The sequence below is a fragment of the Python bivittatus genome, unplaced genomic scaffold (genome assembly GCF_059951505.1).
Source record: "Python bivittatus isolate LINGU-HERP-01145 unplaced genomic scaffold, Pbiv_v1 ctg000190_np1212, whole genome shotgun sequence".
Taxonomy (NCBI): Eukaryota; Metazoa; Chordata; class Lepidosauria; order Squamata; family Pythonidae; genus Python; species Python bivittatus.
In genome coordinates, this window is record NW_028277042.1 from 19,329,089 (window position 1) to 19,401,177 (window position 72,089).

General features: G+C 41.8%; 1 long non-coding RNA gene across 1 annotated transcript; it reads left to right on the plus strand.

The window, feature by feature from the left end:
• The first annotated feature begins 33,677 nt into the window (after positions 1 to 33,677).
• LOC148216501 (uncharacterized) lies at positions 33,678 to 55,296 on the plus strand. The gene is made up of 3 exons (XR_015795295.1): positions 33,678 to 33,767; positions 45,705 to 45,811; positions 53,221 to 55,296. It is a non-coding gene; the product is annotated as an uncharacterized LOC148216501 (long non-coding RNA).
• The last annotated feature ends 16,793 nt before the right edge of the window (positions 55,297 to 72,089 follow it).

Consider the following 72,089-nt stretch of genomic DNA (forward strand, 5'->3'; position numbering starts at 1 on the left):
GATTTCATATTTGTCTAAAATTTAGCAGACTCTGGACTCTGTTTTCCCCAGCTCTTTTTCTCCGCAAGCGTAGCTTTTGTCTGGCTTCACCCTGACCAAAAGCCCCAAACTGATTCTGTTAGGAGGGTTTTGCAACCAAAAACTATCTTCCACCACCCCCAATGTCCAAGGGAATACTGTTTGTGTGTGTGGAGTAAGGGAACTACGCCTATATGGAAAGTTTGCATTTCCTCTTCTAAATACAAACACACACACACACACAGAAAAGACCTTTTGTCTGCCTTGTTCTACAGTCGTGGCAGGTTCCCGCCAAAGCTGCACCGTAGCCCAGAGCTTGGCACAGTGCCGAAAACTCTCGTCTGTTTTCCAGACAGGAAATATGAATCAAAATAACATGACAGAAAAAAAACAGTAATTAGCTTTTGTGCGAGACTGCTAAGGCTTTAATGAGGAACAGGCCTACAATAAAATTGTTGGCTTCTCCCTCTTCATCCATCCTCCTGCCCTCCCAAACTCTTGCTATTGGTATGTGACTACAAGACACACACACACACACACGGAAACACACATTTAAAACTGGCCATTTGCCGGTTGAACGAGATGGAGCCCTTTGCAAACACCTCAGAGAACCTCCTGTTGATGGCTGGAAGAGATGTTTCGTGTCCTTCTCCCCCAGCCTAGGGTCCATTGGAGGGACTGACCATGCAGGTTAAAGAAACAGCTTCTTGGTTATCTGTTGATGCTACAGTGGTTTGATTATATGAGGATGGATGGATGGATGGATTGATTGATAATTGGAAGAGGTCTTCCTGCCATGCCATGTTGGCCATTCACTATGTGAGTGAATACAGTTCCAAAGAACAAGTTATTCTTCCTTTTGTGAAAAACGAAATCAAAGGGGAGATACTATGTTGGGACTTGTGCCTTGATCCGTATTCCAACCACTTATCCTTCTGAGTTCACATTGCAAGAATAGGTCCTTTTGAAACCCGCACTGGGGAAATTCATTTTAAAATGAATATTGAGAAAATTGGCATTAAAATAGTATTCAAAAAATGAACGAAGGGAAAAGATGCTCCACATTTTAATAAAAGGAGCGAATCCACTAAGGGGTTTCCTTTCCTTTCTTTTAACCCACTCCTGAAGAAATAGAATGCTACTTTTCTAATATGGAAAGTAAAAGAGGTAAGATTTGTTGCTGATTTGTAGCTGGGATTCTAAAGAAAAACTTTCGATCCAGGACAGTCTCGTGCCAGGTGGAAATCAGTATAAATCCCATTGTCCTAAATCATACATTACAACACAGAGAAGATTTCTTGTTAAGATAAAAAAGGTAACGATGTCCTCATCTTATGTGCATGGGGGCAGAGCTTCAATCACAGCGTCATGGCCACCATCTTGACCACACCCTGAAGACATCCTTCCCTGAAGTTGAACCTGACTCTTGGGATCTCTATGGACACAACTGTGCGGTTCTTGGCAATGCAATGGAAGTGATAGCCATTTCTTTCTTCCAGGAGATGGATGGATGGATGGATGGATGGATGGATGGATGGATGGATGGATGGATGGATGGATAGATAGATAGATAGATAGATAGATAGATAGATAGATAGATAGATAGATAGATAGATATTATTTTCCCAGTTTAGCCTACAGCTCTAGAATTCCCTATTGGTCTCCCATCCAACTACCAACCACAGCTGGCCCTGTTTAGCTTATATGCTCAGACAAGGTTGGTCAAGTGTTCCTACTTGTTGAGGCCTCTTAAGATTTAATATTAAAATGGATTTGGAATCAACACCTTGTCTAAAATTAACATGGTTAAATGCAAGGGAAGAATAGTCTTGAAAGGGCAAATGAAATAAAACAAGGGAATATCACGAAATCCTAATCCTAAACCTGCCCTTGCCCCTTATTGTTATTAAAGGAATATTAACTTAATTTTAAGGGTCTTCAAAGTTGAATCCTGTTATTGGAGTGAACTTTGCAGCAATGGCTTGCAACAGAGCAGAGACAAGCCAGACCACTGCTCTCTTTGGCTAATGCCCTAGACGATTACAACTGGCATGGGTTGAGCTGAATAAATTGTAATTTATTGTACTGTAGAATCAGCCTGTCATTTTACTGCCAGAAGCCAAACGCAGCCTTTCTTTGGGCAGAGAAGAACACCAGGCTGGCCGTGGCATCTTGTTTGGGACAGGTTAGATCTTCTAAGGTCAGTAAGTTAGTTTAAGGACCACAAGAGGTCTGCCTTCAACTTCATTGCCAACCTGGACAACTTTACCCTCATCTCAGTTCTCTTTTGGAGCCTGTCTTCCTTTTTTGCTTTGCATCCAATATGCCGGGATGAGCAATGAGGGGAGAAAGGAAGAGAAGGTAGATTAAATCCGGTGGAGAAGCTTTTGGTAGCCGGGGTACTCGTACAATGAGAGGTTGACCTTCCTTGGATGGGGCAACCACACAGGAGGAATCCAACAGGATCACTAATGTGAGGGTGAGGTGGGATTTGGGTGGCGGTAGTTGGGGTCGGAAATTGGGTATTCTTTGGCACTTTTGTGCCTCTTAGGGTTGACACTACTTGGGTTTTTTTAATCTGTATTCCTGCATTAAAATGGCCAAAACACCTCCCGACCACTGATTTTCAGGGGTTACTGATAGAGACAGGTCAAACTGGGCTCCCCAATTTAAAAATGCTTGTGCAGAATTATCACAGTGGAGGGACGGAGGACCAAGGAAGAGAAACCCATATTCTCCCATGTTCTATGGTCACCGGCTGGGCAGATGATGAGGAAGAGGAGGATTCCTTTTTTGTTCTTTTAATTTTAATCATTTTCAAATGGGGGTGGCTTTCCTTTTCGCTTGCTTTAGGTGTTTGAATAATTTCCAATAGTTTCATGCCTTATCGCACGTGTCTCAGCTACACTGATCTGAATGATACAGATTTCTCTCTTGCACCAAGCCATTTTGAATATTTTATCTTGCTAACTTCTCCCATCTCGACCAAGTTCTTTACACACAACTCCTAAAAGGTATTTCTGTTGACAGCGAGGATTTGGAAAGGAAATTTGGGGGAACATACAGGGTGGTGTTGATGAAAATTATCAGTTGACAGCCATGGGCTGAACATATCCTGAATGGAAACGGAGCCAAGGTTAAAGTTGATACCTTTCCCAGCTTTCGAATATAAAACAGGACACAAAATGCTTTTCACACTGAAAGTAGCAACTGCAGTGTTTAGCCAAAGGACATCATGCTGCATTTCGGACTTGCTGGATCTTAGGCACAGACTGGAATACAGAGCTTCGCACACTTGGAGGGGGTCATCAACTTACCCATTTATCTGAGAAAAACGGGAGAGGCGTTCATAAAGTTGGTCAGAGCATTTGTAAAACTGATTTTTAACCATTCACTGAGAGGGTCAATGGTGCCCTGGAGAAAGATTCCCTAGAAATTGTGGGGGAGTCGGATTGCCATTCAGGTTCCTTTACTTTGAAAACTGGCTGAGATGTTTCCATCTTTTTTTTTTCTTGCCTTGTCAATTTAAAAGTCTTCCCACTTGCTCTGAAGCATCCAACAAGCAGCGCTTCCTGGAATGCCTTGGGAGTGATACCATGGCACATTGCAACTCCTTCAGCATTCTGGGAAGAGGGGATGATGGAAACGGACAGGCTTGCCAATCAGAATTCCTAGGCCACAGAATTCCTAAATTGCACTATTCCCAAAGTATTCCAAGAGGGACAGCTGGCAAGAAGCTAGGGAGTAAGAATGACACCTCTAAGTATAGCATGTGGCTTTATTTTTTTTAAAAAAAGGATCAAAAGCAAGGGAAAAACCAGTAAATCGGTCAATTCCAGTAATCTAATGGAAACATCCTTCAACAGTCAACCCCAAATCTTCACCTTCAAAATGATCAATAGAAAATTGCCCCTTGTTTTATTGGGCAAGGGAGGAGGAGACGAGAAAACTTTTTAGGGGAAAGTGGGGTGGAAATGTTCCCCTGGGGTTAAGATTCTGCACTTCAAAAGGAGTGCAGGAAATAGGAACTGTGTCCACTGGGAACCCAGCCAAACCCTGATGAGTTGCTGCTGTGCGCCTACCTCCCAGCGGTGGTATGTTCTCTGTAATAATGAGATCAGGATCCCTGCTAAGTACAGGGATATTAATGATGTGGAAGAGCTGTATATCCACAGGGGCCTTTCTTGCTAAGGCCAGACTCAGAAGACGGTGGCCACCAGATGCAGCCTAGCTCCACGTTCTCATGTTCTGCCCTTATTTCCGGTTGGATCTCTTGAAAGCGCCATCTGCATTTTCAGCAAAATTGCTTAGGCTCAGAGCCAAGTCTGCTCCCTTGCCTTGTGGAACCAGGTTTCCGTTTCCGATTTGGTGAATTGGGTCATCCTTCCCTTCGTGCCACTGTCTTCTGACTCAGAAGGTTGAGTAGGCATAGAGCACGTTTGGTGGGATTCTGGAGAACGAGTAAAGGAAGAAGCAAGCAAGATGTCAGATGAAAAGAGAAAGTAATTTGGTGGACCTTAACGAGGATGAGCAGTTCCTAAACCTTCCTCAGACAAAAGTTGAAATGGCACCGGATCCTGATAGCAAGCTCGGCCATGGCGGATGATGGAGTTTGAAAAACTGTTTTGGAAAAGTTACTGAGTGTAAGGAGAGAGGGAAGGAAGGGGAGAATTTGCTCCTCAGAAAACATTTAAATCGATGTAGACATTTATGACTTGTGAAAGCTGTAAAAGCATCACATGTCGTTCTCATAAAAAGCAATAAACCCTATTTACAGCCTCTGCGTTATTGGTCCAATAATTCAAACCAGAGCCATCTCCACTGAGCTGACCAAATTGATATGTACTGTATTCTAGCATGCCCTTCACATCTCTTTTGGAAATTAGCCATCCTTACCATTTCTGGAAGCTAGGGGAGAAAGGAGATGGAGGAACGGTCTGCTTGATCTGCATGTCTCCATGTTGCCTGTTTTGTGTCCATAGGCTGAGCAGTCCCACTGTGGCTATCTGCATGCATAAAACCAGGCCTATCTTTCCAGAATGCAAAAAGAAAAAACAGTGCAGTCTCTCTGAGATGCACATGGAGGGGGAAAAAAGCACTCTTCCCACAAATTTTAGCATTTCTGGATAAGACCTGAACTAGTATCTATCCCACATTTGCTGCAGTGTCTCAGAGATGCAACAGAATAGAAATATATCACTTTTGATGTATTTTTCTATGGAGCTAATTGCAACCTTTCCCCATCCAATTATGGGCCCATGTGAAAGAAACTTCGCCTTTTCTGCCTCATTCTCCAGGTACTTTTTAAGGGTCCTGTAATGAAGCTTCTATCACTAGCTTCTCTTTCTAATGTACAGTTGCCATTGCAACTCTCCAGACCTGATCTGGGTCCAAAATAAAATTATCTGTCTATAGGTTGCCCATATTTTCTGAACTGAGAAAAAGCTCCACAGAAGGAGTTTCTTCTTAACACTTCCTTCTAAACTTTAACTGAAGTATGGAAGTCCAAGGAGTTGATAGACAGATGTCATGGAAAAGAGGAATAACCTTGAGGAACAGGAGGAACAGCCACAAGCAAGACAATGGTCTGATAGAAGACGTTTGAATCGGGGCCAGAACTGTAACCTGAGTAAACATCTCAGATAAGACCTTCCCTAGTTCTCACAAGGAGAAAAGGACAGAGGGGGGAAGCACATTCAGGCTTGCAAGATTCTGTTACTATAAACATACATTATAATAAAAGTAGTATTTGCATGGATGACTTTGGTTTCCTAGTCTGGTCTACCTTGAAGGGTTGACACAGCTGGAGAGATGCTTGTACAGTGAAAGACTGGACACACACACACACACACACACACACCATTAAGGCAAGGCAAGATCCTACTCCCAACCTGTGAACATGTCTCTGAGATTTTCCTCTCCAAATGTTGTTTCTTTTCTCTTTCATATGGGAATGGGAATCACGAAAAAGACATTTGACCCCATGTTCACCCAAAGTTCACAGCTAGTTCTTTCAGTGTTGAGCTTGGAAGCAAATGGATGGATTCTGCAGTCAACCTAACGTAACCATGTGCTGACAGTCTTTCTCCTACCAGATCTTGGCAGCCTTATTCCTGGGACCAGTTGCAGACTCCAAGGCTCTCATTAAAGGCACCCCATGTGGGCAGACATTGACGTAGTTCAGTCCTGATATGCCCAGACTTGCGGGGAAACTGATTTGCTGTATGCATCAGCACCAGCAGTTGGAACGCTCGCTCACTCTGCCATGGTTTACATAAATAAACAAGCATTTAAAACGCTATAAATCTCCAGAGGTCTCTCATCCAAAGGAAAATGGAGCCCCGTTGTGCTTTTTCCTTGGAATTTCTCACCACGTGGGAAAGCCGGGAGCAGATCACAATATGGTCAAAGGTTTTATGGACAACAGAGTCTCCAAACACTACAGATGTTAAGGAATGAGAGGACGGGGGAGAAATCAGCCTAGAGAAGGGTGCCTGATCCAAAACGAATGGGAGGCAATGTTAGGGAGGCCTAGAGGACTTTCAATAACTTAATTGGGCCATCAATCAGCTTTAGCATCTGTCTGATCCAAGACGTGAGAAAGGGCTGTTCAGGAAGATTTGTTTATAATTCAGCTTTCTCAGCGTAGCCAAATATATGAAAAGAGGCTATCCTGTGGAGATAGCTTGGGTGTCAAGTTACTGCTGGGGGGGAGCCCACCGGTCCTATTGGCTGCGATCAAATTGTATCTGACTGTTGTCATCATCCAAATAACAGAGCTGAGCCTTTAAACCTCTGCCAGGGCATCCACTACTGACTGCATCTGTCAAGGAATTATTGATTGATTTATTTTTTTTAACAGTGCCTATAAAAAATGAACTCCTCAAGTTCAAAGTAAGTAGCACAGAGAGGCAGCCATCTGGAGGGGCTCTGAGGATTTCCCCCTCTCCTCCTCCTCCTCCTCCTCCTCCTCCACCTCCTCCTCCTCCTCCTCCTCCTCCTCCTCCTCCTCCTCCTCCTCCTCAGTCTGCTGATTACAAACTGGATATTGATTTCTAAGAAGGGCAATGCAAATGTGTGAGTTTATATAGCCCAGACAAGCACAACCATGACTACTAACTCTATTTTTATTGTAAAGTTACATTAACAGAATCTTGCAGGGAAGGAAGGAAGGAAGGAAGGAAGGAAGGAAGGAAGGAAGGAAGGAAGGAAGGAAGGAAGGGAGGGAGGGAGGGAGGGAGGGAGGGAGGGAGGGAGGAAGGAAGGAAGGAAGGAAGGAAGGAAGGAAGGAAGGAAGGAAGGAAGGAAGGAAGGAAGGAAGGAAGGAAGGAAGGAAGGACATTCTTCATGTTATATCATGATCATGGAGTGAGGTAGACAAGTAACTGAAGGTAGCTAATTATATCACCTCCCATGTATACTTTCTCCCATGTATGCTTACTGGTTATTTCTGAAACTGTGCATTGAGTAATGGAAACTTTAGGCCCTAGACAGTAAATCTGGTAGAAGAGTTCCAGATTCAGTTCAAAAATTCCAGATTCAGATTACCTTCCAGGTTTGAAATCCTACCCGCTCTGGGTGGCATATAAAATAAAAAAGATTTTTTTCTTCCATGTTTTCTCTATCCTAGTTGTTCCCTTCAACAAAGTTCTCTTGCTCTTTTTTTTTTTAACTTTCTTAAAATAGATTCCCTCCCTTATAGTCTATTATTATTAAGCCAGTGTCTTCTAGAACAGAGGTAATCCTTCTACAGTTTGATGGTCTCCAAGAATATTTGGACTGCATCTCCCAGAATTCCAAGCAGAATCAAATTTCATCCTTACACATCTGAGGGGTCCAGACTGGGGGAAAACTGCTCTTATTCAGACCAGCCAACTATCTAGACTATATATATATATATATATATATATATATATAGACTATATATATAGACTATATATATATATATATTTTCTCAGCCAGAATTAGCTACCACTTCTAAATGTTTGCATTCTGAGGCACAGAATATTCCTTTTCCTTTCTCCTCTCCCCCAAACCCACACTTTCCCAATTCCTATGCATTTTATTTTTCAAAGATCACAGAGAAATCTTTAATCATCCCCACATTTTTAGGGCATGCTCCTTTTGAAAGAAGGGGGGGACTCCAGGAGCATTTGTGGGCTAGCCAAGATTGCATTTGAACACTCATGTGTTCTGAATGGGTAGTTTGGAGGAATTTTCTTTGATTGGCATGAAAACGAAATGTACAGCTCAAATTACAAGTCTGGTCAGAAATGAAAGAGTTTGACCTTTTCTTACCTGATAGCTAGGATTGCTTCTTCTTTCTACAACTGGGGAGAAAGCCCATATACTGTTCATTTCTTTGTATTTTTTCCCACAGAAGAATTGGAATGATGAGTGGCCAGCCTCTTTTCATTCAGTGACAAAGATATATTGCATGTTTCGCGGTGGGCCACTGCAGACTCAGCAAAGCTTTTCCAGTGAATTTCTCTATCGCTGTGAAGGAATCCCATCAACATATTCCATCTGTAACCCTCTCATGTTCTTTGGCGACTTCTTCCATCTTTGCCCTTAAACAGAACATCCATTTGGGAGGGAAAGATGGAATAGCTGTCCATCCCTTTGGGCTAGTAGCAACAGAAGTTCTCTATTTATGGGGTTGAAATAGTCAAGATCCAGGTTCCTTAGGTGAGAGTAGAATTTAAGAAATGAGTAATCAATTTTGGGTTGAACGATGGGAGGGGAAAGGAAGGAAGCTACCCCACAATCTCATTTGTGAGAAATCAGAAGTGCAGCCTAGAAGCCACAGGTGGTCCACCAGCATCCTTGTTGTGCCTCCCAGGACCAGATCCTGACTATGTTCATCCTTAATATGCTGCCCAGAACTTGGGACACCTCTCAAGAGAAGTTGTGCATTCTCACTCTCATGGATTGTGGCTGATACTTTATTGGAGATAACTTTTTTTCCCGACTGTTTGCCTTCAGTTTGATGGGAAAGGAATTGCTTTTGATTTTCTTCCTCCTCCTCCTCCTCCTCCTCCTCCTCCTCCTCCTCCTCCTCCTCCTCCTCCTCCTCCTCCTCCTCCTCCTCCTCCTCCTTTGAACAGAAGAGAAGAATGGCTAACAAATAAAATTCCTGGACCTTACCTGATGCAAGAGTGTTTTGCTTTACATTGCACAGTTCTGTCTTCAGAGGCCTCCAACTTTGTGGGCTGCAAAGACATCACTTAAACCTCAGCAGAAGATTTTTCAGAAGAAACTCTTCCCAGGAAGGTTTCAGGTTGGGAAGTGAGGGCATCCAGAGAGGCTGTGGCCTGCTCAGAGCTCTAGAACCACAAAGGAACCAGAGCCTCCACCAACCATCAACTTGAAACAGTCAGTTCAGCTCAAAGGAAATTCTGAAGAATCCTTCACCTTCTGAAAATGAGGGCAAAGAGCAGAAGTTACACTCTGAAGGAAAGGAAAGCTTGAGAAAATTTGAAGGGAGATTGTGGCGCAAAATTGTCTCACTGCTGTTGCGTCTCTGGTATTATGTAGAATTTTCCTTCTAAGATGGAAAGAAGATATGTGGAAAAGCAGAGAAAGAAGAAATTAACCCCAACCCTCCCCGGGGGGTGGTTTTGATCCAGCTCACTCCACAACCACATTCACAATAGTTCTTTATGACAAATGAGGAGCCACACAAGGGCAAAGGGCATAGCAATGCCACAGCAGTTTCTCAGCAGCCTGGCAGTATCCTCAAGAAATTTCATTTTCCACATTTCTTTGCTTGTTTGTATTTTTTATCTACCTGATCAGGTCAGCCATCCTGTTCCTGGGCTCTGCATATCTGAGTTATAGCACTGAAGATGTTACCTAGCTGGGTAATGAAAGATTTGCAAGAAAACAACCAAGCTCGGAGAACCCCAAGGACTCCACCATTCAACCCTGAGCTACACATATTCACTTCTATTGGTGTCTGAGGTTAATTCTGCAGCCTTACAACTTTTCTTGTGCTTTCCTATTTCCTTGGATGCTTGTAATATATTTTTTTAATCTTCCAAGACTCTGTCCTCACCCAACTACATTAACTCTTTTATGTGCTGGAGAGAGGAAGGAAGGAAGGAAGGAAGGAAGGAAGGAAGGAAGGAAGGAAGGAAGGAAGGAAGGAAGGAAGGAAGGAAGGAAGGAAGGAAGGAATTTTGAAAGTGAATGAGAGAGAAAAGGGAGGGAGGGAGGGAGGAAGGGAGGGAGGAAGGGAGAGAGAGAGAGAGAGAGAGAGAGAAAGAAAGAAAGAAAGAAAGAAAGAAAGAAAGAAAGAAAGAAAGAAAGAAAGAAAGAAAGAAAGAAAGAAAGACCAAACCACAAATTAAAATTATTGCTAGAAACCTGTAGGTGCCTGACAGATCCTTTCATGTTGTATATTTAAATCCTTTAAAACAAAATACCACAGCTTCTATATAGCATTAAAAGAAACGCCTCCACATCTGTGTTTTAGGAAAGGGAGAAGAAAAGAAAACCACACTCCAGGTCATTTTTCCTTTTAAGGTGTACAAACAGTCTTTGAGGGCTAAAGACTGCAGGAAAGGAACAGCGCTCACCATTTACACACTCACACACACACACTTCAGATGTAACTTGTGCCAAAAAAAGGCTTATAGACTACAGGAATCTAAAGGATAGCAAATTCCATGTCAAAGAAAGAACTGGGCAGCCTTATTTTTTTTGGCTCAATGCCTTCTCACTTAGATGAACTCGGAGCCATTTTTTGCTTTGTGAGAGTGCATTTCACAAGGATATCTGTCTCAGCTTCAATGGAAACTGTCACATTTCCCCTCCTCCTCCTCCTCCTCCTCCTCTTCTTCCTCCTCCCCCTCCTCTTTCATCGTAATTTACCTTGGGCTGCAGGCCCTGGGCCAAAAAATGGAGCCACCCACACGGTGCAGCCACCCAGCCAGGCTGCAGGAAAAGGTCACCCCAGATCAATTGGAGAATGCCCCCCGAGTTTGAAAATGAATTTGCTGCACAGGCGGAAAAAAGAAGGCTGTACAAAACCTGGTGCAAATGTAGCCAGGTTGTGGGCTAAGTAACATTTTCATTGTGAAAAAATCCACATCCTTTGCTCATAGAAATCTAGCATGGAAAGGAGATACTTAGACATCCCTAAAGCCTTATATTGGATGTTCATTGTTTGGAGGATCATAGACAGTCATAAAGCTTGGGATCTGCATGCAAAAAGACCCAGTTTCTGGATGAATCAACAGTATAAAATAATGTCATATGTCATATGGCTAACATGTATATTACAGCACCAATCTGCACAAGCAGATATGCCTTACAACCTTGGATCAGCCTACCCAAGCTTAGCGGATCATCAAAAGCTAAGCAGAGACAAACCAGGTTAGTATTTGGACCGGAAGTCAGCAAGGAATCCATATCTGGAAGCTAGACTGGGCGGCTGAACAAATGCACTGGAGATAAACAACAGAAAACCACATCCATTTTGTTGCCAAGAAAACTACAAGAACTGGGCCATGCAAACGCCCCGAGTGAAGCTCAACTTGAGCAGGATTTTACTTTTCCTTCATCTCCAAGCAACTTTCTGAAAGAGATGCTTTATCTGACAGCAGTGTAAGGAGGAGCATCAACTGCAAGTGAAACCACATGCTTCATGAAGTCATCTGGGAACTGATACAAAGTAAGTACTATTCCTCAGTCATATCATCATTTACATCATGTTCACAATGACATCATGACCTTCATGGTATCTTCATGGCTTTTCCTGAGTACCTAGGAGCTCAAGACCTATCCTTCTCAGTGATTTGCAATTTTATGGATCACTTTTCCTAAAGTTCACCAACTGGGGTGAACTTTTCTAGTGAAGATTTTTAACCTTGGGGATTTGTGGCAAGTCTTCAAATACAAAATCCTGGGCAAAGAATCCACCCCTCTTGTGGCACCTTTGCATCAGTCCCCCCTCCAGTGCTAAGCTTCTTCCCAAGTCCCAAGTCCCAATCCTACTGCTCTTTCGAGACTACTGAGCAACTGATATTTTTAGGAGCATCTGAGTCTTTCCTGGCCCTTATTGGTCGCTCTTTGTTTTAATCCAAGCCAAACCAATAAGAATATCAAATGTTGCTCGGGTGGGTGGTCTTAACGATTTTACCATTCTATCCGTAATAACCCAAAAGACCCAGTGGGTTGGCTCCCATTAATTGGGAAGAGCAAAATTTGTTACACATGAAATAACACACCAAACCACGGAGTTGTTAGCAGCTTTGGGAACAATGTTGGGAAGGTAACATTGTGCCACTGATCATGCCAATGCCAAACTTCTTGGGAGACCAAAAATTTAAATCTTATGATTCCTTTTTCCAAATCATTTTCCTTCCCAAACGAAGAAGGCCAAGAAAACTGTAGACATTGGCGTACGTAAGTGGCAACCTTTCGATTCTTCTTTGTGAACTGGAATTGAATAAATAGAGGAGCCGGTGCTAGGTTGAAGATTTCCTCTACTTTTTGTTTAAAAGTGTGAGCTCTTATTCTTTTGCAGGTGTGAGAATGGGCTTTGCCTAGACCAGCTGTCCGCCACTTCCTAAACATCTTGAGACCTCAAGTTCCAAAATTCCCACCCAACATGGAATTGGAATTCTGGGAGCTGCGATTTTTGCACCTCTGGCAGAGGCCCGAGTGAGAGACACTGCTTGCCCTTACATATTTTAAGAAAGTGTGATTAAATAACAATGCTTGATTTAATGCTTTATATAATTGATCTTCATTTATTTCTGTAGGTCATTATATAAAACCTATTTTCTCAGTGAATAAGGCGGGCTTCATCCTAAAATTATCCTTATCCAGGCTTTGCCCTTCTAATATTAACATTCGTAACATTTCTGTCAATTCACTAAAGGACAGCTCTTTTTTTTCCTTTCACTTAGCAGATGTATATTAATCAAAATTTGCTTGAATTCTCTGATTTCATAATGAGCTTTAGAAGCTCGTATATTTAACTCAGATATTGTCATATATGCAAGTTGCAATATCTTTGTGTGCACAGTGCTCCCACTGTTTCAACCCATTCCTCTATTTTTAAACCCTCAAAGCATGTTTCCATACCATAATCATACCCTTTCTTTGCAGCTTTTTTTTTTTTAACCCAGTTACAATTTGGGGGACAACGAGTTGGGTGATTCTGTATAACAGGGGTTGTCATTGTTTGAAGGCAAAGAGCAAATTGATGGATGGCAGATAATCAAAGTGACAGCAAAGCTTTAGCGCAAGCAATATTTACGTTACATCTGTCATTTAAGACATTTTACTGCCAATCAGCTTCCTTAAGAAGGCTAGTTAGAACAATAGGGGTCTTTCTGTTTAATTCCCCCTATTGACTCGGGCGTACGCTGACAAAGTTCACCCTTTATGTAATCCTCAAAGCATGTGTGGGTTGGCTTCGCCAAGTTTTGAGATATATATCCCCTGGTGTCAATGAGCTGGTGGGGTGGGGGGGAGGCCTCTCATCACAGCCAAATCATTGAAGGTGGTCCTTCATCAGCAACTGGGCTGAGCACACAATTTGCTTTGTCCGAAGATGAGGTGTCAGAGTGATAGAAATTCATTTTCAGCCCTTCCCTTTGCAGCTGCTGGAGACGTAACGGGTCTTTGATGGTTCAACATTTGACCACTGTTCTCAGATCACTTCTAGCTGTGAAGAGACTCTGTAAAATGAAACCCCTTTTTGCACAGAGTTCCCTGTGTATCATCTCTTTTGGCTAGCGAGACCAAGTTTAACAAGATGACTCAGAGAAGTCACAGTCAAGGGCACAAATCAGAGGACAGGAACAACCAAGAAAAATCTTGGGTGTCCTTCTCTATGGTTTGTCAGCCTGCACCAAATTGGTACCCTCACATCTTTGGGATTATAACTCTCATCAATCTGAGTCAACAAAGTCATTGGTGAATTATGATAGGAGTTGTAGTTAGGAATGGTCCAGTCTGCCAATTTTGGATCTTCCTCGAACGTCCTTTCCTCCCTCCCTCCCTGCCTGCCTACCTGCCTGCCTGCCTTGTTTAAGTTTCTCTTGGTGTCTCTTTCTGATGGAAGTTGAACAAACTGTGGGTGGACCCATTTTGAATTGGAAATGCATCGCATAGGGAGGTTGGTTTGGGTTTTTTTCCCCCCTTCTCTGTTGCAACCACGTCAAAAATAAATGGTCAGTGCTTCCATTAGTGACCAAAAAAATCCCACTAAAGTCACATGGGAGCTTGTTTTCCTATTTCTCACTGAAGCACAGGGGGTGTGTTGTTGGGGTTTTGGGAGAATGGGTTAGAACAGCAAAGACTAAAATAAAATAAATCAGCTGCAATCTATATATGCTGAGTGCATGTATTGGCTCACATTTCAGTTCCGTTTCTATCTAAATCAGGATGTGAATGGGACACGCCAAGTGGAAAGTCACAAGTGAACAGAACGGAATGCAGCATTCATTCACTTGGCTTTATTCTGCTGTATCTTTTGAGGTATTTTAATATCCAGTTGCTGCAGGAAAGTGTAAGAAGCAACGTAGGTGTCCTTATGAGGACCATAGTTTCTCCAACTTGCTCTAGCTTAGCTTTCAAACTGAACTTGAATTTGAGGAATCTCCACAAACGTTTCAGGATTTAAAGCAATCCATTCACAATTGCCAGATAATTCAGCCTACCACAAAAATAATCAAGCAAAGGTGCAGATTCTGATGTAGCAAAACTGAGTCAACACAAAATAAACATTGAAGTTGTTTAGAAGAGAACAAAAATACATAATACTTGGCTTATTGTATATTAGTGTTTTTGCACGTGTGTGTGTTTCATACAACTATAATATCAAATCCTTCACATGGTAATGAGGGCAACCATCATATTTTAAGTTTCAATGACATGGAAAAATTATGCACCACATAAAATATCCAAGTTATGATGGATCTGAGGAACATCTAGTGAACATGTTCAGCAACTCCCTGCTTATTATCTTGTAGCCTGCCATGAACTGGAGAAATCCTGTGATTGGGCAATTTCACTATGAAAGTCAGAGGGCTCTTTCAAAAGACAGTATATGAGGCCCGCAAAGAAAATGAAAGTTGGAAAAAATCCTGGGATTTTGCCAAAGTAACCAGCAGACTTCCAAGAGACATCTGTCAATGCATTTATTCTGGAATTTCCTCTGCCTGTACTGGAGGATTTAATTTTTCCACAAACCCTAGTATTCTCCTAGGCTGAGGATCATATTATTAAGGAAAAGACATTGACCAGCATTTCAACTTGGACTTTCCTCACCTTTTTTGCTTCTGTCATTGTCAGAGGCCGACCTGAAGATCATGTTCATTACATGCCTGTAGGGGAGGTGATAAAAGATGGGCTTCCTAGATGCCAGAGTGTGCTAGACCTGCATAGTCATGCTTCTGAAATAAGGAACTGAGGACCATTGGCTGGCCATGCTGCAAAAAACCTAAGGTTGCATGAGATGAGAAGTTTTCACACCCACACAGAGCCTGGCTGGGAAAAGAACATATGCTCACTTCTTGGGAGGGGCACTTCTACACTCAGAATAGTCCCGAATGCATGCTTGTTTTGCAGGAAACTGTCCTAAATAGATGCTTCTCAATCAATTGTTTTCAATAGCCAATTTCACTGCTGTTTTTTAAATCTATTTTGGTACATAGTGCCATTTCGTCCCTGAAATCCAAGCTGCATTTCTTCTGCACCCCTAGTGAGATCCATTACGAGTAATCTCAAATTATATACATTATACTAGAGAATACCAAACATTGCATAAGGCAATGCCATAAATATGCTTTCCATGTGATGTTGTTCCATGGGCAAAGAATATTACATCTGAAAACAACAACAGTCTTTCACATTCTCCCCCAACTTATAGGCAGATGGATGGTTTTTCTATTTTCCCAAGGAATAAAGATATTCTCTGACATGTTTTCAGGAGAAGGAGTTTCTTCATGACTACAGTAGCATTGCTGTTAAGGGAGCAATTTTAAACGCCTCTCCTTACCCTTTGTGGTGTCTTAATTCTGCTTGGATCTGACCACCAGCATCAGGAGGAAGAGAAAGAACTGCATAATGTTACAGCTGGCTAAAAGGTAAAAGTTCAGAAGGAGAGAGAGAGAGAGAGATGGATGGAATATATCAAGCTTCTCCAATTTGCTGAAATTTAAAGGGAGATGGTTTTGAGTCATGCCTTTGGCACGCAACTCTGACTTCAGGGCTTTAAGCAGGAGAAACAACAAAAGGAAAGTTTGCAAGAGGGCACCACACCACAGGCCATCTGAAAAACAAGACAAGGAGATGTTGAAAATGTCAAGAATGGGAAGAAATTCTATCCCAACGGCTTTCACTCGGGGAGGAGGTGAAGCTCATGTAACATGTCAAGATAGGTTATGTAGCAGCTCCCACTGATTTCAAGAGGAGATTTATGGATTTCAGCTGGAGCCTGAGACATTATTGTCCAGTTCTTCACTAAGCTCACACACAATGAACTGTCATTGTGTGGATAGACCGGGGCTTACCAGCTGAGTCAAAGATTGAAGGGTCTGCATGTGTGTTAAGGCAGAATAATGCTTCATCCAGGGGTGTATGCAAAAAGAAGCTTCACAAAAGAATATTGAAATTCTTTAGGTCCATAAGTGAAATGCAGAAGATAATGTCAAGGGCATTTCATTTACATTTTTGTTTCAAATATTGGTCTTACTGGTTTACTTTGATCCATAGAATATATTTCTCACTTTTTGCCATTTTATGGGGAGCCAGAATCACAAAGCAAGGGCACCGTGAGATGAAAAGTCATGCAATCGTAGAGAACTACAAAAGATCATGTTCTAATAATTGTGTGGGGATTTTTTTAACAGCCTCTTAAAAGCAGCAAACAATTCAACAGGTGAATAGGAGTACCAGAAAGCAGGATATAGCAGGATTACAGCCCGCTCTACCTGAGCAAGGAGGGAATTCTACAATCAGGTTCATGTCATGAGAATATTTTGTCTTAGGCTGCTACATTTGCATAGGTAAACATGTCACAAAAGTCTTAATGATTCGGCTGGTACGTAAAACAGAATGTGATTGACCAGGTATGCCCGTCCTAGATGCTTCCTCTTAAGTTCAGCAATAATATAAATGCCAATTCTTCTTCTGCATGTGCTGGACATATAGACTCTCCATGGCACCACTAGAAGAGAATATGTGTAGCTCAGGGTTGAACTGTGGAGTCCTTGGGGTTCTCTGAGCTTGGTGGTTTTCTTGCAAATGTTTCATTACCCAGCTAGGTAACATCTTCAGTGCTAAACTGGAGTGTTTATATACAGTGGCCTGCCCTGCCAGTGTTTTGTGTGTGTGTGTGTGTGTGTGTGCGTGTGTGTTATTTTTTCTCTGGTAGTTTCTTGATTAGGGTATTGTTTACTGCTTGATTGTATGTCTGGTGATAATCTTGGTGTTAATCTCTGTTTTTCTGGGTGATGATTGCTGGTGAGGAGATGTTCTGGTCTTTTGTTTCTTTTTTATTGTCTCTTTTGAAAAGTGTCTAGATGTCGTGAAGGTAACTTTTCATGAAAGAATTAACCAGGTAGTTTTGGCTCAAAGTTGACCTTCTTCTCCATCATGAACCTTCACTTGCCAATCAAGGACGATAATGAAGGTGCTCCTAAAATAAGCTGCTATTATTACCAAATAAAATTAAGCAGAGAAACATTGAAAAGTCTGCTTTTCCAGCTAGTTCACCCCAAGGCATTCTTTCCATTCCACCTTCTTCACTGGTGGAGGAAGGAGAGGAGTTGGAAATGGAGGAGAAATTGATGTGATAGCAAATACAGTGTTTTGAGAATGCCAAGGTATAAAAAAATCATATGAAAAAGTCTTAATTCAACCATGTGTCTCCTCTTCTCTTCTCTTCTCTTCTCTTCTCTTCTCTTCTCTTCTCTTCTCTTCTCTTCTCTTCTCTTCTCTTCTCTTCTCTTCTCTTCTCTTCTCTTCTCTTCTCTCCTCTCCTCTCCTCTCCTCTCCTCTCCTCTCCTCTCCTCTCCTCTCCTCTTCCCTTCCCCTTCCCCTTCCCCTTCCCCTTCCCCTTCCCTTCCCCTTCCCCTTCCCCTCCCCTCCCCTTCCCTTCCCTTCCTCTTCCTCTTCCTCTTCCTCTTCCCCTTTTCCTTCCTTCCTTCCTTCCTTCCTTCCTTCCTTCCTTCCTTCCTTCCTTCCTTCCTTCCTTCCTTCCTTCCTCTGGTTTAAAAGGCCCCAGAACAGTGAAGAATGTCTAGCACACCACGTCCGGTTGGGAAACAGGGCCAGATAATAGGATCTCCAGAACCTGCAGAGAAATTTGGACAGCACAATTTCAGAAATGTACATAGGCCAAAATAAAACTGGCTTTTGTGTGGAATCTTGGTAGAATGCATGGATTGGACACAGTCATACTTAGGACTTCCATGGGAAATCAGTGGAATTAGAATCAGTAATAATTTTTCCAGTTGCTTTCAATGGGTCAAAACTTTGCATGAATAGCATTATAATGTAGCAGGGCAGTCTTGAATACAAGCCCCAGTATTTTTCAGAATGGTTTTAGCTTTTTGCCGTGGTTGGATATGTCACCATTATACTATCTTCTGTGATTTGGACATACACTTACTTTGGTTATATTTAATGATGGGTTTTTGTTCTTTCATGGTTTTGTATTTTTCTGAATTCTAATACCTCATTAATTTGTATGTAATATGTTGCATTTTACTATCAAACTGCTGATAGCGTGCTGCAGTAAGACATGTTTTAGAAATATATTTAAATAAATGAGGACCCATCTTTGGCATTACTTGGCTATGATAAACTACAACTCCCATGATCCCTAGTTAACATGGTCAATGATGAACTTATAGATTAATGATCTGATTCAACTTCATCAGGGAAATTCATATTCTCATTGTGGTTGCAGCTTTGGAAACTAACTATAAATGGCTGTTGATCACTGCCAATTAAATGCCACCCTGCTGCTAGTTGGCCATCCAGATGCCATCCCTTCCAGAGAAATTGTCAGACTGTGGTACCAATGGAGATATATGTACTTATTAGCAGGGTGCCAGTATTTAGATGTGGGCAACTTTCAAGGAGATAATTCTTCTCCTTTTGGAAGATTAATGTGCAGTGTTTCTATCCTGAATGTTTCTTTTCCACAGACGATGTCATGAGTTTCCATCTTTTGCGGTGTCTCTTCTTGCAAATGCTACCATTATTTTCCTAAAATCTTGCTATTAAGACTGAATCCCAAGACACAAGGGAACAGTAGATCTTGGAATTAATAAGGCATCTTGAATAGGTGGGAAGGAAGGAAGGAAGGAAGGAAGGAAGGAAGGAAGGAAGGAAGGAAGGAAGGAAGGAAGGAAGGAAGGAAGGAAGGAAGGAAGGGAGGGAGGGAGGGAGGGAAGGAGGGAGGGAGGGAGGGAGGGAGGGAGGGAGGGAGGAAGGAAGGAAGGAAGGAAGGAAGGAAGGAAGGAAGGAAGGAAGGAAGGAAGGAAGGAAGGAAGGCCATTCAAAAGACTCAAGCAAAACCATTCAAGGAAAGTCTAGATGAAGATGTTGGTCTTTGAACAAAAACCTATAAGTTTGTAATTGTAGGTGTCTCATGACACCATTCTAGAGTTTAGGTGGTTCCACTAAGAAATCCTGCTTGTGAGTAACTGGCATCTCCACTTCTCAGCATCCCATTATATTTTATATTATATCATCTTTCTCAGCATATTTAGATACTTTGAAGTGTTGTCCACCTTATTTGGATCCTTTACGGTTGACAGTCTATCTGGAGCATGGAATAATTTTGACCCCATATGCTGGACATCTATCGAGTGATGTAATGAAGACCTTTGCTGTCACCCACAGACGTTTTGGGAAGGCGTGTCAATTTATTCTTTGAGCCATCCTCTGATGGATGGGCCTCCTATTTGTATTTTGTTTCGGTAAGGTCAAATCTGTTTACTGTGGAATGATGTGACTAGGAACATTTCCTTGCAATACTGCCTCACTGGCATACAAATGGCTTTTTATGTCAACACCTATAATTAAAAGAAAGGTGGGCAAATGTTAATTATAACCCCTATTTCAGTCTTTGCTTGAAAGCGTCCTCTGTCATGCCAGATGTCACTATAGGGGTCTTTTCCAAAAAGTGCTCTCTCTGTTTCTCATCATGGCGACATCAGGAATTTGTGGTTGACCACTTACGGGAAGTGGTCAACTTTATTCATTTGAGTTATTGGTGCATGGGTTGCATTGGCTCTGACTGCCTGGAAAAGTAGAATTGCAACATCCAAGCCAGAACCAGAAAAATAGAACAACCTCTGATGGATGAATTAATTGCAAAAAGGAATCAGCCAAGCTTTGATATGCCTTAGATGGCTCCATGAGCTCCAGGTGTGCGTGCCTTCATGACTGAACTCTTTGTTTCCATCCTCATCTTCACCACTCCCATCTATCATTTATCATTTTTGCCTTTGTTATCCTCATAGCTCAGTGATGGGACATTGATTTGAAAGCAAGAGTCCAAGGTCCAATTTCCAACAGGTTGCCAACTAGCAACTAGCAAAGAGAAGCCAGAACAGACCCATATTCCCCAATGATCATAATTCAGCTGCGTTGAGTATATCTCTAATTATGCATACGGATATGGTAGCTAACCACGATGGGATTGGTAGCCCAATATATCTGGAAGGTGCAGTTCAGCTTGCAACAATCTAGCCTGAATTAGATGACTCAAGAGCCTGACTCAGAATAAACCATGTTTATAACTCCATGAATGATGGCCTTTCCTAGTGATAAAGGTCAGGCTAGGAGAAGGCAAAAATGCATGTATTTTTTATCATAGATGCGGGGTTTGTCTTGTTCCTAAATGGATTCTATGATGGGTATCCAGCAATAGACGTTTAATCTTCCTGGAGCATCACGATGAAATGGTTGCCCCAACTATCAACCTGAATCTTGACTGCTCACCCAAGAGTAGAAAAATTAACCAAAAGTTGCCAGTTAAGTGTTAGAAAATGCAAAATACCTAAGGAATTTGGCCACTGAGTTCCAGCCTGAATGTCAACTTCTACCTTTTTCCTTCTCTGCTTGTTCCTTTTCATCAGTTTTCCATGTTCCTGGTGAAACTATTCCAACCAACCCAGAGAAATTGATGAAAGTTTAACAAATGTGATATCCTTCTACCTAGGGCTTTGCAACACATTTCATTAAGTCTCTAACTCATTGTTATTACTACATTTTTTTCAATTTTCTCCCTACTCATTCATATTAATAATTATCCTAGCAAGGTTTAAATAAAAATGCCTAGAGATATTTATTTTTTTACGGGTAGTGGAGGATGGATAGTTTTGGCAGCAGCATGGAAACCCAGCTTATGAACCAGAAAGATGGGGGGAGATGTCTTCCTCGAGGAACCCCCTTGAAGTTCACACCAAGTCATTGCAAATGCCAATGAAAACTATATTGAGTCACATCAAATTTCCTTGCATTGATTCAGACCACACAGTGATACGAAGGCAGTTTCAAAACACTATGCAGTCTATTATTATTATTATTATTATTATTATTATTATTATTATTATTATTATTATTTTAAAAAGAGAATATTTTTTCTTAAATATCCAAGACTTATACCATGTCACTGGCATCATCAATCTATCCATGCTCTATAGTTCCCATAAAGCCATTTTTTAAAAAATGGTGTCATCGCTTGTGCCTATTTTGGCATTAAGATACTCAAATCCTTGTTTTCTTGCATCCAGTATTTTTAGAAAGGGTACCAGTGCTTTTTATAATGAGGCCTCACGCTGAGTGCAATTAAACCCTACTGTTTCCAATCAGGTTTAATGTGAGGATAAAGTGAACGCTCCCTGAGATTCGAGAGGAGGATAATTTGTCAGTAATAATAAGTGTAGACAAACAGGATGTTCTCCAGTGCAGTACCCCTGATGAGAACCAAATGTGTTCTTAGGGATTGTGTCTAAATTCTGAACTACACATGGATCAGCCAAGCCCAACAACGTACACATTTAGCTGAGTTTTGTCTTCTTTCCTGGAACATTTTACAGCCAATTCCCAACCAACGTGGAGGAGAAAAATTATATGAGCAGCTTAGTTGTGTGGTGATCATCAGCCAAGTCCATGCTTTTTTAATTAATTTCCTCAAAATTCAGTTTTATTGCCTGGTTAGATGTCTCCATGTTCAGTCTCATAACCTGTTTGGGAAAGAGCATACAGAGAAGAGAAGAGAAGAGAAGAGAAGAGAAGAGAAGAGAAGAGAAGAGAAGAGAAGAGAAGAGAAGAGAAGAGAAGAGAAGAGAAGAGAAGAGAAGAGAAGAGTTCATTTTCCCAGGAAGTATTGATGGGGGGGGGGTGGAAAATAGGAGACAGTGTTTAAAGCTGACGACAAATACTTTTCATCAAGTTCTCGAGTGACATCCAGGGAATTTATGTTCAACTGGCATCTTCCTCAATTTATTTATTATTTTAAAAATGTATTTCTGGACCACTTCTTAGTGTAAATAACCCTAAATAATTCTCTGCCCTGCTCACTGGGCAGGACATGCCATCCAGATTTATAGCTGCCCATTAAACATGTACTTATCAAGAAGACAAATTGGCAATATTTCTTTCTTGCCTCACCCTCAACTCTCCATGATGTTCTTCACCTGGACAGGTGAGCTTGGTGGAAAGACTTGGGCTTCACAAATCCAGACAATGGCTAGAGATGCCAAAGACTCCAACCTTTTGTCATCTAGTGGTTGCAGCCAAGATCTGCTAGCCGTGAGGTAGGCACGGTTCCAAGCAAACCTTGGACTATAGCCAAGCCAGAATTGTAGAAATGCCTGTGGTACCTCGATGGACACAGAAGCATTTCTGCAAATATTCTCACTGTGGCTGGGGGTTTGCTTTGCAGCAGGCCACATTTCCACGTTTGTTTGTGTTTTAATTAAATCGTCTTTCAGGAAAATGAAATCTGGTGCGGCAGAGGAATTGGGGGTGTCAAGAGTGGTGGCGGCAGACACATGGGGGCTCATAAGCATCTTACAGGCTTGCAAGGAGTGACCCCTCCCCAAGGTGTCAGTTAGGCAGGGGTGTCCGTGGGAGGGCGTCAGAAAAGTCAAGATGGTGGCTGTGCAACCATGTAATTGAAGCCCCAACACCTTCGACCTGCATGGAAGATGCAGTAAAAGGGGGTGGAGTTTTGCATGGTTACAACTACCACCTTGACTTTTTTGACACACACACACAGGTGTCCCTGCAGCCAGGTGTTCTTCCTGACCTTCTCTGGACATACCAGCCTCTGTACTGCCTCTTTCTGCTCTATTGTCCTTCTCTACTTTTAATCACCAAGCTACGGGTCTATCTAAGTTAGTATTACCCAACTGGTTTGCAACTAGGGTTTGATTTCCTGTTAGGCAGCTGCTGTTCTCAGCTTTACTTGAGGATGCTGGGAACTAAATTTTAGATCTTCTGCAGAGAAAGCAGACAAGTTATCACTTGGTAAGCTTTGATTTTTCCTATATCTGTATTTTGGAATCGTCTTAGGTCAATTTTCAGGGTGCGTATCCACTAGGTAATACATTCTTTACTTACCTGTTACCACTCATCTGCTTTCAGCATGACTACAATCATCTACAGCAGTGTTTCTCAACCTTGACAACTTTAAGATGTGTGGACTTCAACTTCCAGAATCCCCCAGCCAGCACAGCTGGCTGGGGAATTCTGGGAGTTGAAGTCCACACATCGTAAAGTTGCCAAGGTTGAGAAACACTGCTCTAGAGCCACAATCATCTAGCGATTATGGTGTTGGAGACACAAGTTCAAGACCAGCTTCCATCATGGAAGCCCCCCTGGTGACTTGGGGCCAGTGACAGTACCCCAATGTACTTCACAGAAGAAATCTGAGGAAACTGGAGGATGAAGCCCAACATACGCCATCTTGAACTCCGAGAGAAAAGACAGGATATCAATCTCACGAATAACTAAATAAATCATAGTAACTAAGGACAACCCCTGCCTTGATTCCTCCTTTCATCTTGTCCAATTCCTTACCTTTCATTTCACGGTGGGCAGGGAGCAAACTCTGTTCGCAAATGGTGCAGCGCATTCGAATTAACCTGCCCTGCCCGTGAGAGCCACATCCCCAGCTGCATTTCACAACTTTCCCGGGCAACTTATTTATTTTTGTCTCTTCCCAGCCCTCCCTCGCCCTGACCAAATGCAAAAGAAGAAAGGCAAAGAAAGGTGCCAAGGGGATGGTAATTTATGGGCTCACAGGAGGGGGTTTTCAAAGCCTTGCGGAGCAGTGATCATCTCTCACCTCCAGGGTGAACCTTGGAAATCCAGCAATCTGTTATCCTGCCCCTTTGGACAAAGGTGTAGAATCAGACACAGAGCGATTCCAAATGGAGCTCCGTGGATCTTGGGCTGAAAAGAAAATCCACATTCCAGCAAACGGACTCCGGCTTGTGGGATACCCTTCGGTGGAATTTTTCAGAAGTTGGCTGGGGGAACAGCAAGACCCTGAGATCATCTGGCCTGGGACAGATTTTCCCTTTGCTGCTTTTAATAGCTCTCCATCAGCCAGATTCTGAATATAGCCTGCAACTTAAAGAAAGGGAACTCTAGCAGGATGCCTCCGCGTGACGTTCTCCATATAACTTATGTACTTTAAATACAACAAATAGGATTTACTGAAAAGAAATCCATTCTGAATGTAAAGGGGCTAACTCCCAAGTGAGCATCTGCTTAAGAATGCAACGTGAGATGTCCTACAACTGGTTGGCTGTTCTGATTTTCATCCTCTGGATCTGACTGAGATTACAGAATCAAAACGTGCATCTTAATTCATTAGCTATTGTGGGTGTCAAGATGCCAAGGTCCACTTATATGGGAGAAAGTCCCATTAACAGAGCAAGAGTGAAGTTTGAGTAAACATGCACAGGATTAGTTGAGATTTTGATTAATTGCTTAGATTCCAGTAGACAAATTAGTCAATTAAATCCGCATAAATCTCAAAGGGGAATCTTTTTTTTTAAAACAAAAAAAAGGAAGTATTTATTATTTTTAGAGTGCATAGATTTTGCAACGGATAAGACAATTTCATAATCAATTTGCTGTTTCACACAGGAGAGAATGTTCCTTTTAACATTTGGCCCATTGTATTTTATGTTCTCTTTTAAAAATAACACGCACCAGAAAGATCACTTTCCATAATCTAGGGGATCTTTCTAATTGAAACTTTTTTAAAGAAAGATTTAATGTTGCAATTAGGGGGGGGGAAAGAATTGGGTTCAAACTAGATTTGCTGCATTTAGCGTTATGTGTGAACCTAGCCATTATGGGTATAAACTGTGATTTAGAACTTAGCATGAAGTGTGAACCTAGTCAATAATGGCTTATTCAACTAACTATGGTTAGCAAACTATGGCTTAGCATGATTGGTGAACACAAGTCATCATATTGTAAGAAACTGGAGGCTAATTTGAGAAAGGACTGTAGAGAAATAAACTATATTGCTACGTATAAAATAAAATTAAACCACGAAGAAGGTCGAGATAGAACACACCACACCTCTCAAAAGTTTACAAGTTAGAGAAGAGTGCTGAAAAACAAATTATCCCAGGGCTGAAATCTGGGAGGATAATAAATATGTGGGTCAATAAACATAACATCCTATTAGGATTAATTATATTCCAAATTGCAATTTAATTGCTGGATTTCCCCTTTTCTCACTGTATGCTCAGAATACACAGTACAAATGACTAAGTAATTGGTTTTTTTTTTCTTTTTTAATGGAAAGAAGTATTTAGGAATAGGGGTGTCGGAATTCATCACCGCTGAAACGCAGCACATGGTCTGCTTAGGAAAATAATCAACCCTGAATGGAATATGTACAACAAACAGAGGAGAAGGGATTTTTAAAAAACGTTCAGAAGCTCTTCAAATTCACACATGTATTCTAAGCCTGCGTTTTATGACAAATTATCCCCATGAAATGAGACCAGTTAAATTGGGAAAGCTTGTGTTGAATGGTTCCCTTGAATTGATGGAAAAATGGATGTTGTCCCCAGAATTATAGTCAATGCTGATCACTTTGCATTTGTTTTTAAAAATAATCTTGTTTTATTCTTAAACTTCTGGATGAATTTGGTTAATGCCCAGCATGCAGGAGTAATGCCCCGGAAGTATTGAAATCCTATTTTTTAAAAAAGATATTTTCTTTCTCATTCAGTTAATGTAACCCAAGATAAACTCACCTCCATATTTTCAAAATTAGAAGATACTATTTTTTATGTTTGTTTTCACAGAAAATTTCAGAACAATTGCAACCATCACCTATGGCATACAAAATTCATAATGCAATAACGTCATGCATGTGAAGTTCTCTTTCTATTTTTTTTTAAACTATCTTCTCTTTGAATCAGAAATAGAGAATTCTTAATTCTTCTCTAGTTATTGGTGCACTGATTTTTTTTATTTTTTTATTTTTGCCAATTCTCTGCCAATAGCAATATTATCTATCTATATTTTTAGGTCCAGATCCTTAAAATATTCTAACAGAACTATAACAGCGCCGATTCCCAGAAGCTTCATTACTATTTCAGATATTGTGAAACTGAATTCTAATTTTGCATCTTTAACTTTTGCAGCCAAGTTAAAGAATATTTAAGAATAATGTTGCAGGGATGGGTAATGTGAAAGCCTCAGCATTAAATGCCTCAAATTTAAAACACAGTTTTTGAAAACTTAGCAATTTGTCTTTTGTATTTCATTATAAGGCATATTTAAAGAACAGCAAGAAGGAGGTAGTTGCTTAGGAAAATGCCTTAAAAAAAAAAAGAATGTGCACGTTTTCACTAGGAAATTATTCAGTTGCATTTCAAACAAGACAAACTGATTCTACTTGTTCCTGTATTTACCTGTAACAATATTTTAATATGCCCAAGGTTATAAAATAATGAGCAGCCACCAGAAAGTGGATCTTGCATGCATCAAAATATCTTTTGGAAATGCAGTTTATTTATTTATGCTGCAAATGGAAAAAAATAAATTGAAGCGGAAATTAAGTAGCACTGAAAACAATCCAGTCTTTAAAATGTTACATCCAGAATTTCTTCTTTCATTATTCTGCCTCCCTCCACCCCTGTCCCCCCTTCTTACTGAGAAACGTAGGATGCGTAAATGTTTTATTAGGAATAATAAACATCCATTTTAATTTTTTGGGAGGTTGCAAGGAATTGGACTATCAAATACTGTACCTCAAAGCATGAGGAGACTGGAGAAATCTCTCTTTGCAAAGTTGTGTAAAGGCAATTGCTTTATATAAGTGCGATCTGGGCTTGTGGTTTGTCAAGTCTGTGAGTTTTGCATCGTTTGTGTTTGTGTGTGTAATGGGTGGGTGGATGGATGGAGAGATAGAGATCATAGAGACAGAGGTGAGAGGTGAGAGGTAGAGATCTGGGTGCAGACTTCAAAACGAAATTTGGAAATGGAATTTGGAAACAACTGGCACGCATATAAGTAATATATGCCCTGCATACCTTAACACAAGAAATCAAAAAGAATCAGAGACTGAGGATAAGCAAAATGATATGCACAGAATAATTTTAAAAATCATTAGCTAACCTTAGCTCTGAAAATCTCCGGGACTTGGGAAGATGGTATGGATGGAACTGCTTTTTTAAGCGTTTTGATTTACGTGTATTTTGAGATGAAAGAAATATGCCACTCTGAAGTTTTAGATGTACTGGGGGTACAGAAAAAAGTGATTGAAAAAACTGAGCGAGTCTGTGGTGGGTCTGGTATATAAAACGGCCTCAGCCAGATGGTGTTAAATCTCTGCCACTTTCCAAATTTGCTGCACATTTATTTCCAGAAAACCTGCTAATTTGCCCTTCCACCTTGAGAAGAGCTGGATCCTGTTCAGGGGGTGGGAGGAAGCCGCTTGGCCCTCTTTTCCTATTATGCCTTTTACAAATTTACAAATTCCTTTTGCAAATAGAAGAGAATTTGCAAGCTTTTAATTTCAACACCATTTTTTTCCCCCTGAGTAAAATTATCATGTGTAGAATGTAGTCCAATGTATTTTATTCAGCAATTTTCAGGACACCTTCAAAACGATGCAGCCCACACAGTAGGTCTCTGCTGCCTGGAGCATACAGTTTACATTTGGAGGGGAGAGAGGTGGGGGAGAGACAAGAGAAAGTGTCTTTCTTTAGATTTTTATTCACAATGCAATAAGGTGTGTTATCTTTAATCACAATCTACCAGTTAACCACACCTGGCTGCATAAAGCCATCATCCATGGTGTCCAAGCCACACTATCCAGGTTCACACAATACACTAAACTACAACCACAAGGTTCAGCAGTGGCATATCTTGGCCAGTGTTAATGTGATGGGAAGAAGGAATAAACCTGAGGAACAGGAGAAAGAGCCACAGACAAGACAACAGTTAGATAAAAGAAATCTGAGTCCGGGGCAGAAACGTAATGTGAGAAAATATCTCAGACAGGAGCCTCCCAAGTTCTCATGAAGATGAAGGGAGGGAGGGGGAAGTGCATTCCGACCTGCAAGATTTTGTGACTATAACTTTATAATAAAAGTAGTATTAGCATTCATAACTTTGGTTTCCTGGTCTGGTCCCCCTTGAAGGTCTGACCATTATCCATGTTCTGGCAACCTCTGTATTAGATTACTGCAGTTTCATAGACGCGGGATAGCTTCTGAAGACTATTCAGCAATGGTTGGTCCAAATATAAAATCCAGATTCTAATAACCAGGACCAGCAACGTGAGATAGATCCTGCCAGTTGCGATGCACATAAAAAATGGACAGAGCCTTGGTCATACCATTGTGGTCACCTTCTTGACTTTGTTGACCATACCCTGTGACTTCATATGACAGAACCATCCCCATGCCCCATGACCATACATACAACCAGTTCCCAGCTTCTGCTGGAAGAAAAATGTATTCAATAAAAGGTCTATAAAAGCCAAAGGCCATTTTTTTCTACTCTCCCTGCATGTCCACAGAATTCATATTTTGGAGTATCATCACCTCTCCCCTAAAGAACCATCTTACCCCAGCGGTTTATTTCTCAATCGTTTCTCAATTTCTCCATTGTTTCTGCCTGCTGCTTCTGGTGTTCTAATTTTAAGAATTGACAGCAGCAGCTAAAGCACTTATTGTCTCAATCGCATCTTTGCCTCCTCCTCCCCTCAAAGCTTGTGTGAACACTGCCAGTAGCAGTATACTTAATAAACCATGTTTAAACATGCTATGGCTCTGTGCAGTGTGTGAGCTGCTCTGTGGGGGAGGAAAGAATTGAACTCTGGCAGAAAAGACATAGAGGAAAATGGACTTTTCTCTAGGAAGTTCTCTTTCTACCATGGAGTAGAAGATTGCAGGCATGTTCTTGACTTTCCCACAGCTGTCAAGATTGGGGAGTCAACTAAGCTCCTGAACCTTTTGGGAAGAAATGGGCCTGCAGCCTCTTTTTCACTCCCTCTAACACTGTTTCTACCACAACGGGTGCAAAACGGTGACGTGGTTTCTACCCATTATGAGGTAGGAGAGGCATGAAAATTGTAGCATATCCCTAAATTAGACCTGATTTGGTCAAAAAGGAAAGAAAGATGTCCTAATTCTTACACAAACCTGGGGTGGGGGTGGGGAGACTGGGCGAGGCTGCTAGGACCTTTGTTGCTTCAAAACTTGAGGGTGGCCATTGAAAAGATGGTTTCATGGACTTTGAGGGTTGGCCCAGCTGGATATTTCCAATGCTCCTTGCCAGCCCTTATTTGATATATTCTTTTGCCCAACACACACACACACACACACACACACACACACACAGATGAACCTAGGCAAAAGGTTTCCCCACCCTATGCTTCATTTTCGCTGGTACGTTGTCCCCTTCTGCTATCACCGCAGATGCCTTTTGCAATAAAGTGCGCAAACCGAGCAAGTAGATTTGGGCCTAGAGATCCCTTCAAAGGTACTATTTTCCAGTTTGGTGAAACTGAAGTGTACCATTGAGCTTCCGGGGCAGAAAATGTTGAATTTCTGCAGGGCTGAATCTGGATGTGTGGCAAGGCAGGTTAGGAACCAGGACTGTCCTGGGCGTGCGGATTTCTAACAAGAGACCGTGCCAGAGTCTCGGAGGTCAACACCATTAAGTAGCAGTGGTTTAATTTTTTTCATTATCCTAAAAGAATGTTTTCTTGCAACTTGGCTGCTTTCCACTCCCTCCCAGAGATGAGAGGTCTCTCCAAACACTGGATAGGAGATTAACACTGCTGTTCTAACCTCATATAGAGACCTGGGCCTTAAAGAAATGTTGGCTGCTGCTGGTCCATGTAGCTTACAAAGACCGTTTTGTTTGGAGGATGGCAGCAGATCAAACAGAATGCCAACGCCACTGGAAACACAGATCAGAGTTGACCCTCCAGGCCTCTCCCTATGTCTCACCCTTGAAATGTGCCGGTGGAGGGAGGGACACTTGTCCCCTCTTAACATTCTCCCTCCTACATGAGGGAGTTAAGAAGTGCGAGCCGGGTGTCAGAGCTATCTTGGAAACCATTCCACTATCCCAGCCAAACGTTTAATGGATGATGCTCTGCATTTGGTCGTTGGGGTGGATAGCCTAAAAAATTTAAGCTGATGGTCACAGAGGAAAGTCTCCTAGCAGACAGGGGGTACGGGTTGGGGATGGGGGAGGAAACTCCGCCAACGTAGCAGATGCTGCAAATTTCTACTCTATTGCTTGCTTTAAAAAGAAGAACAAAGGAAGGGAGGGTTAAGATAAACCGAAGGATGGGCTCATTCATTGTTATCATTTAGGTTCAATTTGTACAATTATGTATTTATTTGCTGTCTATACAATAATACCTTTTTTTTTTTTTTGCAGACCCAGTTTTGTCTCCCCAAGCATCTTGGGTGGATTTAAAATGGAAGCAGGCTGAGCTGTCAAACTTTCAAAGGCAAACATGCAAGAGATAGGGAGCGGACAGGAGGAATAGAATGGGGAGAGATAGGGTGGTGAAGCTTTCAAATGCAGTTTCTCCCCAGTTTCTCTTTGCTGTGAATCTGCCAAATTCAGTTCATCAAACTTGAGAGTTTTACACAGAGTAAACCACGCAAGTATTTGGCGGTGCTTTTCTCCAGACACACTCTTTGGCGTGAATGTTTGCATAGTGCAACCAGTTTTGCAAATAATTTGTCCCAATAGAAGGTCTTCCCCTGTGTAAGGTTAATGAACATATATGATCAGAATTTTTCCTAAGATAGATACGTCTATTTATTTACTGTTGCTCAACTGCTCTGCAAAATTCAAAGAATTATACATTTTGAAGGAGGACTAATTTTCAACTCATGTATGAGCTTGAAATGCAAGATTAAATAAGTGTGCGTTCAAATGCACATTAAAGACATTTCTCCTCACTGTCTAGTAGGGTCCACAAAAGAAGATTCTAGCCAGTTTTTAGAGTCAAGAGTCACAAGCTATCACATAGGTCTACTCTGGCCTGGCTGGACTGACCATTCCTGGGCAGTGGGATATAAACAGCAATATAATCTTCCTAAATTTTCTGGCCAAAGAATAAAACCTAAATATGCTGCTCTTCAACTTCCTAGACCCACATCAACTGTTACTCATGTTCATATTCCGTCTAAAAAAGACGTAGACAGCAAATTATCTATAGCACCTTCTCTGGTCAATGGAAGAGACCTGAGTATCCTTTCCATTTTTTCCTTAGGAAGCAAGGGACGGCTGTGTGGGGAAGTGTTTAAGCTATGGAACTGGGAACAGGAAGACACAGGTTTATATCCCAGCTGAAATGCTAAGAACTGGTTGACTTTGAAACCACGCTCTCTTAGCCTAAACTCTACCCATTTCTGAGTTAAGGTGGGCATTCAATGACAATTCTGAAGAGAGTTGAATGTGACGCAATCTTATCCTTGCAGAGGGGATAGGACAAAGTTCTCCCTTTTCTCCCTATTCTTCTTAAGAGGAATACTCAACTGGACACAGCAAATGTCTTTCCGAAGACATGTCGTACTTTGGAATGATTGCTTTTCAGCCATTTTAATAAATGAGGTTCATTATATTTTTAAAGTCCACCAAATTTCTTTGTTATAATTAATTTTGACCTGAATAATTTGGGGAGGTCTCAAGGCAGTTGACATCATCAAGTCAAGATATTACCAAAATACCAAACGTGGGAATTTGTATATGTGATCTACAGTACTAAGAAGAAAAAAAGGAGGGGGGGGAGGTACTTTGGTATAGGTAAGTAAATATGTATTTAGATAATAATTAATAGGTAAATATAGATATGATTCCTATTTGATTTAGTTGTAGACTGCTCTCTTACAAATTCTGCAGGAATAAGTCTCATTGAAATCAACATGTAGAAAGCTGCCATATAAGATTCTAATCTTAGACATACTTTTAGGGCTATCAAACCTATTTAATATTGTGGGAGTTAGGTAAACATTCATATGACTGCACAGTTATATAAAAAGGTTAATATCACATTTTTTCCCCCAAGATTGTTTGCATACCTCCATTTAAAGGATTTCAAAAGCCCAGGCTTTTTCGCCTGAACTCTGTATTGTTTTTTAAAAAATGGATGTATCCGCCTGCATTTCTAGACAGGGGTTCTTTGGGACGGCAGCTCTCCGGTGACCTTATGAATAAATTAAAAATAAACAAAGATTTGCCTTCAGTTTAAAGAAATGATTTAAAAAGTGAGATTTGTCCCCAAGCATTTTTGACAACCTTTAGCCAACTTTCAAGTGGTTAAAATAAACGCACAGTCACACCTTTTCAAAACAAATCACGGATTTGTCTTCCACTTGCACAGTCAGAACCAGAATGGCATCTATCATATATTCTTTCAGTCTGATATTTTTCTATATCGGTTGAAACTTGCAGAAAATAATCATGTAATGTGGAATAGCTCCTTCAAATACTCTAACCACTTTGCCCTAATTATGGTCAAAGGAGGACATTACACAACAGTAGTTATTGTGAAAATGGACCACAGTTTTGATAGTCTCCTAAAGCAAGGTCCGGTGATCATACGGCACATGGAAGCAAATAGCTTTTAAAATGAATCCCACTTCTGATGTCATGCCTTGATATAATATATTTCTTTATAAAATAAAGTTGTTTATGTGGAAACAGTGCGAAACTCATCATACTGTGAAACAAAAATCCATAGAAAAGCCATTAAAAATGGTATAACTCTGTCTCTTGGAGAAAATATTTCAGTCTAACATTCGGGGGGGACAAGCCAATTCTGAATTACTGTGTAAATGTTTTAGGAACATTGGTTGGTTTAAATTCATGGAAAATTGCTTTGGTTTTTTTGTTTTGTTTTTGGGTTTCATATATGAAATGTAGTTTCATTTAATTTGACTGCCTTTGGGGACTGGAAAAAAAAAAGACCCTTCTCTTCCACTGACAAGTCCAGCAGATTTGTGACCCATTTCTTTCATATTTTCGGCCCAGTTCTCTATTCCAAACCAACTTTAGGAAAATAAGGATCATCGCGCATTTGTTGTGTTTCCTTCAAGGACTGTTTAGTTGGAGTTGTTGCCAATTTCCTGATGAGCTATTTCTGAAGCTGTGCTAGAGACCACACTTCCTTTTCTGTCTTAAGGAAAAGACCGAGAGAGAGACCAAAACAGCTTTACTTGGAGAAAAGTGAGCTCTTGGATCATTAGGTATTGTGCCTTTATCTTTCTTCCTTTTCTGCCTGCCCTTCACACCCCATCTTCACCTTCCCAACACTGAAATGTCTTTGGTGAGGGAACTTCTTAGTTTTGAAGCCATGCTGGTCCTCCAATCCCAAGAATATCGCTTGCACTTACATGATAGTCCCTCCTAGGTCTGCGTTCCTTTTATTCCTGAAAATTTACTTCTATAACCTCTTTATGCTGGGACATCGTTCTGGTTTTATTTGCAAAAATTCCTCCCGGTTTTGTTCCTGTCTTCAGATTTAATGCAACTGAATCTGAGGTTTTATTAACGTATGCAACAGTCTGTAGCATCTTTCTTGTCTCTCTGTGTGCGTTTTTTAATTTGCTTTGTTAGCAGGCAAACAATAATAGTGATACAAAGGGGGAGAACCTTCAAGAGAGCTCATTTCTCACAAAAATGAACTTGGTTTCATTTTATTTTTCGGCATGCGATATTTTTCGCTTCATTTGCTTTTTCACGTAGCACAGTAACCCCTTTCACATTCACAAGTTGCCAGATTGTACCTTACTGCTCCTTTTTCAAGAATTCCAAGGATGTGTTGATTATGGGGTGGTTATTTTACTTCTTTATTGCTAATTTAAGCACAGACAATGAATACTTTATGAGTAACCCAATAAAACTGGATAAATAGAAAAATATATCGTATTTAGAAGCAGATTTTATGAGGTAAGATGTATGCCGCTAGATTCTGAAGTACATTAACAATATAATGACATGCAGAAAGAAATGTGGTTTGTGCTCGTGGCCTAGAAAAAGGGAGAGAAAGGAAAAGCATCATGATTTTTTTCTCATCTGCAAATTGAAGAGAAATCATTGTCAAAAAGGATCAGCTGCCTCACTGAATATCTAGACGGGTTTCTTCTTGCAATTGCAATTCTCATGAATTGGTGACCGAAAGACACCTCCAATTCTGGAAAGCGACACCTTTTAAAAACTCAAAAATCACTTGATCTGATCCCAAAAAAAGAAGGAAAAGAAAGGGGGGGAAATGTTGTTTAAGTTCCTCTGCAGTCAATAGAACCTGTTAATTATAGCTCATCAAACTCCCTGGTTGGATTTAAACACAATTAATTCTCTTTACAAGAGTTCTATTATATCTATGACAGCTCTAACTCACATAAAAAAGTTTTGTGCCACCCACATGGACAAGGGCTTCCTGCATGGAAATCCGTGAGGGATTGTGAACGGAGAAGAGGGGTGAGCAAAGTAGACTAGATACCCTTCCTCAGAAAAAAAGGACTGGGGAGAAGCATTCGTGATGCTCCTTTTAGGAATGAGAAAGCCCAATAAATAGGAAGGGTTCTTTTGATAAAAGGGTCACAAATTAAAAACCAAAAGGAAGAGTGACCAATTCCAGCTCACACATCATATCAGAAGAATTTTGGCAAAGATTGGTTTCCCAGGCACAGATTTCCATGGATAGTCACTTAGCAAGTTGGAACCCAACCAAGCCCATGTTCGTATCCCTTATTCATTGTTTTTGGAATTCCTCACTTGGCCAGTTCTGGATCAACTACTACTATTACCTCCTTTTTCATTACCATCTGTTTGAGTTTGTGCCCCCGTGTAATGTCATGAAGCGCCTAAAAATCTTTCCTATAAGTTGATTTTTTTTTTCTCTAATGGTTGCATTGTGCCATAGGCTAGATAGATAGTCTTGAAACGTTTGTTCTTCTGGGGGGATGGAACTGCGTTAATTTAGATGGAAAGACAGACATTGCTACTTTTAAATAGGTCTTTGGGTGAAAAAATAAACATGGGTTTGGAGAAGATTAAAGAGACGGGCAAGGAAAGATGAAAGCCTTGCCAGCAATCTCATTCTTGTTGCTTGGGAAGCGCGAAAATACTTTCTAAATGAATGTGTATGAATTTTCGGATCAATATTGCAGAACCACAAAATTCAACCATAATTCTACTCTTGCTGAAATCCAGAAGCCGTCCTCTTTCAAGTGCAGGCATGCCCCAAAGAAGCCCAAATATTTGTCAAGCCTCCACCTCACCATTTTGTTATTCTTCCAGATAAACTCTAGCTTTGTAAATCTGTTTTAAAGCATTTCAAGTTTGGGCTGAGATCTTTATCGGGTGAAGGCTGCTGAATAAGGACGAAATTTCATCTTTATCCATAAGGGGGCATTGCTACTTCTGCACATCAAACTTGGAAAAACCTTTAAGATATTGAGAACATAACCATCTAGTGCAGCTTTGACCTCATCATAACCGATTAGCTGTTTAAAACTCCAGTTAATTGAGCACACATCAATTCACCGTTCCAACAAAGTGCCCTGCTTGCTTTTTATAGCTTCAATTATTCAGACCATGATCTGGAACTTCCTATAAGATGTTCAGACTTGCAGTAGAGTTAGTGTGGTAAAATGAAAGAGAATCAAGATGGCTATTCTTAAGCATTGCACACAGGTCAAGATTTTATTTTTTTCATTCATTCTGACAGATTCCTGTTTCTGCTGAGTGATTCACTTGATGCTGATTTATCTAGTCTTAGCTGTGTTGGATGGTTAGATTCCTGTGGTTAGATTTCTGTTTTTGAAACACTGTTTGTTAGTGCCAAAGATAGTCTACACCATCACCTGACTTTAGCATTTAATTTTGATTATTAAGAATTTTTGACTAATTTTTAAAAATTTTAATATTGTATCTTCTGTGTATTTTTACAGGAAGGATTTTAGGTATCCTTTAAATATTAATGTGACAAAAGAAAGGAAGGAAGGAAGGAAGGAAGGAAGGAAGGAAGGAAGGAAGGAAGGAAGGAAGGAAGGGAGGGAGGGAGGGAGGGAGGGAGGGAGGAAGGGAAGGGAAAGAGAGAAAGGAAGAGAAATAGGAAGGAAGGAAGGAAGGAAGGAAGGAAGGAAGGAAGGAAGGAAGGAAGGAAGGAAGGAGGGAGGGAGGGAGAGAGGGAGGGAAGGAAGGAAGGAAGGAAGGAAGGAAGGAAGGAAGGAAGAAAGAAAGAAAGAAAGAAAGAAAGAAAGAAAGAAAGAAAGAAAGAAAGAAAGAAAGAAAGAAAGAAAGAAAGAAAAGGATTTTTAAGAGGAACAATGATAATGATGATATATTATCATTATAATTTTATTATATATTATTATTAATTATAAAATAAATACTTCTCTTTAGGATCCTTATATTACATGCATTCTTTAAAAATCAAAGCTATACAGAAATTTCATTTGATTTCCTCCTTACATTATTATCTGGACAAAACCAATATTATAAGGATCGCTGGGAAAATAACACTCATGGTTTATTTATTTATTGCCATAACAATAAGCTGATGAGACTCCATACCTTTCCCTGGTAGTCTGGGAACTCTACTGGTCTTTGCTTCTTAAAACTGTAAAAAAATAAAATAAAATACAGGGTGCCTGCACATCACCTCAGACTATAATTATTTTCTCTTTGATCCATGTTTAATTTCTGTTAGCTTTTGGTGGCTTTTTGTTTTCAATGTACCCAGAGTGTAATTTTAAGTACTCTTTCTTCAAAGTAGGTTTCCCTGAAATCAGAGAGGATTGGTGGGCACTTTTAATGGTGCAGAAATCATGTCATTCAAAGGATATGATCCCATTTGGAAGCCAGTATGTCTTGTTTGGACTCCTTTGAAATGAAGGCGCTTGACATGGGCAAGCACCAACCTTTTATAAGCGCTATTATTTGACCTATTGCAGAAATAGGACATTCATACATATTAACATCAGTGGTATGTCTTGTTCTGCTCACTGCTTTCAGCTACACTACTTTACAGCGGAAGCATTTCGGTGAAGTTGGAACACAAAATCCTTTGTCCTATGGCCCTTGTTAACACAACTTCAGTGATTTGCTTCAGAATCTGGGCCTAGAGTAAGTTGTTGTTATGAATACAAGTTGGGGAATTTGCAAACATTTGAAAGCATTTGGGCAAACCAGCATGAAACTGATCTTGCTTGAAGGACTGAGCAGAAACCTTTAATGGCTGGGGTATAAACCCTGTTTTAACTCCCATAATTGCTAACCAAAGGCAAAACCAAAAGAAAAATAACTTTCTTTTTCAGAAAGGTACAGGAAATTCAGCATCGCACTGCGTCGCTATCTGTGCAGCCTTAACACCTTCCTATTTTAATCCTAATAAAAATTAACTTATTATTCAATTATGTATTACATTTATATGCTGCCCAACTCCCATTTTAGGCTCAAGGTCTTTGGAGAGATGGATGGAACAGAACAGGTAGAGATTATAGCTTGGATCAAGTTAGGAAAGGTAAAATGGAAACAGAAGGTAAGGGTGACAAGGAAAGTAGACCAAGAGGAATCCAGTGGAATAAAAATATAGCAAATGAATAAATAAGGAAATAAATATGGGGAAATAATACATGTGTTGGCTTTATTGAAGGCATGGAGAAGTTTGGTGAAGTTTTAGAGGAAAAGTTCAAAAGGCTGAAACCATACTAAACTAATCAAATTCTGGCTAGACTGATGCTGTTTCCCTCACTAAATTCTAAAGACTGGGTTGTTTTTTTCCCCCAGATTGGAAGAAAGATAGTGTCTAAGAGAAAGGAATATGTTGGGAATTTATAAAATTGGTGAATGTCATGGGGAAAACAGGACATTTCCCCCTTCTCCTGCCTTATAACACGCTGGATCTTGAAGTCTCCAAAGTAGAGTCAGGACAGACAGTCATCCGCACCGCGCTGTAGAATGTGTAGCAATGTCTAATAGCTGTCATGTAGGATGAAATAAATTAACCAGATAATTGAACCTCTGTCTGGCTGACACATGAAATCAGCAGTGCAACGATTTCCACTTTCTTTCTGCTAGTGCCATCAGCCCCATCGTCCTTCCATTCCCTCCTACCCACATTATTATTTCCCCCCACCAATGGTCAAAATTCCATAGTCATGGAAGATCGACCCCTTCCTATTTATTTTCTGCTTCTCTTCTTTTCCTTTACTACCTTTTGGAGCCCTGTTTTCCCTCCAAGCCTCTGAAGCTGTCCTCTTGGGTCTGGGTTGGAGGGGTACAGGCTGTGGGTCTTCAGAAAGAAAGAAATGTATATTTAGAAACTCCATATATAGGAGCAGGACATCTCAGGATGTAACTAGATGGAATAAGTGAGCGGGAGAGAGAATGTCCTTCTCACGCTCTGGTGATGGCTGTTTCGACTGGTAGAGGAGGGTCATTTATCCTGCCCAGGTCCCATTTCAAGAGCAACATTTATTCCCTTCATTGGATTATTACTTGGGATTCATATTTCCTTTCTCCCATTTCTTTTAAATTCCCCACGAGAGGAGAATGCAGCATATTCATAAAACTTACCTGTTGCGTTGTACAGAATGTTTGTGTTCTCTTCCCGACTTTCCTCCTTCTCCTCCTAGGAATTTTTCGGTCGTGGTACCTGCTCCATATTCTTTCTCTGGAGATTAAATCCAGCAACAATCATTTTAAGTCTGTTCCATTTCCTTCCCTTCCCATTTTCACCCTTTCTTTTCCTACAAATACATACATATCTTTAAAAAGTAGCTGTCTCCCCTACAACAGATCAAAGTTACAACTTGGACATTGTTTCTGTTTTGCAAAGTGTCTGTATTTTTATAGATCCCTTAATCTCCCCAGTTTGTTCATTTAACCCTCTTTCTAGAATCATGATCTGAAATGTTTCATGTTACTGCGTGCATATTTTTTCTTTTGCTTGGGCTTTCCAACACAACCATAAAGGTTCACCAAAAGTCAAATGTCACATTGAGTGCTTCAGTGCTTCTTTGCAGTCCTATTTTTAGGGGGTTGGTGTTAATCTCATCTTCCCACCAAATTCCAGGAATCTGAGTAATTAAATTTGACCCACCAGAATTTCCCCAACAGCTACAACTGGTAATGACATTTTCTGGGACAGCTTGACCTGCAGTGGTGAATGGTTGTAAGCTATTAAAGATCTGATCGATGCAGCACCAGAGACAATCCTCCTCCTCCTCCTCCTCCTCCTCCTCCTCCTCCCCCTCCTCCTCCCCCCCCCATCTAGATAACATATTGTGCCATTGTGAATGCAAAATGTTGTAGTTGTTTAGCTAAACAACCGTACAAATCAGGAATATCACTTGGTCAAAGGCACCTGGGATGAAACTAGCTGAGAGGGCAAATTTGAATGCTCCTGTAATTTAAAAATCCCTGCACATGAAAGAGAGAAAATGTCTTAGAAAAAAGTTCATAACCCTAGCTTGCTCCGTGATACATGAATTTTCACATACTAGGAATGTTGATATGACTGTGAACATTAAGTTGGTTAAAAGTCGTGAAGGACTTCACACTGTGAACTCTTCATCAAGGATCAACCAAAAAGCAGAAGAATCAAGAAAGCCCCAAAGAAGTCCGATGGTATAGCCCTGAGACTAATAATAGTAGGTGTTACTGCAATATACCATCAAGCAGGACATTTCCAACAAGCCAGTAAGCTAAATCTCCATTTTGCAGAAAATTACCTGTCTTGGATGGCTAAAAATTTTTACCTTGGGTTTCCTGCTTTTCTCACACCAGTCACTATATCACACCAGTCCTCAGGGTTCTTTGCAAAGTCACACACACAACACACACATATACACATAGCTCAGATATGATTTCCAGAACAAAACAGAGCAGGCATTCCCACGTCTGGCATGCAAATTATCATTCCTCCACCCTCGTTAACAGCATGCTTAAATGCCTGCCTTTACGGGATTTCAAGCTGCCTCTTCGGACTGATGCTCCAAAATCTATCTGCTGATCCCCAAAGGGTTAACCCTGGGATGGGGGCTCTGCAACTGAACACCCTCAGTGGTATCACGGCTGACATGATGGAGGGCTCACATTTCACACTTAATTACTTGCTCGGCAATCACGCCTCCAAAGATGGATGTATTTCTCTGTTTAGCCCACGCAGCTGTGAACTGTTTATTTACTTATCGTTAGGCCCAGGAATGGCTGTAATTTAAAGGTTCAGATCTCAAATACCCCCCTCCCTGAGTGGCACCCCTTTCTTTTAAACACTTCCATATTGCTTTGATGGAATGCTGCTTGGAAAGGCCCGTTACCTGCCTCCCCCTTCTTCTTCTGCCAATTCGTCTAAGGAACAAGTGTTCCAGGGCTGTTATAGGCCCATTGTGTTAATCCATTTTGAATAACGGGGATTATCTTTTTCTCCCCCTGCCCTTTTTCTTCCATCAAGAGAGAAACTCCAAAAAACAAAGCTGCTCCTCCTTGCAGTAGTGTTCTCTAGCCTGACCCCATAGGACCAGTGCTCACCCTGAGCACCAAATGGTTTCATTAGGGTTTACATCACTCTCCTGTACTCCATCACAAGAGCAACAAATGGAAGTCACTTTCATGCCAGCCTTGTTACATGGACCAAGGGGTGAGTTTTCGTATCTCTGAGTCACCTGTGAAGCAAGCACATCTCCTTCCATCTTAACTTTCCTTGCATGGATGAAACAGAGCGGACTTTCACCAGCTAAGCTTTTCTGTGCACTCTACCACCCTTCCCCATCTATCTGCAACTGTTGGAATTAAAGAAGACCTTTGGAAAAGATGCAGAAGTTCTCAAAGTAACTCTGAAGAAGTGTTGGTTAAGTGCCAGACAGAAAGGTGTCTGAAGTTCTGATGGAACCAGGATCCTTATCTACACTCATGTATCTCTTGTGTGAGATTTCCAATGGGAGCTGAGCCAACACTAAAATTGTTCTGCCTGACTCTGTTATTTCTGCCTGTCCCACGCTTCCAACACAGTGGGCCTACCCCAGGTCCCCTCCTTAAAACAATGTCATCTGATGGGACCTAGGAGGCATACCTTTTCTGTTGTGACATCTGCCTTGTGGACAATTCACCCCTTCCCTTCCCTCCCCTCCCCAACTAGCCCTGACCTCGTTAGCCTTCAGGAAGGCTCTGAAGACCTGGCTGTTCCCTTGAAGGTTGGGCCCACAAAGTTAGTTGAGCTCATCCTGGGAGGTAGAGTATATTTTGATGTTCCCCATCTGTACATCTCTTGTCGCTGATTTCTGGCTCTTGCGGATATTTTAGTTTTGTTTTTATCACTGCACACCAGCCGGACTTGCATTTTTGTGAGATGGGCAGCCGTATAAATCCATGAATGAATGAATGAATGAATGAACAAATGAATGAATTTGGATATAAAATGTCAAAGGGTATTGCAGAGTAGGTTTTTAGGAAGAGAAAGAGACAGGCAAGTTTTTTGTTTGTGTGTGTGTTTTTGAGCAACCTAGGATACCGTACTGGGGCTCATATCCACCAGCAGAACTCATAGATTCAAGTTTCAACTGAAATATTGTAATCTGGCCTCTTCTGACTGTCATCTTCTTCTCCTCCTCCCCCCTTGCCCCTGCCTGGGCCTGGTTTTGCTTGTTTCTCAAGCAAAGCATTTTAAACCTCATTACAATTTACAGAGGAGCCAGCTGTGAGTGGGACTTGGAGAAAACACCAGGTGGACCAAGAGGATAGAAACACACTTTCCATGAGAAACCACTTCGCCTCCTTTGCTTCATGCATTGTTTTGGTGTCTGTTTTCTTTTCACAAGTTTTTAAACAAATCACCCTGAAAGTTAAGCTCAGAAAGCAGAGGGTGCTGGGCCTTAAAGATGGGCCCAGCAATCTCCATGTTTGTGCTCCTTTGCAGCACCAAGTAACTTTAATCCTTTAATGCTCTGGGATTTTATGCTCCGCTTCGGAATTCCCCAATGGTATTTAGTATTATGTTGATTGTATTAATTTTAATTCCAAGGTCAATGCAGTTTTTATGAAAAAAAAAAATACTCCCAGTAGCAGACATGGGTTGAAAAGAAAAACCTACAGTCTCTTTAAGACAGCTAGGAGAGTTTTCTGATCCTCAAAGTTATGTAGCATTCCAATGGCTCCATGTTCAAATAACTCTGTTTTTTTTTCTGACTGGGTCACATCATCAACAACTCTTAACACTGTTACACATCATTAGAGATCAGCTTTTTTTTTTCACTCTCCCACTTCACAATGGAAGGATCCCCATTGGAGACATGTTGTTTCACCAAACAACTAAAACAACCCTCTTGTGCATAGAAAACAACATATCAGAGAGAAACATTCATGACAGCATGATAGCTATCCCCTAATGGAGGTCATTCATGTACAAGCTGAAATGTTACTGTTCAAGGAGGACCAAATCATATGATGCTTCTGAATATGTAACTGGAGGCAGGGAGTGTCTGTAACCAACTGTATCAAAATGTTGACACCCACCCAATGATGTCATGACAGGAACGCTGAGATTATGTACTTGCATCGTAACATCTGACACAAGTACATAACTCACAGCATTTGGGTGTTGAAGTCATCAAGTCCATGCTGTCATTGGTCCACCCTTGCCCTCCTCTGTAAACACCAAAGACTATAGGTTGAAGAAGTGTTCGGTTAGAGTTTATCACTTAGTGGTTACAGCTTACAAGGAGATCTCCCCTTATTTTATCCCCATACCAAAACCTTATTGGGCTGAGAGAGAGTCACCAAGGGAATTCTATGCCTAAATGAGGATTTCAACCTGGGTCTCCCTGGTCCAAGTAGTGTAATGGTTCAGGTGTAAGACTTGAATTGCAAGTAGCCAAGTGGGGCAGAAATCAGGTGCCAAAGCAAGGGTTAGATACGTGGATGACATCTCTGCTTTCTTCATACTTTCAGCAGTATTTTTCCTAAACTCTCCTCTTTGAATAGACGTTCTTAGAGCAACTCAGTAGTTCCCCATAAGATTCTAAGTGGTCTATTCCCAAGGCTGATTCAGAACAGAAGGGACACTTAAGATCACACTGAAGACACTGGCTGTGTCTGCATAATTTGTTTACCTATGGACAAGTTAATCCATGGTTTGCTCAGATAACCCAGTTTCCTGAGTATGCATGCACAATGAACCATAAACAGGTTAAGCGTCCATATATACAGACTGGGCTAGGGTTCAGTGTGTTGCGTTAATTGAGAACTGAATCATTCTCTCTTAATCTCTGTGCCTCCAGCTGGTACTATAGGACTCTCGATTGATTTTGGATGAGTGACAAAAGACTGTCTACCTACCTCCTTTGGTGCACTGTTGATCTAGAAAAGTTGTGTTTTTCTTCTTCACTTCCCGTGTTGAGGATCAAGGATGGAGTCTCTGTTACATCTGCACTTCTGCATTCATTGATGGAAAGAGAAAACAAAACTGCAGGACTCAAATGCATGACTTCATCCTACAAACACCAGCCACAACACAAATACAAGGGCTGCTAGAAGGAAGCTCCCCCTTTCATGGCAAGCAACAGTCGTAGGGCTGTTATAGAAGGTCTGTTACATCATAGAGATAATGTTGCTCTTCCAAAATAGCTGAAGTGGGGAGGCCATAAAGCTGTCAACACAGCATCATGACTGCTCAGTTTCCTGCTGTAGAATGGACAATAGAAAGGAGACTGTTGCTGAACTTACACAAGACCTCCTTAAACAAATGTATGGCCACTATTACCTCTTGGGCAGACCACAGGACATTATATTTGTGCTGATGGTTCCAGGTCATCTCCTCCTAGGGTAATAAAACTGTTCTTTTACAACATATTTTTATGATGGGGACCTCCTATGATTGGAAGTGCTAGTAAAATAGGATGACAAGTGCAATGACATTGTGGTCAAACAACTGGCCACTGCGAAAATGTTTCCTAGTCATGCATGGACACCGATAGTGCTAGAATCCAGATAAACATCTTCCAAGTTTGATTTCCAACAGGGAAATAGTATCTCAGGGATATCTACACCTCACAAGAAGATTAATCCTGGCAATTTTTCCTCTTTTTGACGCTGTTTTGAAGGCCTTTCTCCCACAACCACTAATCAAACGTCAAGTATGGGAGTGATGCTATTATGACTTTATGCAGCCACCAAGTTTTGCTGATATCTCTAAGGACAAATAAAGTCTATTTCAGTTGAGTGCAGAAACCTTCATGGACAATGCTCGCCAGAGATCCCAGTGCAAATACTTTTGGAGAAACCTTCCACGTGTATTATTCCAGGATATTCTAAAGGATGAATCATTGTAGATTGCTGCAGTAAGAAATTAAGAGAGCCCCTCTCCTGTTTCCTTCCCTTAATACATGGTCCACACTTCCTGAAATTTGGGACACCCACACTGTCCCCCACGCTGCGTATTAATTACATCCAAGTTGCTCAGCTTGGGATCAATGCTTTCCATGACAAAATGTTCAAGTCTATTTCCAGAATATATTTTTTCCCTTCATGTATAGCCCCAAACAGAAGTAGAAATTGCATTGAAGAGGCATTTTAATACTTTTTTTTTAATGTAACTATCTTTGAAACGTTCCTTTCCTCAAGACTCTGGTGCTAAATGTAGATTACACAGCAGAAAACGTCATGCAAGTGAATGAGCTAGAAAAGATGATTCAGCTTGGAGAAGGAAGCCAAAAGGAGACAGAAGAGGTGGAGGGAAATAGAAGCAAAGAGATGATTGGAAAGTTCTTGGAAATGCTACAGGTGTTGCTGGGGACAGGTTGGGCTGGCAAATGTTTGTCCACCTAGTCACCTGGAATTGAATTTGACTAAATGGGACCTAACTCACTGACATAATGAGATTCAAGCCAAATTTTTATGGGAGAGGAAAGATTTGATTCAACCAAAAGATACTGAAATAGGGAGACAAGCAGCCTAGTGGTGAAATATTTGTGGGTTTTCTGCTGCCTTGAAAAAACCATGGTATTTTTTTATTATTATTCTTCAGAACTTGGGTTTGGTGAATTCCCGTGACATTGCTACTAACAAAGCCACTCTATTATACAATCATTCCCTTTCAGTTTCTCTGGCAAAAAATGAGCTTTTGGAAGGAAAACATGTTTTTACTTTCTTTCTTTCTTTCTTTTTTTCTTTCTTTTTAGAAAAAGTTGAAATATTCACCCCTTTCCCCCAGGCAGACATGTTTTGTACTCCCCTGTTCAAGGTGCCACTTCCATGCTGTAGAAATCTGAATCAGCTCCTCCCTCTGGTAATGTCTGCTGTTATTCTTTTTTTAAGGTCCTAATTGCAGATAGTTGCTAGGTATGGAAATAAAACATGTGTATCTTGCATTTATATCTAACCAGTGAAATGGTATCCTATTGTTATTGTGGGTTTTTGATTTTTGCTTTTGTTTTCATCCTCTACGATACAACTAAAACTGAGATGGGGAAATAAATGGGAAGGTTGCTATCTTCCTTCCTTCCTTCCTTCCTTCCTTCCTTCCTTCCTTCCTTCCTTCCTTCCTTCCTTCCTTCCTTCCTCCCTCCCTCCCTTCCTCCCTCCCTCCCTTCCTTCCCTTCTCCTCCCTCCCTCCCTCCCTTTTCCTTCCTTCCTTCCTTCCTTCCTTCCTTCCTTCCTTCCTTCCTTCCTTCCTTCCTTCCTTCCTTCCTTCCTCCCTCCCTCCCTCCCTCCCTCCCTTCCTTCTCCTCCCTCCCTCCCTCCCTCCCTTTTCCTTCCTTCCTTCTTTCCTTCCTTCCTCCCTCCCTCCCTCCCTTCCCTTCTCCTCCCTCCCTCCCTCCCTCCCTCCCTTTTCCTTCCTTCCTTCCTTCCTCCCTCCCTCCCTCCCTCCCTTCCTTCCCTTCTCCTCCCTCCCTCCCTCCCTCCCTTTTCCTTCCTTCCTTCCTCCCTCCCTCCCTCCCTTCCTTCCCTTCTCCTCCCTCCCTCCCTCCCTTTTCCTTCCTTCCTTTTTTCCTTCCTTCCTTCCTTCCTTCCTTCCTTCCTTCCTTCCTTCCTCCCTCCCTCCCTCCCTCCCTTCCCTTCTCCTCCCTCCCTCCCTCCCTCCCTTTTCCTTCCTTCCTTCTTTCCTTCCTTCCTCCCTCCCTCCCTCCCTTCCCTTCTCCTCCCTCCCTCCCTCCCTCCCTCCCTCCCTCCCTTCCTTCCTTCCTTCCTTCCTTCCGGCCTTCCTTCCTTCCTTCCTTCCTGCCTTCCTTCCTTCCTTCCCTTCTCCTCCCTCCCTCCCTCCCTTTTCCTTCCTTCCTTCTTTCCTTCCTTCCTTCCTTCCTTCCTTCCTTCCTCCCTCCCTTCCTCCCTCCCTCCCTCCCTTCCCTTCTCCTCCCTCCCTCCCTCCCTTTTCCTTCCTTCCTTCTTTCCTTCCTTCCTCCCTCCCTCCCTCCCTCCCTTCCCTTCTCCTCCCTCCCTCCCTCCCTCCCTTTTCCTTCCTTCCTTCCTTCCTCCCTCCCTCCCTCCCTCCCTCCCTTCCCTTCTCCTCCCTCCCTCCCTTTTCCTTCCTTCCTTCTTTCCTTCCTTCCTCCCTCCCTCCCTCCCTTCCCTTCTCCTCCCTCCCTCCCTCCCTCCCTCCCTTTCCTTCCTTCCTTCCTTCCTTCCTTCCTTCCTTCCTTCCTTCCTTCCTTCCTCCCTCCCTCCCTTCCTCCCTCCCTCCCTTCCCTTCTCCTCCCTCCCTCGCTCCCTCCCTTTTCCTTCCTTCCTTCTTTCCTTCCTTCCTCCCTCCCTCCCTCCCTTCCCTTCTCCTCCCTCCCTCCCTCCCTCCCTTTTCCTTCCTTCCTTCCTTCCTCCCTCCCTCCCTCCCTTCCCTTCTCCTCCCTCCCTCCCTTTTCCTTCCTTCCTTCTTTCCTTCCTTCCTCCCTCCCTCCCTCCCTTCCCTTCTCCTCCCTCCCTCCCTCCCTCCCTCCCTCCCTTTTCCTTCCTTCCTTCCTTCCTCCCTCCCTCCCTCCCTCCCTTCCCTTCTCCTCCCTCCCTCCCTTTTCCTTCCTTCCTTCTTTCCTTCCTTCCTCCCTCCCTCCCTCCCTTCCCTTCTCCTCCCTCCCTCCCTCCCTCCCTCCCTTTTCCTTCCTTCCTTCCTTCCTTCCTTCCTTCCTTCCTTCCTTCCTTCCTTCCTTCCTTCCTTCCCCCCAAAAAGAATGGATATAATTAACAAAAGGGCATCAAATTAATTTAAAGCTGACTTCAATTTTTACTGGATTTTCTGTCCATAAGAAATGGGTGAGCAGCTCAATCATCAGATGAGGCATACATGATATTTTCAATGATAGTTTTTGTTCAGAAGGCAACGGTGTTAGTTACTCTGAGTGATTAATAGAGAAATGTTTCAAATGAGATACCTCGGCAGGGAGACAAAATCTACTTTTCTTGGATGATCCACCATACAGCAAGCCAATTTTAGCTCAGGCACTCTCTGAATATTAATATGTGCACAGTTCAAGAATTTTGCATGTGGGTGGATGGAGGTATCTTGAGTTACAGGACCTCCTTAGCCAAATGTCTCCCTCTGTATATATTAGAAGAATGAAAGGAACTATGGACTTCCTTCTAAGTTTGAAACCCAAGTCTGACTTTTGAGTAAAAAAAAAAAAAAAGTACTGTAAGGTTATTTGGTACCTCTAGGTTATGACCAGGCCTGTTCAGAATCTGACTTAAAACTTCAACATTCAATATGAGGAAAGATTGGGTTTTGAGCCAAGAATATCTGCATTCTCCAGACTAATTTGTTACTCAAATTAAGTAATGCAACATCAACTTCAGAAAAGGGTTTAAGAAAGGGAAGGAAGGTGTGGGGGAGACTGAAACACTTATTAAACAGACTTCCACCTTCTCCTCTATTGAGGTGCAACAGAATCACCACCATCACCCCTGCCACTTGGCCCAGAGAAGTCAGTCAGTAAAGGAGGAGACCGTAACTCATGTATGTGGCACTCGAGCCATATCCTCTCTCTTACAGTCAAACATGTCAGAATAAATGATGCCCACTTCTACTGCTTGTAGCTTCAATGATCTTCTTTCCTGCTTTTATTCATTTATTTATTAGAATTTATTAGCTGCCCAACTCCTTCCTTCCTTCCTTCCTTCCTTCCTTCCTTCCTTCCTTCCTTCCTTCCTTCCTTCCTCCCTCCCTCCCTCCCTCCCTCCCTCCCTCCCTTCCTTCCTTCCTTCCTTCCTTCCTTCCTTCCTTCCTTCCTCCCTTCCTTTTTTTCTTTTATTCTTTTTGAAGCATGGCATCACATCCCACTTTCCACATCTTCATCCTCCTCAGTTGCCATTGTTTCCACTTTCTAATGGGGTGGGGAGCACAAACCTGGTTTCTGAATCTCGACCTCCTGCTGTTTCACTGAGTCAAAAAGCACCCAAACATCTTTCTGTGCCAATTTGCCTGGCCCTGTAGATGCCTGGGGCGGAGATCCTAGAAAACAGAGCAAGAGGGACTTTTTGTAGGACAGCTGTTAATAGACATGCATTTATTCACACATTTTTGCTTCCTGCATTCTTATGACCTTTGCAGATGGACTTTGCCTTAATGTTTTCATACCTGTTTCAACATGAAAATGTCTACCCAAGCCTTGGAAAGAAGCCTTTTTTCTATTTTTTTTGTACTCCACTGAAGCAAAGGATAGGATTGTTTGTCCTAAGACTTGGGGTAGAATTACACTTTGGTCAATCAGCTGGTGCTTGGTCTGCAGGTTGGAGTGTCACTGAAGCTGAAATTCCGACCAGGTATGCCAGAGAACTTGATGGAGCACACAGTTTTGGCAGAAGATCCAGCTGTGGAAATTGGGCCAGCAGCTGGCCAGCCACAAAAAATGCAACAATTGTACCAATTGAGGTGGGGGGGGGGTCAAAATGATGGCCTCTAAACACCTGCTTGGACATACACTGCCTTCTCTTAGACTCCTTCTGGAAGAACATAGCATCTATTTCTTGGGGCACATTCAACCAAGATCAACATATTTCTTTTTCAACCTAGCTAATATTGCAGCAAGAACCCTAGTGGGTTTCCTCCCTCCTCCCCTCTGCCCCCCTAGCGATGAGGAATGAAAAGGGAGTATTGTGAATCGAAACACCGCTCTGTAGGTTTCTCAGCCGTTACTGAGTATTTCTGAAAGTTTACAGCTGTGCTAGGAACTCTCTAGAGTTTAACCATCCATTTTCTGCCGGTCCTAAGATGCTGAAGCCTCTTTGCTCAGTCTGCAGCCAGAGGGGATCCAAAAGCTGTGCTTTGGAAATTACATGGCCCGAAAAGTGAAGGTATTTCAACCAAAGAGGAACTGGGGAATTTTTTTTAAAAAAAACGCTGAAGCAGTTAGACATAGTCAGTGAAATGCCGTGGGCCAGACGTGCCTTTGCTCAGCTCTGAGTGCAGCCCAAAAATTAGGGGAGAAAATATCATCTAGGAGGATCAAGAAATCTGGCTGTAAGAGTAAAAGGGAATTCTTCATATTAGATGGCATGAACATCTTTGGCCAGTAATGCTGAAGGGTATTTAGAACACTGTGGAGTTCTGGCCATCAATTAAGAACAGGGGTGATTTTCTGCATGAGTTACAACTAAGGTTGAGATCTTAGGTACTCGAGACTCATTGAACTGAATGGGAGTTAGTCCCCTAAGACAGTATAGAGAGGAGAAGGGGAAGGGGAAGGGGAAGGGGACGGAGAAGGAGAAGGGGAAGGAGAAGGAGAAGGAGAAGGAGAAGGAGAAGGAGAAGGAGAAGGAGAAGGAGAAGGAGAAGGAGAAGGAGAAGGAGAAGGAGAAGGAGAAGGAGAAGGAAAGGCAGCAATACACATGTTTGATGGCTCCACAAAAATCAACAGAATATTTCTACTAGGTCAACCCACATTTTTGTAAAACTTCAGTTGGCCTTATAAAGATACTCCCTCTGTAGACTTTAGAATTTTCACCCTAAACAAGTGTGCCTAGCTATAGAGCCAGTTTGGTGTAGTGGTTAAAGCACCACGCTAGAAACTGGGAGACCCTGAGTTCTAGTCCTGCCTTAGGCACAAAGCCAGCTGGGTGACCTTGGGCCAGTCACTCTCTTTCAGCCCTAGGAAGCAAGCAAGGGCAAACCACTTCCAAAAAACCTTACCAAGAAAACTGCAGGGACTTGTCCAGGCAGTCACCAGAAGTCAACACTGACTCAAAGGCACAAACTTAGACTAAGTATGGTAGTAAAACATTCTTCTACAAATTGGACAGTTTGGAGCTATATTTCTCAGAACTACCAGCCATTGAAGAAAACACTTCTTCTGATCAACTAATTGGAGATTTCCACACTGCATAGCACAAATGGGATTCTTTTTCACACCGTCAGTCACGCAAATACAAAGTGTCCATGGAAGAAGAGAGAGATCATTCTTCTTCCATATTTTCTTTGCTTGCTTTTGCTGCCCTTCTGTGGAGTGGGCAGATAAGTGAAAAGGAGGTGTGCATTCAGGTGGTCTGTCTGTGTGTGAAGTGTTGCTTTTGCTCACTTTTGCACGCCTTGCTTATATGCAGAGTTCAGGCACTTTCCTTTGAAGACATGCAACCTTCTGATACAAATGGAGAAAACTGGAATGATAGAACTTCCAAGGTTCCTAAGTAAATTCAAATACTAATGTAATACTAGTAGGTGGGAAGGGGGCAGAGGAATTCCTATCTGAATGCAAAAGTCTCTAATGGCACACTTTCAATCAGTAATGAGACATCTAGCCAGTGTAATATATTGGTCAAGTCTTGGTGTAGGACTGAGAAGATGCTGAAACTTAATTGATGACTCTTTGGGTCACTTTCTCCAAGTCCAGCCTACCTCTTAGGCTTTTTGTAATATGGATAAAATGAAGTCCCTGGGGAAGAAGTCATAAGTCGAATCATAATTCATTTTATCCAGTTTTGCAGGGTAGCTCCCCAACTTGTTGAAATGTATTTGAAATAAAATACAAACACGGTTTATACGCCTGATGGTCATAATGTACAAAATGCATTATATTAGGGAAGATTATTTGCAGAATCTCTGGGCATAAGCGAACAGCAAACCTTAATGCATATTTGGCAAAATGTGCATCTCGATCCATACCCAGATAGTACCATTCTTTAAAAATATATTTATCAGGTTTGATGAAATGAATTCGACACAGCTGCAAAAATGAAAGAGAAACTGAAACGGAGATACGATTTGATGATTCAGAAGGTGCAAAGCCCAAAACATCAATCGAGCAACTCCTATTGCCAAAATCATCTCTGAAGCTGCTTGTCAACGTGGAAAGAGATTTAAAGCGAAATACTCTGTAGAATAAATAAAACTAGCAAAGTACTTAAGTGGCCACTTAGATAAGCAGTGTAAACAAAACTTGTCTTAAGCATCTAATACGAGTCTTATCAGCCAAGAAGAATGGCCCAAGGAAAACTAATGGTCTTTTATGGATTTCCTGACACTGACCTTTCGGCCAGAAAGCTCCATTCTTCCCTAGCTGACTTTCTGTCTGCATGTCTGAAGGGAGAAAAATGGGCCTTCTGGCAGTTTTTCGAAGATTTTCATTCATTTAACAAACGTTTTACTTTAAGCTACCATTGTGCGTGTTTGGGAATACAGAGGATGACTCCTACTTGCCCGTACCTAAGGGCCAAATCAGAGGAAGGTTCGGAGATCGATCAAACTTTTGAGATCTTTCAGAACCTTAAGGTCAGCTAGGCCAGCCCAGTGCTCAATGTCATGGCTGGGTTCTTAAATGATGGCCAAAGGAAGTCCTGGAGGAGAAGGACAAGCCCCAGCCTGGCAAGATCAGGCTGGGGCTACAGCATGGAAGAAATCTTTTTCTAACCTGCCCTGAAGTGGAGAGAAAAAATGCACAGACCGTGAAGGAATAAGGCTAGCTGGCAGGGTGGTCAAAACGGGAGGTTGTGGCGGTGCCATTCAAGCCCCACCCATTTTCCACATGCTTCAACGCATGCAAGTAAAAAGGGGTGGGGCTTTAATATGCTGCCACAACCACCCTCTTGCCTGGGGGGGCTTTGGCCATTCTGAACCCCTCCCCTCTGGAAGATGCTGCCGAAGAAGGCTGTTGCCACTGAACCCCAAATTAATGCAAGACAACCTTTGACATGCAAAGAAATCTTTAGCCTAGTAGGCAATTCCTAACCTCCCAGAGCTCATTGACCACCCGACTAAGAGAGAGAATCCTATTCTGGATGTTCTAAATTTGCTTTGCTTTGCTTTTGCTCCCCTGAACAATTTTTTTGCGGTTTGGTATCTCTCCTTTTGCTTTGCTTTGCTTTTCTTCTTCTTCTTTTTTTTACAGTCCCAATAAAGCACCAGGATGAAGAAAAAGAAAAAGAAAAAAAAGAAGTTTCAGTAGAAACGCCTGAAAAGTTTCTTTACTGGAAAAATAATATCCTATAATATATAGAGAGCTGTGTAAATGCACTTTTGCCTAGCACAACAGAGGCCTTGTCCGCAGTGATAGATGGAGGGGGAGGAGAGGAAGACGGGAATAGAGTGACTTCATGGCTGTTCAATGTTATACATATATAGAGAGCCATTTTTTTTCAGCCAGGAGGCTTCATTTCAAGCCTTTTGGTTTTAATGGGATTTATGGAGGCCTCCTTTCTGGGATCAAACCCGTAGTAATTTGATAGGGATGTTGCCCGGGAAAAAAAAAGTGCATCCAATAATATTCAATTTTTGTTTTACAGTGAGCAGCCATCCCATTAGACTACAGCTGATGGAGAGAAGGAAGACATCAGCTATGCAGACCCAGCTCCATCTGACGGTCCCGTTTCTGCCCCTGCATCACGGAGGTTGTACCAGGCTGGGCCAGGAAGAAAAAGAAATGGCAAAGCTCCTTTGCCCAGAAACAGTCTTAAGAACCATCAATTATTCTAAGCTGGCACCCATTCCAAAAAAGGAATGGTTCTCCCGATGTTAGAAATCATATCACAGTTCTACGCTAAATTGTATGATCAACCAGTCGCCAAACCTCCTTGACAAAGTCACGAATTATTTATTTTTTTGTTTGTTTATTAATCACATTGGTATGGCCGCATTTCTATGGAATTAGCACAAAAGTCAAACTGGTCAGTGGGTCTGTCATCTCATAGCTTTTTGCCTCAACACTGTCCATTTGTATCCCTTTAAGGTGACTTCATGCATTTTTGTAAAAGGTCTATTTGAGCAAAGCAACCAAACCTTTGATGTCTTTCTCCCAGCTATAAAATATCTTTCAGGATTGAAAGAAGCTGTTAGATAAGGTTCTAGAAATGCTGCTTCTGCTTAATGCCAAAGCTAGGGAACAAGGTGGATAGAATATGGGAGGAAATAAGGGTGGATTGTGAATCCCAGTATGAGAAAAAGAGGAATACTTTGGAGTTTCAACAAGTTTCGTATGCTGGAGAGGATAGCAATGAACGCTAAGCTGAAAAATTTGTCCACCCTTGTTTAAAGAAACAACTCTCATTCAATATGCAAGAAAATAAATTTCTGTGCCTTTGATTGTTTTGTTTTGAAAAAGACAAAAGACCCTATAGTGACACAGAGTAGACATTCACCATTAAAAAGCTTGCTAGTTAAAGGGGAAAAAAATGAAGCAACTTATTCCATTAGAGAAGAAGACTGTGCCATGCTCCTAGATTGGAAGATCAGGTGACACTTATCCTCCTAAACAAATTTCACCACCAAACATGATACTTTCTCTCTAAATTTGAGCAATGTGACCTTGGAGACCTTCAAGAGCTACCCAAATAACACTGGAAGTCCACTTGAAGGCCATCAACTGCCCATCCCTGATTGAAAATGAAGCTTTAGGATATGGTTAATAACCCTTTGTTGAATATGTTATGCCATGTTCTGCTTACATCTATCTCACCTTCAGAACTTCCTTGATTCTTTTTTCCCCCCCCTTCTTTTCTTTCCAGGAATGAAATAGCGCTATGAAAAGAGGGGATGGCCATGCTGAACTTGTTCTCTCACCATGCCTGGTTGAAGCTGTAATTAGAAGCTGCCTCACTCAAGGAGCAAGAGAGCCACGGAGGATTAATTAGGCCTGATATTTATTTCTCCAGATATAAAAGCCAGATGTGTGCAGTTAAACACAAAACCTTAGGGAGAGCCATCCTGGGCTTAGTTTCCCAGCCTGGGGGTCAGGAGAAAAGGAGAATTGCCCACCCAGAATTTACATTTTATGCAAACCTGAATAGCTATTGCTATCCCATACAATCACTCGAGGATTATTTTTTTCAATCATCTTTTCCAGCCCAAACTGTGTGCAATATGTTTAGGAAACAATGTATTACTGTTGAAATGCTTCACCTCTATTTCAATATTTTAAAAAAAGATCCCTAATCCTGAATGGAACTATATGAGAAGTGACACCAGAGAGAACCTGGCTGGAGTAGTTTAAGTCAGGGGGTTTCAAAGTGTTTCAGGCTGAGGAACCCGTTAAGCAAAGCCCTAATGACAGAAATGGGCTGGGTTTGAGTGAACTCAGTTTGAAAAACCTTGGTCTACACTAAGTAGGGGAAGATTTTCCTATGACACATCTTGGCCCCAGAACAGGATCTTCCTTTTTATCTATAAAAAACTCAAGATGGCAATCCTCAAGGGCACATTTGCAGGCGCCATCTTGATATTTTTGATATACAACCTCGATGGACACCCCTCTTCACCTGGGTTGACTTTGGCTAAAGTTGACTAGTAAGATCTGATCATGCTAGGTCAGTGTCTCCCAACCTCGTCAACTTTAAGATGTGTGGGCTTCAACTCCCAGAATTCTGGAAGCTCAAGTCCACACATCTTAAAATTGACCAGGTTGGGAGACACTGTGGTGGTAATGCAGTTGACGTGATTTTGCTTAATGCAAGGTGTGATCCCAGCCATCATGATTGACAAACCCTGATTTATAACTTGACGTTATGCAAGAAACAGTATGGCTCTGAGCCTTAATGCAATTGGGTGAATATGCTCTTGGGGCTTTAAAGGATTTTTGGATAACTCTATGAGCGAACCCAATCTGAGCTAACTAGCTGGTTTCCAGCTTCTAGTATGAAAGAAATGCAGCTCTCTGTCCTTTCCCACCCCAGATAATTAGCAATGCCTTAAAAAAAAGATAGCTTGTCAAATCTAAGTTTTCTTTTCTTTTTAAAATGTACATAGTTTCCTGAAAAACGATGGCGTATCCAACAGGCTCACACAGTTCCAGCTAGTCAGCTGAAAAAACAAACGGTCTTTTCAATTCTGATTGTAGGTTCAGATTTGTCATCAAGCAGAATGAAGGGGAAAGAAAGAGAGGGAGGGAGGGAGGAAAGCGAAACTTCTAAATTTGAAGTTAATAGCTGGCGCTACTGCAATGCAATCCTGTTACTGCAAGATATGGCAGGTTCTGGAGAATGTCAGCCAAATTAACCTCAGCAACCGAGTCCTGCCAGAGTTCCACCATTCTTTCTGGCTGCTCTCACTCAGCCATGTGCCCATGTGGCATTAGCACAGAGCACCTCTCACCTTGCATCTCATCAAACCTCAGGATGGAGAAGAAGCCCTCTTCTGTCTGAATGACCGCCCCCCATTCCCTGTCCTCTAGCTCAGTGTTTCTCAACCTCAGCAACTTTAAGCTAGGTGGTCTTCAACTCCCAGGGTTTCCTCAAAAGGTGTTCTTGGTTTTTAACCCTGGCGTGTTGAACAAGCCATTGATCTGTATCTCTATGGCCACCAGATCTGGGCTGCAAAAATCCAGAGAAATTAGGGAGTTGTATCTCTTTGCTTCTATTTAGCGGCCACTGGGAATTTTGCGGTCCTGACCAAGACATGTACTATGATAACTCTGGCTTTTTCAGTAGAACACAATTCTTTAGAGTTACCTCAAAACCCTTTAAAGCCACAAGAGTTGGATTCACCCATTATGTGAAGCCAAAAGCAAACCAATTGCATTAAGGCTCAGAGCCATTCTTAACAGCTTCTCACATAACAGCGAGTTATAAATCATGGTTTATCAACCACAATGGCTAGGATCACACCTTGAATTAAGCAAAATCAAGTAAATTGCATTACCAAGCACAGAGTTTCCCAACCTGGTCAATTTTAAGATGTATGGACTTCAACTCCCAGAAATCCCCAGCCAGCATGCTGGCTGGGGATTTCTGGGAGTTGAAGTCCACACATCTTAAAGTAACTGAGATTGAGGAACACTTACCTAGCTGAATGACTATGAGCATTTCCCAGAGTGCTCTGTTCTGGGGTTTAGCTATCATAAAGTAGCTGGTGGGATGTCCTAAGGCCCTTAGGGGTGGGGGGACAGGGAATTTTTCTCTGACTCCTATGAAGAAACACCCAGATGAAAGGGAAATCTCTGTAAAGTTGAGCCCATACGGAAGCATCTTCATCAATAAAAGTACATCATTGGACTTCAAGCTTTCAAGAGCTTCAGTGAGACATGAAGGTCTTGCATGAAGATGAATGCAAAGCAGAGCTGAGTGGGGAATGTTCTGGCATGAGACTCCCTGCATTTAACCAGGCTGTCCATTGGATCTTCCTGGATATAAGAAGATATAAGAGAGCTTCTCTTTTCAGTTGAGCCTTGCTCAGAATAGGCAGCCAGTGGCCTTCAGATGTTTATTTATTTATATATCAAATTTGTCACCGCCCATCTCATTAAAAAGCAACTCTGGGCGGTTTACGGTCAAGATAAAATTAATTAAAAATACAATATAAGAGTAGTCCTAAATAAATAACAAGTATATTCCAAGGATTGATGGTAACTAGTGAGCATGAGGCTCGGGAAGCATCTTCAGGGTGCCAGCCACCCCCAGGGTTGGTTAAAACTCTTCTTGCCCCACACAAGCTGGCAGAGCCAGGTCTTTAGTTCTTTCTGGAAGGTTGGGAGGGTAGAGGCCCACTGTACCTCTGGGAGGGGAATATGACAGAGGGTGGGGGCAACGGCAGAGAAGGGTCTCCACCTGGGCCCCGACAGCTGACATTCACTCGCTGACAGGGTCCATAACTTGCCTTCTCTGCCTGACCAGGTGGGATGGGTCGATGTGATGGGGGTGAGACGGTTCTTGAACTATAACCCTCTGTATTCCTCGAAAGCAAGGTCAGTGGAGAGGGATACCATGAAGATCATCCATTCCTGAATGGAGACTTCTTAGACCCTATGGTATTGCTGCAACCTTACCTGTTCTTTGAGTCTGGCTTCTCGCTTAATTCTTTATCTTGCTCCTTGGTTAGTCCTAGGGTAAGGGGATTTTCCGGCAGACATTGTCATGCAAAATCAGGTAGGGATCTTGATTGTGTCATTTAGGATTAAAAGTTCATCTAGAAGTCAGTCGAAATCGCCTCACCTGGAGCAGGAAATATACTGAATTCCAGGGAAATTGGAAGGGAGCCATTCAAACATCTCTAGCCGAAACAAAATGAGTTGTGATCACAGAATTTATGTATGTAAGACAGGCGATCATGTCTTGTAAATAGTGACAGCACGAAAGAACTGGGTCATGGAGTCTATTTAACCTATACGATCCTACTGAAATAGGGGTTTGAGGCCAGGCACCAGCAACTCCCTTGCTGAACAATAAAATCTACTTGTTCAATAAAATCTACTCCTCTTTTTCTTACTTAAGTGTGTTAATCGTCTTGGAATCATCCAATCTTGGTAGAAAAGGGGTTGCTTATTCTGGATTATTACATGTTCCAACTTTCTTTTTGCCTCAAGACTAGGATCCCTAGTTCAGCCTGCCCAGAATTCTATTCCAGACTGCACTAAAATAAATTTAAATTTCTCCAACACAATCACACTGAAATCAACACTTTTCAGAATCACGTCCAGTTGTCTGCAGCTCCGAAACTCTGCGCACATTACAATAAAGTGGGCCCACGAAAAATGAACCCAAAGTGAAGGGAGAATGCTTGTCGAATGTATGTATGTATGTATGTATGTATGTATGTATGTATGTATGTATGTATGTAAAGAAATGTGCATAAAACCCAAATGCCTACTGGGACAAATGCAGACAAATGTTCATGGAGATTTTTTTAAAAAATACAAATTTGCAAAATGAATCCACTGTGGAAAAACGAGAAAGTGACAGGGAAATGCCCACCCCAGGAAATAGTGCAGCCAAGTGACCACAACATTTAAGAAATAGAATCTGCGAGATCCACTGTAGCCTTGTACAGAGCTAGCCCAGCCCTGACTTAAAGTCACCCTGTTTCACAAAGGTCCCATTGACTGTGAGTGGCATTTCCAGACTACCCTTGGCACAGGAACTGTTAACCACAATGACATGAGTCTTAGCTTATAGGAACCAGCTTGGTCGCAGGCAGAAACATCAGAAGACTCACTTCTTCTGTGAACTGCATGCAATGAAAAAAGGCGGGGGGGGGGCCCAAACGAAGGCAAAAGATTAATCCAGAGTCAGCTACGTGATGATTAGGGGTTGCTAAATATGGCACATGGGCCAGGGAATAAGGATGTTCTTCCTTGAAGAAGACCGTGTCACCCTGCCCAAATCATTGGGTAAAAAGCTGTTTGGGGGGCTGGAGAGGAGAGGTCTGAGTTTTGCAGCCTGCCCTGAAATGTAAGCTTAATGGTAATTTAAAAATGAGTCAAGGGGGCTGTGGAGGGACCCTGCCTGGATTCAATCAGCAAGTGAATGGCTTATGTTTCTCTGATATAATCAAAGAATTAACCAGATTGTCTAAGCGAGCCTGTCTCCATCTCAGAAACTTTGGTGGCTTCTATATGCTTTCTGTTTTTAAATTATTATTATTATTATTATTATTATTATTATTATTATTATTTGCATTCATACGTATATTTAAGTGAATTTTTTAAAAAGAAAGAATGCAGGATAAAGCCACAAAGGAAGTACAAACAACAGGGAGTCCACGTTGTACAGTCCCCTGTGTAGTGAGATGGGCGGCATATATAAATTTGAAAAATAAATAAATAAATATCCCCCCCCCCCCCCAAGAAGTAGTGTCTGTAGGCAACAGAAAATGGCCATGTGGGCCAAATTCTAGACTGGAAAGAGCTCTAGATGAGTCTTTCTCTTGGTTCCACTTCTTGACCCCTGGTGAGATGAACAGGCATAGGTGGAAGGCCAATACTGAACATTTCCCAGACTTACTCTGCCAAAGATATTTCAGGGTGCTTTCTCAGTTCTAATGGTAGGAACTCACAGAAATATTAGCAGTGTATTCCCTCCAGCTTCTGGACCTCTTGCAAAAACCATGCATGCCAGGTGCTGAAGCTAGGCCCACTGGTTTTTAAATGCAAGCCATCGCAAATTATTATTATTATTATTATTATTATTATTATTATTATTATTATTGGATTAAAGGATAAATGTGTTCCACATGTTGGAGATAAAATCTGCCCAGAATAGCTCCAATTAAAAAAACAAACACATATTTATTTCCTTAGAAAAATTAGTTTAGTTACGCCCTGCCTTTCTACCAATGAAGGGTGCAAGGTGATGAAAGAGGATGAAGGAGAGGGAGGAGGAGGAGGGGGGGCAATTTAAAATATAGTTCAATGCAATTCAACAACCGATCTATCACACACACCCACACTCGCACACATGCGCACACAGAAAACCAGCTTGGACACCAAGACCTCCCTTCCATGAACGGTTCTTTTTTGGTCTCCCCAGGAAGGGCCACGGAGAAGGGTCTTGCCAGGCTTCCCGCGGCCTGGATTTCCCAAGGGGCAAAGCCACCACGGAGGAGGTTCACCCACCAAGTTGGCTTTGGATGATGGTGGGCAGCGGGAAAGGACTGAGCTTCAAATGAAGATGCACGTGTTTCTTATATATTAAAAAAGGGACATATCTATTCCTGACACCTCCATCCTGCCTTCCCTCTGATCCATCCACGACCCTCTGTTCCCCCTTCCCTACTGGATCCTTGCAACAAGCCTGCGAGGTAGGGCAGGTTAAGCCGCGGCTGCATTTTATTCAACTCAAATCAGTGCAGCCCCCGGGATTCAAAGCAGCTTCCCCCATTCCCTTGCACGGATTGGCTTTGGTTCCTTTTTAAATATTTTCCTGGCCTTCCTACTGCCTCTGCCCACCACAGCTTCTTTTAACACCGCTCCTGAACTTAAAAGAGTGAAATATGCTGGAAAAGCTAGAAAAATTGGTCCTTTCTCTGCAGCCTCCCCCCCTCCCCACCCACCCCATGGTCATGCTTCTCTTTTTCTCCCCAGGAGCAATGTAATAATGCTAATGGAGGGGAGAATGGGGAAAGAGGAAATGTTTCGCTAACGTGGAGAATTTCTGGCTGGCATATTTTTCTGAGGCCTGTTTGTCAGGGGAAAAAGGAAATTGGTGGCTGGCTGAAATATGAGCTTCTGCAGCTGCAGTTCTTTAAATGCAACCCTTTTTTTTTCCAGGCACACTGGCGCTTCAGTTTGGGGGTTATTAGCAGATGCTGAAACGTTTTTGCCCCGCACTTCGCACGGACCTTTGCCTGCGATGGCTTTCCGGCCCGCGCTCAGGTGATCTGGCTAGGCGGGCGGTGGAAGGGGTCAGCAGAGGAGGAGGGGGCGCGTGCGTGCACGTGTGGAAAGGAGGCGAAATGTCACCTTTGGAGAAAGGAGAATGACTTCAGCCCTCTTGACAAGAGGCTTTCTGTGCAGGGCAAGCGCGGGGTAGCGTCAGCCCAAATTGTTGGCACCATCGGGATGGACGCTCTCTGAAAAGAGACTCTGGCCTTCTGTCTCAGCTCTCCCTGCATTGGGAAACAACTGGCGGGGTTAAGAAGTCTGGTGGGCTGGAGGAACCCAGGCTTTGAACGCTCGGTCTTAGCTGCAAAACATTCTGAAGCATAGTGCCAAATATCTCAGGAGCGACGCTGGCCAAAGATGCAATGGGCACGCCTCCTAACTAAGTCCGAAGAAGGGGACCCGGAGGAGGAGTGGCCCTGAGCCGCTGGGCTCTAGAAGAACCTGGCCATTTTTCAAGGAGATGGTTTTGGAGAAACTTGTCCAACTTGACCGGATCGATAGGGAGGTTGTAGCTGTTGAATTCAGCTCAGCGGCCCAGAGGTTTTCATTCCATGGAGGGCAAATAATTCAGACGTAGGTCACTCCTGGGCTCGGCGCAGGCTGGCTTGGCTGTAAACTGGCTTAATAAAACCCTGCCCAGCCTAAAATGGCCTGGCTACAGCTTCCAAGATGTTCAGCCAACCAGGGACACTGTCCACCCATTGCACAATTTCCATGCTGCTGCATACGCAACCACACTGACCCACAGACGCTCTAAAAGTAGGTGTGCGTGCACGTGGGCATGCGTGTATACACAAAATGAAATGAAATGTATCTATACAAAATGAAAGGATCAAAATGCACGTCCATGCAAGCACAACCACCAGCTTTAAAATCAAAAAAATCAGATGGCAAAAATGGCAGGTTCTGTGTTACCAAAAACTTCCAGTGTTCCTAAGAAGGAAGAGGTTGCTTTGAAAGGAAACAAGGAAGAACATCAAGCCCTTTTTTATTTATTTTATTTATATATCGTATTTATATAGCCGCCCTCTCACACAAAGTAATTCTTCGGAGTTCATACCTGGGGCAGCAAGCAAAGGTTGTTGGGTGCTATGTCTGAATGAAGCTTGTGTCCCCAGAGGCCCATTCAGGAAACTCACCAGGGAGTAACCAGTTTGCAGACTCCCAAATATAGAGCAGGCTGTTGAAACTGAAGAATGCTTTATAAAGCATGTCTCTGAAATTGCTCTTAAATTCACTTGACAAACAGTTTTTAAAAACATTCCCCTTCGTGGTCAGGGGAAGGAATCCTGTTCATCGCTGTTTTGATAACAAGCCGCAGAGCTTGGTTTGGAATGGGTGACTGTTCTCCTACGGAGATAACGCAGCTCCGGTTCCACACGAGCCTCGGGCAAACACAGAGCATCAGGGCAGGACCAAAACCAGGGAGGTCCTGGGAGATCCTGCTGGGAGGTGGGTCAGATGAACTGAAACCTCCTGAAACAGTTGGTCCTGTTCTCGGATCAACTAAGCAGGATCAGATTTTGCTCCGTGTTCCACATATCTCTTCTCCTTTGGGATAGACCACCTTCCCCAAACCTGAGTTCCACAGGTGTCCAAAGGGAGGGGATCATAAGAGTCAGGATGGTGGCCACAACCATACGATGGAAGCCCTACCCCCTTTTTTTTTTTTTTACATTGGGGGCTTCCATCTTGCGGCCACCATCTTGTGGCCACCATCTTGATTTTTCGCCCCCCTTACAGATACCTCTGCTGGGTTCTGTTGAGAACGGATAGGCCACCACTGAAAAAGTTGGTCTTCTTGACCCATATCTGAAAAGCCTCCAAAACGGCTTGGACAAGCCATTTCTTTAACATATAATTTTCGGTATAATTCTCAGGCAGATCTATAACCAGCCAACGACAATGTCATTCATGTGCCAGCTCCCTGCTTTGGGTGAGGCTTCACAAGGCAATTTGCCAGAAAGAAGCCCATGGGTGCCTCCCCCATGAGTTTTTTTCCCCCAGTTTCATTCAGTTGAATTTTTCCCCGTAGTTCTAGGTGGAGAAATCCTTCAAGCTTGCTTTTCTACTAGTTCTCATCCCATCTGAAGTAAGAGAATTGGCCTTCCATTTTCTTTCAAAGAACTTTGGAGAAAATTAGGGCTGGAGTGCGACATCCTTGCATTTATTCTGGGATGGACTTGTTAAGGGCTGTGAGTGGCTGCCTCATCTTTAACTGCACAACCCTCTTTAATGCCTGCAGGCTTGTAGACTCCCACACTTCCAATATATCTCACGGAGACCTCCCTCTCTAGCTATATTTATGATGGTCTTTTCACTTAAGCCTTAGTATTTTAATAGTCTCAGGGGCTTACCTAAACTGAGAACGTTTCACTTATTCTGGCTGTGTTCATTTTATCCTTTATTCCATTTTGTTTTGTTGTTTCGCCCATCGTCTTGCAGATTTTGACACACGCCCATCATGAATGCCGCTGAATCCTTGCTTTGCTTTTGGTAGGACTGTTCTGGGATCAGAAAGCTGTGACAAAAAGAAACCTTCATCACTGATGGATGCAAAATGATTGATAGATTGATAGATTGATAGATTGATAGATTGATAGATTGATAGATTGATAGATTGATAGATTGATAGATTGATAGATTGATAGATTGATAGATAGACAGATGATAGATGATAGATGATAGATGATAGATGATAGATGATAGACAGAGAGAGAGAGAGAGAGAGAGATGATAGAGATGATAATGTTTTTGATGGATGCAAGATGATGATGATGATAGATAGATAGATAGATAGATAGATAGATAGATAGATAGATAGATGATAGATGATAGATGATAGATGATAGATGATAGATGATAGATGATAGATGATAGATGATAGACATAGAGAGAGAGAGAGAGAGAAAGAGAGATGATAGAGATGATAATGTTTTGATGGATACAAGATGATGATAGATAGATAGATAGATAGATAGATAGATAGATAGATAGATAGATAGATAGATAGATAATGTTTTGAATATATTTCTGAAGCACAAGGAGATTGTATATAGAAATATATAGTCCATGTTTCAACATAGAATGAAAAAAGTGCATCATCTTACCTTTTGCAAAATTATCTTTCAGGTCCACAGATCCTCTAATGGCTCAGAACCGCAGTAGTGAAAACAAATATGCACACACTCACATCTGTGCTTTGACTGCAACCTGGAAAAGACTCACATGGCTTCCTGCTGAGAGACCATTTGTTCATGTGTGACATTCTGGAGGAACTCTTCCAGACATGAGCGTTAGTGAGCAAAGCATGGTTAGAGATATATTTTGTATATATATGTATATGTATATATATATAATATAAAGCATTTTCACATAATGTACTGACCACTCTGTTAATGTTACTGCAGGCACCGCCACCTTACCCCTGGCCTGTATGACCCCTTAACCAAGTTTGGCAATTAAGTGTGGTGTTTCTGATTAGCATTGTTAATTGTGGCTTTCAGTTCCTGTTAGTATTTACTAGAATGGTGTCCATTCCAGATTCAGATGTCAGAGTCAACCATAAGAAACTCAGTGGTGGCAGCTAAGAAGCTGGGCAAGGTTGACACAAGGTGACCAGGTGCAACTTCATGCTAGCCTGTCTAGGCCAACATGGTCATCCTGGGAAAAGCAACTGGACAAAGGCGACTTGAGACATTGCAAATGGAAATCATGCAGCATGGTCTGGAAATGATAGATCACGTGGGTTCACTTATACAGGCTTATACTGGCTGGATGGGAGTTATGGGAATGGATGTCCCATCTAGCTGAAGAATGCCCTCTAACGATCTGTGAGAGAAGTCGTTTTTGGATTAGCCACTTTTGGATTTTCCATTCCAGGGGCAAACATCTTAGGCTAGTCTTCCATTTGAGTTTCTGAACAATTTCTCACCAAGTGTTGGCAGCACCGAGCCAACAATATCATTTCTCGGATTCAGCACACCTTTGCATTTCTCGGCACTGAGCGCTCCGTCACATGTTCTCCAGCGGGAGATTGGTGGATGGGATTTCTGTTTGATTTCTTGGTTAGGGCTCCACAGAATGAGGCTGACCAAAATACCACTGGAATGATCTAGCATCCTTTCATGATTGCCATCGCTGCCCCACGCCACACCAGGCCTTTCTGCTACAGAAACTCTTTGTTTAGAGCATGCTCTTTTAATCCTGGCGCCGTCCCATCCTGGACCATTAAACCAAAGGTTTATTATGATTTATTAGCTGTAGATGGCAAGCATGGTGTTATGACAGTTGGCCCAGGCTTATTTTGCAGGTTGGAATGCTTTGGAGATTTATTTGAAATGAAGGATCTGGGCTGAGTTTCTGCAGCCTGGAAGTGGAGAGAAGCAGAAGGGGCAAAAACAGAAGGGAAATCAATCTGTGAAGGACTGAGGTGGATCAGAGAGCCATCCCGGCGTAGTTAAAAGAACAGGATTGTAGCACTTGAAATCTTCAGCTATGAAACCGAGAAAAAGCGTGCTCTGTCCCCAATCCACCCAAATATGCCTCATGGCATTTACAACTGCTGAGATCAGAACACCTCTGTGATGTTTCACATTTTTATTTTCAACTCATTCCGAAAGGTTGAATCACTGTGGCAATTGGTTTGGACGATACACTTTCCTAAGCAGTAGGAAGATCTCTGTGAGGCTGTGTGGTAGACCATCCAAACCCAAGCACCCTTTAGAGTCAGCAGGAAGGGCCTCTTCAAAAGCATCAAATTGAAGATCTTTCCGCAGAACCGAACAAAACCTCCTTGTTCAGATCGTGTTGTACCTGCAGAAGTGGAGAACCTTTGCCCCCTACCCCACAGTGTTGCTGAACTATAATTAACTAGAATTGGACACTATTTTAAAAGATGGAAAACCTGGATGGATCCCCCAGGAACTGCAGGTCCTAAAATGGCCCCCATCCCTACCTTGACTGGATTCATGCCACTGCTATCTGTCATCCAGTAAACCGTTTCTGTAGAGTTTTGGTCCCTGGAAGTTTCTTTCATATCATTGGCTGCCCTCTTGATGGTATGTCCATAATAGCTCCTTTTATTCAGCTTGGTTCATTTAGAAACACAATGTGAGCTAAAATCCCACAGGTCTGCTAACATTAATTCTGGTCACTCACCTTTGGGATTCTACCAGTTTGACTTCTACCGTTGTCAGAAAATCAGGCCAAACTACATGCCTGTAATGTGATGTTCTTGGTGCTCTCTGAGCTTCGTTGTTTGCTTGCAGACAACTAGGGAGCCTCATCCATGTGCACTAAGAGTGTGCAAATTGATAACAAGCTTGCCTGCAATATTATCCACATGATCCTAACTCTAACCAAAAAATTCTACATTGTTCATCATCGTTAGAAAATGTTTCTGGCATAGCCAAAGCATCATATTTAAGAAAACTAGCAATACAGCGTAGGTCTTCCAAGAACTGATTTAGCAATTATCATTAGCCATGATACATATAAATCCTCAAAGTTCAACTTGAGGATACTTAATGCTGTTAGATACACAAATCTGCTTTACACAACTGAGATCGCTGGAGGTTTTCTAACGGCTTTTGAATCAGAAGGGCAGGCATGTTTTCACTGATGAGTTTGGGGAAAAATAGTGGTTCCTAGCATCTTTAAAAAAATCTCTCCAGTTACAGCATAGGAGGCATTTTGGAGAAAGCATCTTAGATTCAAGAATCCGTCTCCCCATTCCCATTCAATTCCAAAACTCTAACACTGATTACAGCAAAACTTAAAACCTTCCAAAAGAGAGAAAGTACATGTTTTCATTGAAGAGTTGTTGTTTTGTTTTTTTGGTCTGCGCTCAGTCATTGCTGACCCTGCAGTGACTGCTTGGACGAGTCCTTGCAGTTTTCAAGGCAATTGTTTTTCGGAAGTGGTTTGCCAGAGCCTCCTTCCTAGGGCAGAGCCCAGCTGGCGAGCGCAGGAGACGGGGTTTCCGTTGCTTCGCGCCCTTTTCGGGTGCGCGGGGTTTTTCACGCTTACCAGCAACTGCTCCCCACTCCTTTTGCAAGGCGCCACCAGCATTTTTCCTCCCACCCGAGTGAGAGTCCCCATTTATCTACTCACGTGAGTTTTCGACCTGTTGGGTTGACAGGAACTGGGGAGGAATCAGGAGCTCACCCTGTTTAACGAGAAGGCTGGACTCGAACCGCTGAAGCGTCGACCATTTCTGGCCGGCAACTTTCAGCGTCATTAAGCCGCTGTGCCACCGCGTCCCCTGAAAAGTTTTTATGGAGCCCTAAAAAAAAAAAAACACTACATTTTTTTGTTTGGCTAAAGTGTCTTCCTACAAAGCAGGCTGTAATGACTACTTTTTTATATAATAATTTTATTGAACATTACAGTTAAAAAGATAAGAACTAATACAAACTGAAAAAGAAAGAAAAAATGGGAAGTGCAGAAAAGAAAGGAAAAATAGAAAGAAAAATAGACAAGGAAGAAAAAATAAGAAGAAAGAAAGAAAGAAAGAAAGAAAGAAAGAAAGAAAGAAAGAAAGAAAGAAAGAAAGAAAGAAAGAAAGAAAGAGAAATATATAAAGAAATGACTTCCCCCTTCATCGCAAGTATAAATAATCTTAGTAACTTATCACCTCTCAAAATACAACAGATGATGTCTTCTTCCCATATCCCATCTCTTATCTATAAACAAATCCTTAAAAAGCTCATCATTTCAGTCCTGATCAGCAGAAGTCCATAAAGGACTATATCTATTTGAACCTTGATCAAATAAACCAACTTTATATTCTTTCCTTTTACTTTTAACAATCTTGATCTTTTTATATTCCTTTCCTTTCCTTTTAACAATCTTGATCCTTAAACCCCTCAAATAATGTCCTAGAACTTGATTTCTTCTCATTTCTTCTTTTTGAACATTCTTCAAAACTTTAACAAACCTCTTTTGTAAATCCAATATAAGAAAGTTATCCAGGTCACTCTTTTATTTTGTTGAGACATCAACCAATTTCATCTATATATGCAGTGTAGCAAATCCTTCTACATCATTCCTCTTAGCCTGTCATTTTTAAATCCACTTTCAAATCGGTCTCAGTCCTGTCTGGTAAAGCTTGTTCAGGCAGAGTGTAATGAATACTGAGAGAATAAAGAAGTGGAAATGATTAGCTGGTTTTTATCACAGACTGTAGTGAAACTTCCCATTAAATTGGCATCCTACAGGGGCTCCCTACCAATAGTTATTATCTAACTACATGGAATGCCCTGAGGGATCTCCACCTAACACCACATTGGGGGGGGGGTCTCCTTTTTGATGTTCTAGCACAGTTCTCCTTTAGTATAGTTGCAGTTTGGTTACTATCTCCAAGACGAGGGTTAGATTTCCTTTGGGGGATTATGTGTTAGGCTCATGTCAACAAGGTGGCATGGAGATATAGATCTAGCAGGAATGGGTTGAGAGCCAAGAAGAAAGGGTGGAATAGGTTCCAGGCAGTAGATGAATCTAGGTAAGAACAAGGTTAGTTCTTGAGATTTCATTCTATTGACCCTATTCAAGCAATTCTTGCTAATAACAATTTCCATTCAAAATCTGTATTCTGGTATAAAGCTCATCTCAACAGCCCACATGGAATATTGACCAAATTAACACAGACAAAGCCCACAATTGGTTTTCATGGGAGGTCCACTCAGGTGTGAGGACTCCTTCTACTTCCTTGTCTTTGCTGTTTCTCCCAGTTCACATCCATGGTTAGCTGGCAGTTTGCCATCCAGGATGAAACAATTATTTGGGCTGTGCAAATCTTCAAAGAGGCATTTTGCATCAGTGAAGCTTTGATTGAAGGGGCTTTTTCTAATGGCACCTGAGATCAAAGTGGTTTTTCCCTTCCAAAGGCCAGAGTGGAATGGCCACACTGCTTCAAACTGTGTGTTAAAAGAGGCTTTTAGTCATGCAAAAAGATCGGTTTCTGGGTGAAACCCAGCAGAGATTGGCCATTTCAATGCATCTATATAAGTTTCTCACTTGGAGCAACTCAACTCTTCAAATCAAGGCATTTTCTTGGACTGGATTGCAACAGTGATCCAGCTCAAGGTGATGCCCCAGGGCATCCGTACAGGCCTAACAATTACATCTTCTTCTTGTAATCCCCCAAAGCACAGTTAAGTGAAGCTCATGCTACTTGGTTCAAAGAAGTGCTGTTACAGTTTGGTTAGCAAAATAATACACACAGGAACATTTGTGTGCAGAACACTTTAGAAGAATGAAATGGCAGGTCGCCGTCTGAAATGCACTTATAAATCTCAACGTTTAGGCTGTGTCAAAACAGTCCTTGCAATTTCTCTGAACTTTTCTTTCCCTTCCAACAAGGCTTCTGTTTTTCTACCTTATTCCCAGGGTGCCTGAGAAAACTGAAAAGCTCTTCTGTGGGAAAAAATTTCTTCTTGATGGGAAAGCCAAGGTTCACATCTCCCCACGACATATCTCCTGCTCTGGGCCAGACTTCAGGTGAAGGGCAAAACCTGAGATCTTGTCTCTATTTTATTTTTATTTCAGGATAAGGATCGTCCACGTTGACCAATGTGGAGCCTGGTATTATCTGAGTTCATCATAGGTAAGTTCAGCTTACTATGCTTTCTTTTAAAATCGTATCTTGCTCAAACTAAGCATGAATGACAACAGACAGTGAACATTCTGGGGGGAAAAAATCATATTCTGCCTGCAGATGTTTCATCATCCATAATAAGACCATAGCAGAAAGGGTGGTCTTAAATGCCAAGCTGGAATTTGAGAAAATCTGGGTTCCATTGCTCATTAGACTGTAAACTGCATGTATGACCTTCAGTGAAATTAATTAACCTTTTCTCGTCCTCCCTTCTTGGGTCTGTAAGAATGATTCAGTGATGACTCCAATCTCAGAAAAAAGCTTCAGAGATGAAGAATGGAAGGAGAAGAAGGAATCTTTAAATACAAATATAAAAGGTTTGCTCCTGCATTGAAGGAATATTCTTCCATTGTTTGGGTCATAATCATGATCATCATAACGCGTCGTTTTACAAAAGATAAAGAGTTTGGGGTCAGCTTAATAACTAAGACATTTATCATGGTATAAGCTTTCTTTGAAGTTCATTTGATCAGATGATATATTCTACAGTTGCACAAAATGTTGGAGTGCAAATATGAAATATTTTACACCCTCTAATGTATCATACCATAATAAATGTGCAAGTCTTTATTTGGTATCTAAAGTTGGAGGAAAACATAGCTGTATTTTTAGAAGATGCCAACCATACCTCTTAACCACTTGGCACTTTCCCCTTTTCTAGTCTTCACAGATCCAGAATATTACTTGTGTTTTTGTTGCAACAACAACAACAAAACATGGTTAATCCTCTGGAAAGCTTTCTGCAATAAACTTAAAGAGAGCTACATTTAGGGTCCCCCCCCCCCCAATAAAGAATGAAAATAACAACAATACTGTTGAGGAATATAACATTCAAAAACACAAATATCTTTATTCAGTAAAAAATGTTGCACCAAATATCCTTGAGTACCACAATGGCCAAATTCAGCATATCACCCAATCCAATTTAGACATTCAACTTTCCCTGCACCCAACCCCATTTCTTCCAAGAGCTGACCTTGCACATCTGTTCCATCTTAGATTAATAATTTGCACTTAATTGCCAAATCCATAGCATAATAATGAAACTTAATTAGCTGCTTTACACTACTGGGGTAGTTCAGTGATGTTAAAGCTGTCTTATCAGAGCTAAATTGGAATGCCTGGTTTGAGGTGTTTATCTCGAAAAATGATCAGTTGCCACATTTCAGGCCAAGTCAAGGCCAAGGAATTAGCAAATGGGACTGAGGTTTTGACACAGCAGCATGACTCATGTTTGAATTGGTTCCATCTGTGTATCCACTAGTGATCATCTTGGTTCTATAAATAGTTAATTTGTAACATTTGTGGAGACCTTGTGTGTATATAGAAATCAAACTATAATTCTGGGGGCAAGGTTGTTCACTTGTTCCCAATTGCAAAAAATGACTCTTAAGTCAAGATTTTTGAGTTGGCTTCATTTTGTTGTTTGAACTCTTTTTATGTTAGACTTTCCAAGGTTTCATAAAGAGTTTATGAAGGAAGAGGGTGACGGTAGAATCTGTTAACCATGCAGTCGTATTTTATCTCTGTTGAATGATCTTGGACTTACGCTTAAAATACTTAAGTGTGACAGTATTTTATTGGATTAGGCTAAATTTGGGCTAGTCCAAAAAATTCGCAATCATTCAATGCGAGGTGGTCTTCTAAAAATGTTGTTAGGGGTAGATAATGTAGTCAAGAAAAGGATAAGGTTATTAAAATACATTTTTCCAATCCACAGTTAAAGGGACTTTCCAACTTTATGATCTTAGATTATTTTAGAAGTGACTAAAAGTCTGGAATAATTAACCCATTGCACAGAAATTTCAGGATTAAAATGGGAGACAATGAGCCAGGCACCGATTAAGTAGGTTTAGCTACGTTGTACATTGAAGCTTTCTCCAAGATCATTCCAATTATGGAAGCGTAGAATTGTGAGATTCCAATTGCTTTACTAGTTCTTTTTAACAAAAAACATCTCCGTGATATAATTCAACAAATAAGCACAGGGTCTGAGCTATGATACAGCATTGACTGTCTTTACTTAGCTGCCCTACGTTCTTGGGTTGAAAGGTACCAGCCCGTTATTCTGTAGTGTTGTCACCCTATTCTCTGAGTAGTCCTATTTCAGCCAGTGCTTTTTTGGGGTTCTCGGCATAACTCATGTGAATCGAAGCATTAATTATATTTTAAGGATTGTAAATAACCTGTGTAGAAACAGCGGGAGGACAATTCAAAACTTGGTTCATGAAACGAATTGTCTCTCTGTTTTGTTCTGCAAGCTTGAAATACCATAAAGCAACACAGAATTGCTTCTGAATGGTTCGTTTGTCTCTTCTTACACTTCAGACCTGTCTGGAGGTCTAAATCAGGTATTTCGGCAAAGTACTAAATCAGATATGCTGAAGTGCTGTGACTTTTGATCTCCC